At 42.4% G+C, this 55,295-nt stretch overlaps 1 protein-coding gene and 1 pseudogene across 2 annotated transcripts; both read left to right on the top strand.

The window, feature by feature from the left end:
* The first annotated feature begins 19,117 nt into the window (after positions 1 to 19,117).
* On the top strand, positions 19,118 to 54,844 carry ENTPD4 (ectonucleoside triphosphate diphosphohydrolase 4). Of its 2 annotated transcripts, none has more exons than XM_055299899.1 (13): positions 19,118 to 19,287; positions 28,085 to 28,183; positions 29,376 to 29,573; positions 30,086 to 30,291; positions 33,711 to 33,861; positions 34,422 to 34,525; positions 39,467 to 39,526; positions 40,009 to 40,139; positions 42,002 to 42,168; positions 46,293 to 46,617; positions 48,370 to 48,455; positions 49,351 to 49,512; positions 50,674 to 54,844. In XM_055299899.1, exons 2-13 carry the CDS (start codon positions 28,176 to 28,178, stop codon positions 50,900 to 50,902), a joined length of 1,827 nt encoding a protein of 608 aa, XP_055155874.1. In that variant the 5' UTR covers positions 19,118 to 19,287; positions 28,085 to 28,175; the 3' UTR covers positions 50,903 to 54,844. The 2 variants fall into 2 exon arrangements, with proteins under 2 accessions (XP_055155874.1, XP_055155873.1); XM_055299898.1 differs by having other exon boundaries at positions 40,009 to 40,163.
* On the top strand, positions 42,941 to 43,381 carry LOC129493543 (ubiquinol-cytochrome-c reductase complex assembly factor 2-like; annotated as a pseudogene).
* Positions 54,845 to 55,295: the final 451 nt, after the last annotated feature.

The following is a 55,295-nucleotide window of genomic DNA, read 5'->3' as shown; positions in this document are numbered from 1 at the left end:
AAATAAGCTAGTATATGAAAATAAGCGAGATGATTATAGTATGATACGTACTATGAAAGAAATAAAGGAGAGAAAATGATAGAGTTGGATATCAGCTCTAGAGCAATTAGTCAAGCAGAGGAAAATGGAGTTTGGGGTGTCAGAGAGACAGAAGAGCCTCAGAAAATGAGAGAGGGGCTGATTGTGTTTCTTGCTGCTGGAACACACAAGAGCAGAATGGAGAAGTACCCACAGAATCTGGCAACATGGAAGTCATTTGTGGCCATAATCCAAGGGTAGCTTTGGCTGGGATATTGAAAATAGAAGCCCGGTTGGAGTAGGTCGAAGAGAGAATAGGAAGTGAGAAAGCAGAAACAACCTTTTCTAGAAGTTTTGCTGTGAGTGGAGAGCTGAGAATGGAATGTAGCCGGTGGAGGATCCAGAGTCAAGGAAGGATGTACTTTAAAAGATGGAAGGTATTAGGATACAATTGTGTGCAGATGGGAAGGATCCAGTAGAGGAGGGCAAGAGATGGTCATGAGAGAGGGAGGAGAGGCATGTAATCTTTGAGATGGCAATTGGAGATGGGTCCAGAGCACAGGCAGAGGAGCTGGCCTTTGGTAGAAGCAGGCAAACAGAATACTTACAGGGGAAGCACTGTAAGCAGAAGCAAAATGGAAAATATGAGGTCAGCTGCCAGTAGGTGTGTAGACTTGGTGGTAGGAAGATGTTAAATGTTTCCATTTTCTTAATGAAGAATTAGCCACGTTTGCAAAGTGGGGAAGTTATGAAATAAGTGCCTTGGAACTGACGGGGTTGGGGCATGGCAGGACTGCTAGAGAGAGCAGGGCGCCCATGTGAGGTTGATGCAAACCATAGATATTGACTCTGGCTAAGTTAAAGCAACAAATCTGTTGGAAGGACGGAGAGAGTTCCCATGGTCATAGGAAAAGCTGAAGGACCAGAGTACCAGGGACTCCAGAGCAAAAACTCACGGATAGCTGCTGTTGGGATGGGTGGGTTCCATCTCTCCACATTCAGATTCCAAGGAGAGAGCGTCTGATTGATGCTTGCAGATTGAGGCAAAGGACAATGATTTTATTGTAAGTCTCACCAAGACAGTGCTCAGCCAGAGGGAGATATTTCATCCAGGAAAATTGTGGTATTATTTCTCGAAGAGAAAAGGATTCTGGACAGACAAAATCAGATGACTACTCCAGAGTCGTGAATTAAAGGATAACTAGTTAGCAGGATTGTGTGTTTTCTCCAGCAATATTTTTCTCTGGGGCAAGCCCAAAGAGTGTATCATTGGGATTCAACTAAGTCAGCTTTCTGGAATAAGGAGCTTACTCTAAGTAATTAGACCTTACACAATCATGGGAGGAGCTGGGGAAGTAAAAGTCCATATTTGGAGCTGAAGAATCAGAGAAAAGCTGTGAACCAGCCCTGGCACTGGGGAATGAGCAAGCATCTGTAGGAATTCTGGAAGCTAGCCACATCCAGCTGTTGCAGTAGGACCACAAAAGGGGCTGATGTGGAAGTCCAAGGACAGTTGTTGATTCTCCACTGCTACTGCATCTGTGAGTTCACACCAAAGTGTCTTGTGTGGGCCTGGTGTCACCTGTCAGCAGTCCCAGCAAGTGGGGAAAAAAGACCCAGACAGGGGAAGAGAAGTACAAACTGGAACCTCTGGCATCTCTGTCTGTCCCTAACCAACAACAACCTTCAGGGTATGATGGCTGCTATTTCACTTCGCCTCCTAAATCTTGCACAACTTCACTTTTGAACCATTCAGCAAAAGGGATACTGGGAAACATCTCTCAGTATAAATAACTCATTAATAAAAATATACAATATGGTGAGTGTAATGAAAGAAAAAGGGGCACCTGGGTGGCTCAGTGATTGAGTGTCTGCCTTCGGCTCAGGTCGTGACCCTGGGGTCCTGGAATGGAATTCCACATCAGGCTTCTCCCTCTGCCTATGTTTCTGCCTCTCTCTCTCTCTGTGTGTGTCTCTCATGAATAAATAAAATCTTAAAAAAGAAAAGAAAAGACAGACAAGGAATTTAGCTTTTTTTTTTTTTCCCCAGAGGAGTTATAGTGATGGACTGCAGGATCCAGAATATGGGAGGTCACATGACCTGGCAGTCTCAAGGTCAAAGAATTTTGTATGAGGGTCTGCAGTTAGGTGAACTGTAAGGATAAAAGATGATAGGAAGTGGGATGTGAATTTGAGATTTTGGATGTGTTATGGTTATGGTGATAAGCAGGTGTGGGGTAGCCAAAGTGATGAAGGCCCACCGTTTTGACAGAATCATTCATGTGACTGTGGAAGTTGCTGAGGGAAAGTCAATGAGGCATGAGCTGAAGTCATCAGTGAGGAATAAGGACAAGTGGACACTGAGCTTGAATGAAGCTGGAGAGTTTGAAGTAGAAGGAAGGGAAGTAGTTTTCAAATGGTGATAGAGAGCAAGAAGGGCTCCTACCTACTCCTTGGCCCTGAGGTACATGAAGGGTGGGGTTGGGGGGGAATCAACCTGTCTTCTGAGAGTACTGCAGAGGAACCAGTGTCCTGGAGGAGGTGCAAGATTTCACTTAATAAAAGGAGGTGGGAGGCGCATTCAGGGAAAAGGTAAAAATATACAGGGGAGGGTGGCAAGATCTCAACATGTCTTCCAAGAAGGCGTAGTGAAATGTCCCCGCCAAGAGTTCAAGGATGACAGAGTGAGTCCGGTTAAGAATTATATTAGGACTTTTCAGTTTCAAATGTCAGATATCCAACTCAAACTTAATTAAGCAAAAGAAAAGATAATTGATTTGCTCATGTATTGAAGTCCAGCGGGACAGCTGGCTTTAGTCTCAGATGCATCAACCACCCAAACACGTCCTCAGGGTGTGCTCCTCTGCGTTGGCTACATTCTTAAGTAACTTCTTCCCACAGAGCAGTGGATGGTTGCCCAACAAGTGGAAATGGGCTTCAGCCACTGCCTCTTCCCTTATCACATAGTGAAATCACAACCCCAACCATCCACTGTGGTTCGTGGGAGGCATCTCTGGTGGGCCAGGCCTGCATCCCCTGCCCACTCATGGTGGACAGAACTCACCAGAACCACATATTGGCAAGTAAGGAAACGGTTCTTCAAAGGAAAACTGCAATGCTGTCACCAAGAGAAGGAGGGTAGGGTGCTGGACAGCCAGAACATGGGATGCTCATGTGGGGTGCACACAGAGAGGATGGGGATGAGAGTCAGGTGATGTTGCATCACTGCAGAGGCTGGGATTTGGACTTCTGGTGGTCACTGAGGAAAACGGTTGTAAGACAAGATGGGGTTGGCGCTGATAACTTCTTAGGGAAAGAGGATAACCTTTAATAGTCCTAGAGCTCCAGAATGAGGTTTTGTCCATAGCGCTCTCTGGCGGTGGGTCACAGCAGAGCCGGGAAGCTGAGGCACAAGATGGCTCCCCTGTGATTGTTCACTCCCTCAGCTCCAGATAGTTTGTGGTCCAGGACAGGCAAGGAAGGCAAGGAGTCCTTTGAAAATGTCTGAAGGCCGTGGGGGAAGTTTGGGGGCGGGGGGGGGGAATTGAGAAAGACTTGAATGATATCAGCTCTTGTCAACTTGAAGAACTGACCGCTGGACAAGAGGGAGGAAACTTCATTTAAGTGGTTCTGGAGCAGAATCATCACCAAAGTGTACAAGTGAGAAAAAGTTCTGATCCAATAATGCAATGAGAACCACCTAAGAAGGGGGTTTTCATCTGAGGTGGTGAGTTCCCTGTCCCTCAACGTGTTTAAGCAGTGATATGAATGCCTCTAGTCAGAGGCATGTTGTTAAGGCTTCTATTTGGGGTATGAGATCAAACTGGAACACATTTAAAGCAGCTTCCAGATTTAAATTCTGTGACTTTGTTCACAGAAATTCTACCTCAGAAAGAGGAAGAAATTATCAGCCAAATGGTGCGGTGGCTAAATGTCTTCAATATCCTCTCACTTCCCTTTTTTTTTAATTCCTTTTTTCTTTCTTCAGGCACCACCATCCCATCGTTAGAAGCTTGATGCTCTCATGATGTCTACTGGATTCCCACCCAGGTCAGCCTTGTAGACAATGTCCCTGCCGCAAAATTAGTCTTCCTGTTTCTCATTAAAATGGCCAGCCTACTACTAATACAGATGTCAACAAACACCTGACTGTCACAATTGGAAAAGATGAGCCTTGTTGGAGGAACTATAAACTTAATTATAAAGTGTGTGCCATGCATTTTTAATAATTTTTTATTTATTGGCTTCTGTACTCACTTTTTTTTTAATAGGCTCCATGCCCAGTGAGGAGCCCAAGAGGGGGCTTAAACTCATGATTCTGGGATCAAGATCTGAGCTGAAACCAAGAGTCAGACACCTAACCAACTGAGCCACACAGGCACCCCTGTGCTCACTCCTAAATGTGCCTTAATCAAGGCTCAATCTAGTCTCATCTAAAAGTTAGAAACTTCAGATAGGAGTTACATGATACAATCTTCTGAATCATCCACAAAGCTTGATATTTCAGCAATAGGAGATTAGTCTATTAAAATTAAGATTAGGGCAACCCCGGGTGGCTCAGTTGTTTAGCACCGTATTCAGCCCAGGGTGTGATCCTGGAGTACTGGGATAGAGTCCCATGTCAGGCTCCCTGCATGGAGCCTGCTTCTCCCTCTGCCTGTGTCTCTGCCTTTCCCCCCCACCCTCTCTCTCTCTCATTAATAAATAAATAAAATCTTTTTCAAAAAATTAAGGTTAGTAAGCTTTATTTGTAAGCAAGTTTGTTCATTTGCTCAAAACATATGTAAAGGACCATCTACACACAAGGAACCAGGTGTGCAGGTGAGTGGAACAAAGCCCCTGCTGCATCGGGGGAGGAAATGAGACAAAAGCACCTACCAAGCTCCAGGCACCATGCTGGACACGGTGCATCATTCTTGCCTTTTACTCTTTGAGGCAGGGATGATGCATTATGGCAGGGATGATGCATTATGAGAAGAAAGAGCTGCCCAGAAAATGAAAGCCACAGCTCAAACCCAAGTCAGTCTGGCTCCATGTTGCCTATAAACAAATAAGCAAAATACAGTTACAAAACAAATCAGTTTTCTTCAGTTTTCACACTTCCTTTTGCGAGCCCCAGGAGCAAAAGGGGATCTTTTTTAAAAACAACAACAACAAAAAAAACAACCTATGATTGGATCCAGAGAATAAAGCAAAAATTGCCTCATTTGATCCTGGTGGATACCAAAAATGGAATTCAGCAAAACCAGAGACAAGAGTGACTGTGTCTTACCAAGGAGAACTCAGTGAGTGAAGTGACCCTGTCCAGCAATGTGATGGGCCCAGCTCCACAGAGCTGCCTAGAAGGACAAGTTTCTGGCGGCTTTGCTGCTCCGCGATTGGGGAGGGCCGCAGCTCGGGTGCCATCTAGTGGTAAGTCTAACGCCTCATTCACAGCTTGAGAAAGGATGTGGTGCCAACATGCCTTCATGATACGCGAGGAGCTAAGACTCAGTCGGCTGTACTGGCTGAGTCCTGAATCCCAGGCCCAGAGCCCATCACAGCATCCCCAGAAATTCATCAACTGCCCATGTTGCCATCAGATCTAAATCCCTGAAGTCAGTGGCCTGTCTCAGTCCACACCTTCAGCTTGCAGGCTTTCCAGAAAGGAATTCGAGTGCCCTTCTATAGTCTACTTTGTACTTCCATTCATGTTAGTCACAAGTGAAAAAAACCAGGACTCAGTTAATTCAGGTTTACAGCACCAAACACACACACACACACACACACGCACACGCACACACACACACAAAGGTCATTCATCAGAGAGCCTCTCCAAGGGAAATTTTCCTAAACACAAGATCCAGGTGGAAAAAAAATTCAGCAGCACAAGAAGGCCAAGGCTTGAAGACCACCAAGGAAGAAAAAGCTGCACTTACAAAAAGAACTCCCATAAACAGAACCCAGCAAACACAAGTGTCCTCAGCTCTCTCTCCAGGCACCTGGCTACCTTCAGGGCCTCCGTACAGCTCTCCTGTCACCCTCTCTGCCTGGTATGCCACATTTCAGCTCTGGCCCCACCTTCCACAGGTCAGGCAGTTGTGCAGCACCTGGACTGGAGGGGACAGACAGGAGGGGAGACTGGCAGTTTCAGTGGTCCAGAGCCGCGGGTTTGGCCTTGGTGTAAGGGGTGCTGGAGAATCTATGTAACATCCTGGAGGATTTTCTCTGAATACAACCAGGTGAGGAAGAGTTCTCCACACTCATACTGACTTTTGTACCTGATTCACCCAATTTAGTCATTCATAAATGTTATGTGTTCTATGAATGCATATATTTTAATTTAAAAAATATTATTTCCATTTTAGGTCTTCTGAGAGACAGAATAACCCTCCCTCCAAAAATGTTCACATCTTAATACCCAAGACATACAAATACATTACTTTGCATAGCCAATGAGACTTTGCATATATAATTAAGGACCTTGAGATGGGGAGATTATCTTGGATTAGCAAGGTGGGCCCAATCTAACCACATCAGCCCTTTATTTTATTTATTTTTTTAAGATTTTATTTATTTATGAGAGAGAGAGGCAGAGACACAGGCAGAGGGAGAAGCAGGATCCATGCAGGGAGCCTGACATGGGACTTGATCCTGGGTCTCCTGAGCCACCGGGGCTGCCCACACATCAGCCCTTTAAAAGAAGAAAACCTTTGTAGGCTATGGTCAGAGAGAGAAACACGAGGTAAATCTGAGAGATTTGATATGCAGGCTTTGAAGACAGAGAAAGAGAGCCATGTATGAACCAAAGATTATGGGCAGCCTCTAGAACCTAAAAAAGCCTAGGACATGGATCCTTCCCTAGAGCCTCCAGAAAGGAATGCAGCCCTATGAATGTCTTCCTTTTAGCCTAGCAAGACCGTGTCAGTCTTCTGCAGAACTGTGAGATAATTTGCATTGTTGTCAGCCACTACATTTGTGAAAATTTATCAGAGGAGCCATACAAGCTAACACAAGTCTCCTTGGGATTTGAGATCTCAGAGTCTCACTCAGCATCAAAGCAAGAACCACTTGATGCTATGCTGTGTCTCGGAGATTTTACTCTGATAGGGGCCATGGTTTTTGGATTTTCAGGACCTGAGGGAAAGGCATCATTTCTGTTAATAATCTATTTTGTTATTCAGAAGCCAAAAGATCTACTCAGCCCCACCTAGTGGGCCTCCAATAAATGTCTTCAGACTCTTCAAAGAGTTCTGAATTAGGGGATAGCTTATGTGCCCTTCATCATTGACTTGAACACACTCAAGAAATAGGCATGTGAATATGTACTGGAGAAGAGGCCCAAATGGATTGTCTCTACCAGAAAGCATTGGCTCCTTAAGAAACCTTTATTGAATCATAAAGTTGTCCAAAGCTCCTAAACACAGTAATTCCATACTAGGGAATTTTTTATTTGAAAGAGACTCCAAAAAAGCTAAATAAAATGTGCATTATAATTTTTGTGATAAGATTATCTATAAGAGTAAAAGCAGCAACAATGGAGGAAATATCAAAATTCCAACATAAGGAAAACTTTAATAAATTGCTATTCCATGCTATTATGGAAGCATTAAAGATTGCAATTAGTCATGCTATAGAAACACATGGAAATATTCTTATGACACTAAATGGAAGCAGCATGTTATAAGATAGTATTCATTCAATAACCTCTTACTGACCCCACACGAAAGATCAGGGATCGTACCAGGCGCCAAGCAATCAAGTGAAGCCAAAATAGATAATACGCACGGCCCTTGTGGGTATCTATACACATGGAAGGAGATGTGCCAAAAAATGAAGCAGGATGTTAGGGCACGGTAAATACTCTCCTTAGCCTTCTCAAATTATCTTTCCAGTTATAATCATTATATTAAAGGATAGGACAGGAAGAAACATAATCCACTAGACCTAAGTCCCTATGCAGAGCAGGAGTGGCAGCAGGCTTCTCCTGGAGGAAACCAGATCTTGATCCACCCTTAAAAATACAACAAAGAGGGCAACCCAGGTGGCTCAGCAGGTTTAGCACCTGCCTTCAGCCCAGGGCCTGATCCTGGAGACCCAGGATCGAGTCCCACATCAGGTTCCCTGTGTGGAGCCTGCTTCTCCCTCTGCCTGTGTCTCTGCCTCTCTCTCTGTGTGTGTCTCTCATGAATAAATAAAATCTTTTTAAAAAATACAACCTGGTTTGTATTTTTTTACAAAAGAGGGGTGCCTGGATAACTCAGCCGGAACCATCTGCCCTCGGCTCAGGTCATGATCTTGCGGTGTTGGGACTGAGGCCCACTTTGGGCTCCCTAATCAGTGGGGAGTCTGCTACTCCCTCTCCCTCTGCCCCTTCCACCTGGTTATGTGTGCGCTCTCTCTCCCTCACTCTCTCTCAAATAAATAAATCTCAAAAAAAAAAAAATACAACAAACAACAACCTGGCAGGTCAGGAGGCCAGGCTCTTTCCCACCAGGGGAGCAGGAATACAGCTGTACACACAGGTCCTTCCCAATGGGGTCAGTCCTGGAAGGCCACATCTGAGCCTGACCTCGCAGCCTCAGTTCTGTGTATTTGGGAAACGTTTGCTGCACTAGACACGGCCCCAAGGGACACCACCTGTCTCTGCTTATCTCCCTAGCAGCCAAGATGTTAACTGTGAAAGCAGATGCTGCATTACCCATTGTTTTTATGCTACTGTCTGGATCTGCCAGGCCACCCACACTGGGCCTGCCTCAGTTTCTCCGGAGTGAATGAGGAAAGTCTGGGCTTGTTCATTTCTAAAGTGCCTTCTTTTTAAAAATAAATAAATAAATAAATTTTTATTTATTTATGATAGTCACACACACACACACACACACACAGAGAGAGAGAGAGAGAGAGAGAGAGGCAGAGACAGAAGCAGGCTCCATGCACCGGGAGCCCGACCTGGGATTCAATCCCGGGTCTTCAGGATCGCGCCCTGGGCCAAAGGCAGGTGCCAAACTGCTGCACCACCCAGGGATCCCTCTAAAGTGCCTTCTAAAGGCTGTAGTTGTGGGAGCTGTGCTGGGCTCTAGGCCAAGTGAGATGGATCCAGAGTAGGCATAGCCCTGACCATGAGCTTACAATCTGAAGACACTTTTATGATGGTGCAGATCAGAAGACCACTTAGATGACCGAACAAGTGCAGAGCTCATGACAAAAGTCACAGAGAGACTCGTTAGCAATGAACATTAATTGCACAACAGGGACGTGTAGAGTAGGGCATGGTTAGGAAAGGCATTTATAGAGGTCTCATCCTCTCTTTGGACTTACCTTCTCTTATCAAGTCCGAAGTTGCTTTTAAATAAAATTCAGAGCAGACTTTCACCAACTCTTGCACTACTTAGTGCTTCCCTTGGATTATTTCATTTACTTGTCACGGCAACCCAATATGATTTTCATGTTACCTTTGAGAAAATATGAGGTTTTTTTTAAGATTTTTTAAATTTATTGATGAGAGAGAGAGAGAGAGCAAGAAGCAGGGGGAGGGGCAGAGGGAGAAGGAGAAGCTGATTCCCCAATGAGCAGGAAACTCGATGCAGGGGCTCCATCCCAGGACCCCAGGATCATGACCTGAGCCAAAGGGAGACACTTAGCCAACTGAGCCTCCCAGGCACCTGAGAAAATAAGAGTTTAAACAAACAGCTTGCCCAAGGTCTCATAACTAATAAATAGTCTGGGATTTGAGCCAGGCTGGGGATACTCACTCATGCATGATCACTGCAAGTGAGACTCTGTGTCTGTTCAATCTGATTCATTCTTCCAAATCTAGTAAATAAGTCTTTTCCGCCATCCCCACACTCTCACCTCCAACACATCTCCCAACTTCCTGTGCCTTGTGCTTCCATGGGCTGCAATTGCTGCCCACCAGGCCCTGCTGGTCCTTTAGATGGTACCTTGGGGCACAGCATGCCAAATTGAGCCTGCGTGAACCTGGAGGACTCATTAAAACACCCATTCATGGGCCTCCTTCCCAGGATTTCTGATGCAGTAGGTATGGGGCAGGGTAGTGAATTTGCATTTCTACCAAGATTCCAGATGAGGCTGCTGCCCTTGGCTCTGGTGTCACATTCTGGGAATTCCTGTTTTGGGGAGCCTGCTTCTACTGTATTTTCCTGTGTTGCCAATCTTCTCCTTAAACAACGGCTCTCCTGTGTTTTATATAAGGAACCCTGGCTTTCCTGGGACAGCACTTCACCCAGGGTATTTTTCTCCTGGATCCCCAATAACAAGACAAGGAAGAGTGGTTCCCATTGGCACTTCTAATGCCCTCTCCTCACAATTTCTTGATTCTCCCAACTCCAGCAATCATTTCCACACTGGCTGCTTGCAGCAGGCATGGGATGTGTCACCCTGCCCCTCACCCCCCCCCCATTACAAACAAGAAGTGATTTGCAGCCACCAGTCTGGGTAACACCACCAGCCTTTTTGCTCCTTCCTGACTTCTTGGCTGCTGGAGATAATCACAGAGCTATGATTAGGTTCATCACGTATTCAGGCCTCCTGACCTCAGATGGAACCTCATGACTGCTCAGTTGTCTCTGACTCACCTGTTGCATCCCTGCTGGCTCCTATTTTAACCTTTGCCAGTCTCGCTGCAGCCCCTCCCTGCTCCATACCTTCCTGTCTGGATTTATGGCCTAGCCATTAAAATAGTGAACAAAATGGAGATCAGCTAAGAGCCACCTCGGCATCTTTCTTATTCACTTCAAAATAGCTCTGCCTCTCACTCATCTTCCCCTCCTTCCCTCTGTTTCAAACAGGAGGCTTCAAAACCACAAGGAGATTCCACCTCATAGCCATCAAGATGGCTACTATCAAAAGAAAAAAAAGAAAAGCAGAAAGTAACAAGTATTGGGAGGATTTGGAAAAGATGGGATGCTTGGGCACTGCTGGTGGGAAGGCACACTGGTGCAGCCCTTATGGAAAACAGTATGGGGGGGCCTCAAAAAATCAAAAATAGAATTACCATACGATCCAGCAATCCAACTTCTGAGTATATATCCAAAGAACTGAGAGCAGAGTCTCAAAGCGATATCTGTATACTTGTGTTCACAGAAGCATTATTCACAATAGCTAAAAATGTGGTAGCATTGCAAACGTCTGTCAACGAATGAATGGATAAACAAAATATGGTTTATTCATACAAGGGATATATATTTTTTTAAGATTTTATTTATTTATCCATGAGAGACAGAGAGAGAGAGAGAGAGAGAGACAGGCAGAGGCAGAAGCAGGCTCCATGCAGGGAACCTGATGTGGGACCCGACCCCGGGACTCCAGGATCACACCCTGGGCCAAAGACAGGTGCCAAACCACTGAGCCACCCAGGGATCCCCACATACAAGGGACATTTATCAGCCTGAAAAAGGAAGGACATTCTGACACAGGCTACAACATGGATGAACTTTGAGGACATGATGTTAAGTGAAATAAACCAGTCACAAAAGAAAAGTACCATCCGATCCCACTGATGTGAGGTATCTAGTGTAGTCAAATTCACAGAAACCGGAAGTAGAATGGTGGTTGCCAGGGACTGGGGGTGGTGGGAATAGGGAGTTGTTATTTAATGGGTATAGAGTTTCAGTTCTGCAAGACAAAAATGCCCTGGAGATCGGTTACACAACAACATGAAGATATTTAACACCACTGAACTGTACACTGAAAAATGGTTAAGATGGTGAATCTTATGTTGTGTGTATTTTACCACAACTTTTTAAAAAGAGTCTTTCCTCTTCCTTGCAGTAATTGTTCCCCTTGTGCCCTCAATCCTATCTAATGCCACCTTTTCTAGGGGGCTAGTTCTTCTGTTTTCTCCCTTCCAGAATGGACACAGACATTGGCAGGGCTCGCAGTAAGATCACATGCATATAATTCAGAGATGCGTAAGATCACAAATCTAGGTGACACATGATTCAATAGGATGTTTTATCATCCTAACTTGAAAAATATGTCTTTATAACAAGAAAATGGGGAAGCACGTAGAGCTGTGGTTTCTATAACACTGAAAGTCGGTGAACTCTCAAGTCTCTGGCTCTTAGGCCATGGTCTCTCTCCCCAGTCTCCCAGTTCTTCCTGTGCAGTAGAGTAGTCCGGGCCAGCGCCCACCCTCAGGCCCTGCTGTAGCAGGGCCAGCCGGCAGCCTCTGGGCCATCCTTGTCACCAGCAGGCCATGGGTTCCTGCAGTGGCCACAGAGCTCACACACTCATGGGATCAGGCCCATGGGCCTGGCACTTGGAAAAGTCATGCATTTGGTTTCATGTTCTCCCATCACTTCTTAAAATTCTTGATAATTTTTGAATTTTAAAATTCCTGCATCTTCACTTTGCACCAAGTGTGCATATCACGTAGCCAGTCTCAGGTAGCTATACCCTCCTGAGCTCTAAGCCTCAACCTTGGGATGGGGACACCAAGAGGTCAGGGACATTCTCTGGGTCTTCGGTTCTTTCCTGTCCACTCCTCTCCCTGCCCCAAGCCTAGAGGTAGTAGAAGCTTTGCTGCATTTGCTTCTTCTGGACTGTTTTGTGAAGTCGCTCTCTTTTTTTAATCTCTTTTAGATTGTTAAGCATGTTCTATTAGGTAACAATTCTCTTTAAAAAAAAAAAAAGAAAGATTTTATTTATTTATTCATGAGAGACACACAGAGAGAGGCAGAGACACAGGCAGAGGGAGAAGCAGGCTCCAAACAGGGACTCCAGGATCATGCCGTGAGCTGAAGGCAGATCCTCAACCGCTGAGCCCACCCAGGCATCCCTAGATAACAATTCTTGATATTAAAATTTTCCTTTGAAATAACATATATGGTTTCTGCCTTCTGACTGATATGGGGAGACAAACCATGAACTAACAAAATAAGAAAATATATGGTATTTCAGATGGTGCTACAGGTTACAGAGAAAGAGGAAAACAGAGATAGGCATAGAGAGTGTGGGATTGAAGGATGGCAGCTTGCAATTTTACACGGACAGTGGAGAAGATTTCAGAGAGAAAGACACCGTACTGAGACTACACAACGGACTCATCAGCCCCAATTCCAGCTGAAATGTTGAGACAATGTAAAAATTGGGCTCAACTTGCATCATTCAAGTGGAAAATTCTCTATCCGAATCCAAAAACTCAGAGGAATTATCTTCTAGGGTTTTAAGGCAAGTAGGATGAGAATATCATGAGGAAAGATAAGCTGATCTCCAGATCGCCCACTGCTTTCTCTCCGTCTTCCTTCCCTTCACTTCTGGGACTTTGAAGGGTGGTAAGCAGGGAAATGACAAGTTTTTCCAAGCTCTGTCTATAAGGAAGGTAATATTCATTCATTCTTCTATTAATTCATTCATTCATTCATTCATTCATCACTTAGTAAACGTATTTTGAGCACCTCCTATCTGCCTAGCACTGTCCTAAACACTCTGGAGGGTGTGAAGTAGAAGACGTGGTACCTATCTGTCTTCAGAGGGGTTACAGTCTAGTGGGAGGCAATATGGGAACTAAGACAATTGTGCAAATAAGTATAATTCAAAGCTAAGAAAGATAATGAGCAAGCTGGATAACAAAATATGAATTCTAAAGATTCTAACAGATGGAAATGTTGGCTTGACTTGAACAAGAGGAAATATCCAATTCAGTTCGAGTAGACATTATTGGGCAGCAACTCTAAAAAATAAGGCATGGGTCTGAAACGGGGATGAATTTGGAGATCAGGCCAAAGTAGGATCATTGCAGCAGGAGATGGGTAAAAGCTATTTCTGCTGTGGAAGGCAAGGGATCCAGAGCCTTAGTTCTGCAGGGCATGAGAGGAATGCATCATGGACACACAAAATCTATTTGTTGACTTGAATTCATATTTGCTCCAGGCTAGGAATACACAGAGGAATAAGATGGTAGCGAAGACCAACAGCAGTTATACCAAATGAAGGTGCTGAGCAATAAAGAGAGAGACTTTCTTGCCTGGGAGGTTAAGAATATCACAGCTGCAGAGGGGCAAGCTGATGGATGAATAGATTTTTTTTTTCTAGGCAGTCAAGAAAGAGGAAATTATTCCAGTCATAGGAAATATGTGTAAAGACACAGAGGTGTGGAAATAAGGGACACTCTGGAAGTGAGCAAGCAGTTAAGCATGCTAGAACCAGGGGATATGTAGAGATGTGTTAGGACTTGGGGCTTAAAAGTTGGAGGGCACTCAGTCATGACCTTGGGGTGTTATGCTCAGGAGGTAGGCATGAGGCCAACCTGCCAATAACATCTAATCACCCACCAATTCCTAGAGCTGACTTGCTACAAATTCTAACTCTAACCTCGAGGTGATAAGGAATGAATGAAGGATACTGACGGAAGTGGTATATTAGCTGGAGTGAGGAAGGAACACAGAAGTGGTGAGATTCAAGGGACCCAGTAAATAACCCACTGCTTCCCACCCAAGTCTGAATGGTTTGCAAAATGGAACAAAAACCATATGAAGACCAAAATATCACCCTTTCTGCAGATGAAGTCGATATGGAAGAATGATCAGAGTAGGATGATGCATGTACATCACAGAGGTCAGGGAATGAAATTACTCTGCTTAATCAGCCCAGGATCAGGTGTTCTGACCCAAATGGACCACATGTGAGACAGGTATATTCTTTCACAAATTTGGACTCCTGTTACCAAAAACAGAAGGATGGGTCCTGAGCAGCAACCATGTCCACTCGCTACGTGTGTGTGTGTGTGTGCGTGCGTAATGACTCATATCCCACACGATCCCTTTATGTACAGTCGATCATGCTGCTATGATGAGAAAAAGTTGAAGGAAACTCCAAATTCCGATGTTGCTTTAAGCAAGCCACTTGCTCTTTCTGGATCTAAAATGCTTTCTCTCCATAACCAAATACCATAAAATAAGAATCCTCTTGGCCCATTCCCTGCTTTAGGAATGTTGAGCTTATAAATGAGGTCATGTCTGCCAAGTGCTATGATCTCCTTGAAGACAAATTCTGCACAAGTATGTAGGATTATTAGCCAAGTTGCTCAAAAACTAGTCTGTGCATGAATGCATTAGAAGGCAAACAGGACCAGGGGCGAATAATAGGACTCACCATTTCCAAGGGCCACTTGATTCCTTTGTTTCCGTGACATGCAACACCTCCCAGTTACCTCTTCTGAACATCCATACTGCCAGGGGGGACTGTTTTAGCCAACTTAGGCTCCCTGGAATGATGGGTTAAAACATTTTTAGAGGAAAGCCAGCAGGATGCCAAGCAACTGCCACATTAGAGGAGTTTTTTTCAGGAAGATAATTTTAAAGAAATCCTGTGTGGGTTTCAAATACTGATAGTTAAATACAAAGCCATTCATCAAGGTTCTTACATGCATAAATTGAAAGCAATCCGGAGTTCAATGAAAAAGGGAAAGGGCTCTTTTATGTTTGATTTCATAAGGAGGAGGAGGGGAGGAGGAGGAGGAGGAGGACTTTCTTTCTGGTCTTTTCTTTTGCCGCTTAGAAATTATGGATTTGAGGAGCGCCTGGATGGCTCAGTTGGTTAAGCATCTGCCTTCAGCTCAAGTCATGATCCCCGGGGCCTGGGATGGAGTCCCGAATCAGGCTCCCTGCTCAGCAGAGAGTCTGCTTCTCCCTTTCTTTCTCCTGCTTCTCTCCCTGCTTGTGTTCATATGCTCTCTCTCTCTCTCAAATAAATTAATAAAATCTTTAAAAAAAGAAATTATGGATTTGAGATCTGAAAAGGGCCTTAGAAGTCAGCCTAGCCACCTCCCCCTTCCCTTTTTCAAATAACATATCGGTGATGAAGATCAGTGAGGTAAACTAAATTTTCTGAGCTTACACAGTCCATTGGCGACATAGTGGGGACTAGGGCTCAGGTGTCCACCTCCCCGTTTGGTATTCTTCATATTCAATTATCCTGTCTCCCAGTCTTAGGAGCTTGTGCAAGCCACTTTGCCTCTGAGAGCCCAGCTGTCTCATCTATAAAATGTAACTAGACCCTAAACTAACTAAAGAAAAAGGCAACTGGAAAATAAGACCTCTTGATGGACCTTCTAGTTTTCAATAAACCAGTCCACAAATAAAGACCTAACAGTAAGTAATGGAAGACCAGTCAAAACTAATTTAAACAAATAAAAGTTTTATTTTCCTCTCATTACAGGAAGTCAGGAGGTGAACCCAATAGCTGGGTTTAGTTTCATGATGCCATGACGGACCCAGCAACCCTTCCTTTCTATATCCTCATACTTAGTATTGCCATCTTATTCTCATTACTGTTGCCTTGTGGTTGCAAGATGGCTTCTGCAGTCCAAATGTCACATTCTCTCCCAAACTTTCATTTAATACTTTAAAAATACTAAATAGGTAACAAGGTTCTTCACTCTTACAGTCATGTTAGCTATAGTTCTGTAGATCTTCCTATCAAACTGAGGAAGACCATTCTCTTCACGGTTGATGAGAGTTTTCAGTTTAAATCATGAATGAGTGGAGTTTTGTCAAATGTTTTTTTTCTACGTGGATTGAGATAGTGTGAATCATACAAATTGTCTCCTGTACACCATTTATGTAATGAATAACATCAGCTGATTTTTAAAAGGTTGAACCAGCCTTGCATTTTTTAAAGATTTTATTTATTTATTCATGAGAGACACAGAGAGAGAGAGAGAGAGAGAGAGACAGACAGACAGACAGACACAGGCAGAGGGAGAAGCAGGCTCCACGCAGGGAACCCGACGTGGGACTCGATCCCGGGTCCCCAGGATCACACCCTGGGCCGAAGGTGGCACAAAACCGCTAAGCCACCCGGGATGCCCCAGCCTTGCATTTCTTGAAGCAATTCCACTTGGTTAAGCTGTCATACTTTTTCTAGATATTGCTGGATTTGATTTGCAAATATTTTGTTAGAATTTTTGCACCTGTACTCATAAAAGAAATTGATGTGTAATTTTCTTTCCTTTCTGTTTCTTGTCATCAGGATTGTTTTGACCTTATATTGTGAGTTAGGAAGTGTTCCCTCCTCCTGGATTTCTCTGAATTTATATAAGATTGGTAATTTATATAAGATTTCTTAAAAGCTTGATAAAATCTGCTTTTTTCCCTAATTTTTTAAAAAAAAATTTTAAAGCTTTTATTTATTTATTCATGACAGCAGAGAGAGAGAGAGAGAGAGAGAGAGAGAGATGCAGAGACACAGGCAGAGAGAGAAGCAGATTCCATGCAGGGAGCCTGACGTGGGACTCGATCCCGGGTTTCCAGGATCACACCCCAGGTGGAAGGTGATGCTAAACCACTGGGCCCCTGGGGCTCCCCTAACTTTTTTTTAAAATTTATTTATTACTTATTTTAGACAAAGAACACACATGAGCTAGAGAGGAGCAGAGTGGGAGAGAGAGAGGGAGGGGGAAAGAATCTCTAGCAGACTCCCTGCTGAGCATGGAGCCTAGTGACAGGGCCTGATCCCACAACCCTGAGATCATGACCTGAGCCCAAACCAAGAGTTGGACGCTTAACTGACTGAGCCACCCAGGCACCTCTCTTATACTAACTTCTTAAGGTAGAAACTTAATTGATTTCAAACATTTTTTCATTATAACATCTTCTTTATCCATTCACTTGGCTATTTCCATATTTTGGCAATAATAGACATTGTTGCTATAAACATGGGGTGTGTGTATCCCTTAAAATTAGTATTTTTTTATTCTTTGGGTAAATACCTAGCAGCATGATTGCTGGATCAGGGTAGGGTAGCTCTATTTTTAACTTTTTGAGAAACCTCCATACTGTTTTCCAGAGTGGGTATACTACTTTGCATTCCTATCAACAGTGCAAGAGGGTTCCCCTTTTCTTACATCCTTGCCATCACTTGTTGTTTCCTGTATTATTAATTTTAGCCATTCTGACAAGGGTGAGGTGGTGCTTATCATAGTTTTGATTTGTATTTCCCTGATGATGAGTGATGGTGAGCATCTTTTCATGTGTCTGTTAGCCATCTGTATGTCTTTGGAAAAATGACTATCCGTGTCTTCTCCCTTTTTTAAATGGCTTATTCACTTTTTTGGGTGTTGATTTTTATAAGTTCTTTATATACTCTAGATACTAACCCTTTATCAGATATGTCATTTGCAAATATCTTCTCCCATTCCATAGGTTGCCTTTTAATTTAGTCGATTATTTCCTTCACTGTGAGAAGCTTTTTATCTTGATGAAGTCCAATAGTTTATTTTTGCTTTTGCTTCCCTTGCCTCAGGAGACATACCTAGTAATAGGTTGCTATGGCGGATGTCAAGGAGGTTACTGCCTGTGTTCTCTTCTGGAATTTTAATGGTTGAATCATTAGATTGTACGCCTGAAACTAATATTGCCTTGTTTGTTAACTAGAATTTAAATTAAAACATAAGGGGAACCCTGGGTGGCTCAGCGGTTTTGGCACCTGCCTTTGGCCCAGGGCGTGATCCTGGAGCCCTGGGATCGAGTCCCACATTGGGCTCCCTGCATGGAGCCTGCCTCTCTCTCTGGGTCTATCATGAATAAATAAAGTCATTTAAAAAATTAATTAAAACCGAAAAAAAAGTAAAGTTGTAAATATGTCGAGTTGAGTAAAAGTGCCTGGTTCTTCTTAGATTTTCTTTTTTTTTAAGATTTTATTTATTTATGAGATACAGAGAGAGAGGCAGAAGCACAGGCAGAGGGAGAAGCAGGCTCCATGCAGGGAGCCTGATGTGGGAAATCGATCCCTGCCCTCCAGGATCACGCCCTGGGCTGCAGGCAGGCTCGAAACCACTGAGCTACCCAGGGATCCCCTCTTCTTAGATTTTCAAGTGTTATTTTCCATAGTCTTTGGGAGCACAAAGGAAAGATAATCGAGGTGTGGTAAGCACACTGTGGCTGGCTGACTACCAGACCAGCTACCACGGGCGGTAACCAAGCTGCACTACCCCTTACTCCTGCGACGCCACTGTCACTTTTGGCAAGGACTGCTCCCAGGCTCACTGGCACAGCGCTGCGCTGCACGCCAGTCATCCCGGCGCAGGCCCCGCCCCCGGCGCAGGCCCCGCCCCCGGCGCAGGCCCCGCCCCCGGCGTGCGCGCTCCCGGCGCGGGTGGTGACGCGCAAGGGCCGGCGCCGGGTGGCCGTTCGGCTCCCGGAAAGGACCGGCGCCTCCAGGAAGCCGGGTCCGTGTTGCAGCCGCCGCGCCGGGGTGTCCGTGATGCCCTCCACTCGCAGCTTCCCGTTGCCGGGAGTCCCGGCCGCCGAATCGGGCGCTGCCGAGCAGGTGAGGCGGCCTTACCGGCGCGGATGAGGAGAGGGCGGGGAGGCTGCTGGCCGGGCCGGGCCGGTCGGAGTGTGGGGCCGGCGTGGCGGCGAGGGCCGCGGACGAGCCCCCCCGGCCCCTACTGGCGGTCTTGCCTGCGTCCGCGCAGCCCCCGCCGGCCGGCCGGGCGGGCGGCCACATCCGGGCGCCCCGGAGGTCAGCCCCCGTGACCCCGGGCGGCAGGTGCTCTCCCCCAGCCCCCGGCCGGACAAACTGGCGTCGTGCTGTGGCGCCTCCTCCGGTGACCGGCGGCTGGATTTTCCCTCGCTCCCTCGCGGCGTGTGCGGATCTGGCCCCACCGGGAGGGACCTGGCCGGGGAGAGGGGATGCTGGACCGACTGGTTCTTGCCTGCCGCCCCGTCCGAACACTGGTGCCGTCAGCCTCGGTCTTGCTGTGCTCTGCTTTTACCAAGTTTCATGCTTTAGATTGCTCCTTGGACAAATGGAACTAATCGGGCAGTACAGTGATAGAGCAGCGTTTCTCGAACTCGCGTGGTGCGTGGACACCTTTCAAGGGGACCGGCCTCATTCCCTCGAATATACCCCAGAACTCGCAGGGGTCCTCGGACCCCATTTAGATGAACGCTGGGGCAGGGCATTTTCAGAGAGCATTTATCAGGAAAGAAAAGAGATGCTTTACAGATCTGGGACTTCGATGCTAGAAGATAAACTAGAAATTCTTACTATTTTTTTATAAACTAGAAATTATTAAAGAATTCTAAATTAGAGACTCAGATCGCTAGTTTGATTTCACATGTCTGCCTTTACCGTGTCTCGATTTGCGTAATGAAAATTTTCCAGCCTCGGAGTTTTAAAAGAATCGTATTTTTGTGTTATCTTGTGTTAGCTGTTACCTAGTTTTTGTATTAGGTTTATTCAGTTTGACACATAGCAGAATTTTAGAATGGGGTGCTAATTTGCATTAGTAGTTTAATGATTTCTTTGTGTTTAACCTTAACATTGATTTATCACTTTTGTTTGTTGCGTATTGTATCTATGGTTTACATTCTTCCAGGTGTAATAGGGAGGCTTGATCTCAACTCCTGTGTCTATAGTCTAGAAAGAAGAAAAAAAAAAAGTAAAGTTGATCTAAGGATTTATATGTATATATGTTTTTAAAGATTTTATTTATTTATTCCTGAGAGACACAGAGAGAGAGAGGCAGAGACACAGGCAGAGGGAGAAGCAGGCTCCATGCAGGGAGCCTGACGTGGGACTCCATCCCGAGACTCCAGGATCAGGCCCCGGGCTGAAGGCGGCGCTGAACCGCTGAGCCACCCAGGCTGCCCAGGATTTATATTCTATACATATTTATTCAGCATGTTTATTTAAAATAAACTGCAGTTGGAGTGCCTGCCTGCCCCAGTCACTAAAGCAAGCAGCTCTTGATCTCAGGGTCATCAGTTCAAGCCCCATTTTGGGCATGAAGCCTACTTCAAAAAAAGAAAACATTAAATAAAATAAACTACACTTGAGTAAAGAGAAGATTCAGAATGTAGGAAAACAATAGAAAGTAAAACAGGTTAAATCTTGTCAAAGAAAAATATTGGACCAGGGCTTTGAAAGAAGTGTAATATCAAGAGTAGGACATACTCTTGTATGTAGTAAAGGCCAGAGGCAAGAATGAGAAGAGTGTATGGTGGGCAACAAGGGACCCACCTCACTAGAGCAGAGAGATGTTATTTGGGGCTGAGGAGAGAAAAAGTTGATAAAATTAGATGGTACCAGTTGATGAATGTTAAGGTTTCAGATGCTACACAGGAAGTTGGTGTTGAGCCAGTCTCCAGAAGTTTCTTGAGCTGATCATATTTTGAAGGTAGCATTTTACCCAGGTATTTCTGAAGTGTGGTGTTGAGGGTAAAGGTCGAAGGTAGGTGATCTCCCTAGAATCTCTCCTGAGGTAGTGATGTCTGCTGTGGTGATTTTAGATGTGTGAACTAACTGTGATGTTTGAAAAAGATTTGTCAGGCCCCAATGAATGATAAAATATCATTGCAAATAAACAGGATTGAAGGTTAAGAACCAGGTGACCCCAGTCAATAGTGATACCTCTCTTAGGCCTGGAGAATTTGGAAGGTGGTCATAGTTTCTGCCAAAAGATTGTGACCCCAGACTTGGATTAAACACGTTGCAGTAACAGGGTGTCAGTAAGCTCAGGATGTGGAATTGGAACCTGAGGAAAGTCAGAGTTGCAGATTTCAGAAACTGCAGAAGGGATGCAGGACAAGTGTGACCAGAAAAAGGTCATTTAAAATAAGGACCAGGGAAGCCCCGGTAGCTCAGCGGTTTAGTGCCGCCTTCCGCCCAGGGCCTGATCCTGGGGTCCCGGGATCGAGTCCCACGTCGGGCTCCCTGCATGGAGCCTGCTTCTCCCTCTGCCTGTGTCTCTACCTCTCTCTCCCTCTCTCTCTCTCTCAAGAATAAATAAAATAAAATCTTTAATAAAATAAGGACCAGAGTTTTGCAAATGAATAAAGGTAGGAAGAACTTTGAATAGGGCTCGTTATTCAGAAATAAAAATTTTTAAAATAAATATTGGAGAAAATTGGCCAGCCCCAGATGGCTTAGCGGTTTAGCGCCACTGTTGGCCCCGGGGTGTGATCCTGGAGACCAGGGATGGAGTCCCTCGTCGAGCTCCCTGCATGGAGCCTGCTCCTCACCCTGCCTGTATCTCTGCCTCTCTTTCTCTCTGTGTCTCTCATGAATAAATAAATAAATAAATAAAATCTTTAAAATGAAAAAATAAAAAAAAATACTGGATAAAATGTAGATCATAAGTGCAACTAAGAGCATTCTTCTTGAAACAAAGAATGAATTGTTATTTTAATGTCTTTCCCCACAGACTGAGTGAAGCATAGCATCCTGCTCTTTGCTTTGGCTTCTCACTCTCCCAAGACAGTTGTTTCTTTTTCTTTTTTAAGATGTATATATTTATTTGAGAGAGAGAGCACACATGCACAGTTGGAGGAGGGGCAGAGTGAGAGAATCTCCAGCAGACTCTCTGCCAAGCCCAGAGCCCACCTCAGGGCTCCACCCCACTACCCATGAGATCATGACCTGAGCCAAAACCAAGAGTCGGATACTCAACCTACCAGGCCACCCAGGCGCACCAATAGTTGGTTCTTACAAAGTTTTGCCTAAGTGTTTGTGGACCTCTTTGATTATTCAAGGTCCTCTTGTAATCTTGATATTTAGATCATTCTTTTCTTCATGTCATCTTACCTTTTCTTACTCAGAGGTCTATCTAGCTGTTCCAGAGTCTCATTTGTCTATGATTTTGTTTGCTTGTGATTTGAGAATTTGCTAATAACGTCTGTCTCGTTGTGTGCTGCATTTTTCACCAGAAGAGCCATTTGACTTTGCAGTTGATTTAAGTTGTTTTTACATACAACAGTTAGGACCAACAGTGAGAAACTGCCAAAGACGTTGAACCATGACCACTAGAGACCACTAGCTTCTCTCCACCAGAGAATATTCAGCTAAGGAGGGCCCCCCACTAGCTGAAACTTTGAGTTAATACATCTCTCTGGTGGTAGGTCTAACACAAGTTAGGCCTTTTAAAAACATGGCAGTTTTATGTAACATTAGAGTTTGCCTTCATAAACCCTGGTGCCAAAATTCTTAGCCACAAATACAATTGGAGTTTACATTTTGAAATCAAATTACCATATTGCTGACTCTGGGTAATATTCAGCCATACTTTTGTCCTAAAAAAAAGTAATTGCTTCGGCAGTTTATAAGCTGTCCTATTTTCCTCTGTCTTTAACCACAAATGTTGTCATTTAGAAAAATATCTATTTATCCTTTTTGTCAAAATCCTCGCATATCTCAAAAAAAAAGTTCTGAGACAAACATCAGATTAAATAACGTTTACCAAGTTTGCTACAATTGTTCTAAACAGAGCAACTTCCTTGAAAAATGTTCTCTTTTCCCTTCTTCCATTGAAAGTGTACCTCTCACCTCCAAAAATCTTCCTGTTCCCTAGCCTCATTGTGCTCTTCTCCAAACTGTTACAGCAAGAGTCTGGATAATTTAACATTGCCTTCTGTTGTTCTCTTATTTTCTGGGTATTGGAATTTTTTTCTGTAACCAGTCTGGAAACTCCTTGAAATCTGGAGCCACATTTGTTACTCCTCTGTGCCCTTCATATAGCCTCCAGGCACACGTCATTGGAGATCTTTCTTCCCCCAGGACCTTGACTTTAAGCTGCTAACTAGAACATTCTTTTCTTTTGTTCTTAGTTCAGCTATAATTATTGATTTTTTAAAATGTTCAGAGTCAAATTCCTATGTCACAGTTTTTAAATAGGCTTTCTTGAGGTATCCAGAAGAGGATTTGATGCTAGAAACTGGAGATTCATCAGTTGAATCTTGTTAAAAATAGTTGTGTCTCTTCTGCTGATAAAATTAATATATGCCCTTTAAGAAAGGCAAACCTAAGGAAGAAAATAGATGATCCGTTAATCCACTACTAAGCAATAACCAACCACTGTTGAGATTTTGGTTTCTGTCCTTCCATTTCCCCACTCTATATGTGGTATGTTTTTTTCACTTACTATATCATGGATATCTTTGCATGTCAATAAATACAGATCTGCATCATCACTTTTAATAGTCATATCATGTTCCACCGCTGCAGAAATGGACCATGCGTAATCTATCCCAACCCCTCTAATGCACATTGGTAGCCATGTTATGCTGTTATACCCAATACCATCATGAATTTCTTTACACATATTTTAGTGAATTCACCCTATTATTCCCTAAGATTGAATTTCTGTGTGATAGAGTACAGAGTAAGCATGTTTAGTATTTTCATATATGTTATCCATATGCCCCCAGAGGTTAATACCTATTAAGATTCTCTGCAACAGTACTCCCCTTTATTAGTTAAGTATTGTCAGACTTTAATCTCCACCAGTCTGAGGGTGGTGAAGTCTTATTTTTCTTTGTTTCTTTAAACATAAAGAAATGAAGTATATCAAGATAACTACTTGATAAAAACACCTGAAAATTCTTTTAAACATCTCAGTAATTGACATCTTTTTCTTTTTTGTGCAAATTTTTAAATTACAGTATCATTTGTCCCAAGTTCTTGGTACATGGTACAATAAGGATACCATTTTGAAACCTGAACTAATTAAAGTGATTTTCCCTCTTTGTCAGGTAGGCATTTTTAATACTTTTTACTGTAAGTGTGTGGGTGTGTGTGTGCGTGTGTGTATTATCCCCTGTACTGCATTATAACTGATTTCAGGGGACGCCTGCCTTCAGCCCAGGGCGTGATCCTGGAGTCCTGGGATCAAGTCCTGCATCAGGCTCCCTGCAGGGAGCCTGCTTCTCCTTCTGCCTCTGTCTCTGCCTCTCTCTCTCTCTGTGTCTCTCATGAATAAATAAAATCTTAAAAAAAAAAAAAGAGAGAGAGAGAGAGAACTTATTTCAGAGCTGGATCTATACCTGATTCATCTTTGTATCTCCTATTCCCAGCCATCCATGAAGCAGACAGTGCTTGCTCATCGCTCCTGTGACAGGCACTGGTCACTGGGGAAACAGAAGACTAAGAGGCTGCCTCTGCCAATGAGAGGCTTGCCATGTAATAAGTCAACTACCAGTATAATCCTGTAGCCAACTACTGTGATGAGCAAACACTCTGGGGACATGAGGACTAGGGATGCTTTCACAGAAGAATTGTGCCTGACTTGTGTCGCAGGGAATACATAGGAATACACCAACAGATGGACCTGAAAGAGAGGCATTCTAAAAAGGCAGAGGAATGTGTGGCATTTCAGTGACTCGCTGCTTGTATTTAGTATGGCTAAAGCATAGGGTACATATCTGTCTAGTCTGTCGGGATAGGACTAGAAAGACCGGGACAGGATCAGTGTTGTCTAATGCAGAAGCTCCAGGTGGCTGTTGAGTACTTGAAATGTGGCTAGTGCAACTGCGGAACTGCATTTTTCTTTTTAATTGCTTTAAATAGCCACATATGCAGTGGCTACCCTATTGAACAGCACAAGACTAAAAGACCATGAGAGCCCTCCTTTATTACCCTAAGGAGTTAGGACTTCTTCCTGAGTGGGAGAGAAAAGTTGGGAGGTGGAAAAAAATGGGGTGCTTGGGTGGCTCAGTCTGTTAAGTATCCGACTTGATTTCAGCTCAGGTCATCATCTCAGGGTCATGGGATCAAGCTTCACATCGGGCTCTGTGCTGAAAGTAGAGTCAGATTGTCCCTTTCCCTCTGCTCCTACCCTACCCCTGTTTGAGCTTGAGCTCTCTCTCTCAAATAAAGAAATAAAATCTTAGAAAGAAAGAAAGAAAGAAAGAAAGAAAGAAAGAAAGAAAGAAAGAAAGAAAGAAAAAAGAAAAGAAAGAAAGAAAAGAAAAGAAAAAAGAAAGAAAGAAAAGAAAAGAAAAAAGAAAGAAAGAAGTTGGGAGGTGAGGAGGTGTCAGGATTCCCGGTTGTTTTGGAAAGATCACTCTAGTGTATAAACTCTTAACCTTTTTGGCTCCCAGTTGACTTTTTGCCAGACACTTTCCTAGGGTTTTTTTGGTACTGGGAATGCAGCAGTCAACCAAGCAGACAGAAATCTGGCCCCTTGTGGAGCTTGACGCATGAGCAAGAGAAATGCAAACACACACACACACACATACACAGCATGTTAGAGGACAAGGATAATAGTATGGGTTTTCATGCTAGAATCTCCGCTTTTTTGTATATGATCATTTTTTGTTGGCTGCATGGCCTTAGGCAAGTTACTTAGGCTCTCTGCCTCATCTGTAAAACGCTATACAAATAGTGTCTACCCTGTGGGTCATTAAGAGGAATAAATTAATATTTGTAAGTAACCAGGGCCTGGCACATAATAAGGTCTATATAACTATTTAATAAATAAGTAAAAGCTAAGGGAAAAAAAATAAAGAGATAGGTGGAGGGGACAGCTTGCAATGATAGATTGGGTAGCCAGGGAGGGCCTCCCTAGACAGTGACAGTGAATAAAAACCTGGAGGGGGGTAGTGAGAAAGTGAGTTGCACAGGTGATTTCTAAACAGAGGGAGTAGCTCGTTCAGAGGCCCGGAATCCAGACAGCACCTGGCATGTTTGAAGATAGCCAGGGCGCCAGTATGGCTGGTATGGGGTGAAAAGGGAAAGTGGATGATGAGATCAGAGCAGTGACAGGTGGCGAGGTCCTGTGGGCCACAAGAGTCAGAGTAAAGCCTTTGGCAGTGGAAGCCACTGAAGGATTTCAAGTAGGAGAGTGACAGGATCACAGACCTGAGCAGGGACCTGAGCACACAGACCTGAGCAGGAGTGTCAACTTCAGTTGAAGAATCTGTGCCTGAAGGTATTAGATTAAGAATTGGAGAGCCACTGGGTTGATGCTGCAGGTAGGAGACTAACTTATTAGACTGCTATTCTGATAGGCTAGGCAAGAGTTGAGAAGAGGAAGAGATTTTAGATAAACTGAAGTTAAAAAAAATGGGAGGAGGAGTCTGTAACAAACTGGCTGTGGAAGGTGAAGAAGAACAAGGGATCAGGCCTGGCTCCCTTGCTTCTGGTTTGAGCAGCTTGGTGGAATTGAGACTGAGACTGCAAAGCGAGACAGGATGAGTGAGAAGGGAGCAAAGACTGTGATATAAGCGTGTGGTTTTAGAAATGGTTTTCATGCAGTGCTCAGATGGAGGTATTGGTAGGTGCTTGAAGATCTCTGTATCTGTACCTCAGAAGAGAAGCCTGGGATGGGGAAAGAAGTTTTTCAGTGATCTGTTAATAGAAACCATCAGTGAGGTTGACCAGGAGCAGAGTCAGAGTTGGGAGAGAGCAGAGCCAAGCCAGGAAGAAGCTCAGGGCATGGGGGAGCAGACAGGCCTTTAGGAAGTGGATGTAGGGTGGAGGAAGGGAGTCCTGAGAAGGATCTGTTCAAAGGCTAGGAAGCCAGCAAAGGGAAACAGATGCCTGGAAGAGGTAAAGCAGCAATACCAAGGATGATGTCAGTCTTTGGATCCAGTAGATCAGAAGGCGGCCTGGCTTAAGCCCCAGCTGTCCCTTGTTTGCTTTGTGATTTGAGGCCTCGGGGCTTGGAGGAGTGAGACCCAGTAGCTGTGAGAACACCAGAGCTGACTAGGAACATAGTAACTTGCATGGTACTTTGTGCATAAGAGAGGTCTAACAGACATTTATCAGATGAGTCAGTATTTCAGATTGCTGTTGAGTGAATCATACCTCCTACCCCTGCCTACCTCCTACTTCTACCCCTAGTCTTCCTTAATTCAGTACCTACTTGATGACCTGGTATTTTGGTACTGATGGCTTTTAGGTAGCTACCACTAGCTAGCACCAGACTGTTAGCATCTCTTTTGATTCAGGCCTATATCCCTGACAATGTGAAATTGACTGAGAAGTGTGTTGCTCAAGATAAATCCTTATGACAGCTTCACTGCAAGGATCATGCACCAGAGTTTGTGTGGTTGGATTTAAACACATACTTGGGGGACACCTGGGTGGCTCAGCAGTTGAGCATCTGCCTTCGTTCAGCTCAGCATGATCCTTGGGTCCTGGGATTGAGTCCCACACTGGGCTTCCTGCATAGAACCTGCTTCTCCTAACCCTCTTCCTGTGTCTCTGTCTCTCTCTCTCTCTCTCATGAATAAATAAATAAATAAAATCTTTAAAAACCAACAACAACACATACTTTGTAAAAGAACATAGATATCTTTTTGAATTGTGCCATCTTAGTGACTTTTCTCACTTTTTGGAACAGGAGGTCTGTAACTCCAGGAGGACCCCATTATGTCTGTAATGGTATATGAGGACTGACTCCTAGAACGTTGCCTGGTCTCTGACCCGTCAGCATGGGGAGGTGAGTGATGGTGTCTAATCACTGGCACTTGTAAAACCCAAGATTTTGGTGCCACAGAAGTAGATATTGAAAGGAAAAAAAAAAATCTAGGTTCCAAGTGAAAAGGGTTCAAAGTTATGCTACACTTGTGTTTAATACCTTTGTTCTTCCAGGCCTCATTGGGGTGCCTGTTAAAAGTAGTTGTGCCAGATAGATTCTATGGGGCTTTTAAAGTAGTTTACTGTGAAGGGCACGTGTGTGGGAATCTGTGAGAGGCTGTACTAGCTGCAAGATAACTGTAAGCCTCAGAGGTGTGGGCAGAGGATGGCAGCCTCTGTGGAAGTGGCCCAAGAACCCACATGGAGACTAGAAACTACAAGTGAACGCCATTGAGTTAGCAGGATATCTCCCCTTTCTGTGAGGTATTTTAGTCTAGGAAGCACCCTTTATAGGGAAGAACGTAGAAATTAACCACAAAACTTTAACATCTACTCTAAAAGTAGCAAGTTTTTGTTTTGCTTTGTTTTTTAAGCCCCACAGTAATCCGTTATTCCTGGCATAAACAGAAGAAAAGTGTTTATTTGTTAAAATGTCTCAGGAATAATCCCAAAAACACAGGACATGCAAAACTCACTTTGTGCCTTTATTCTGGGGATGTTATTAAAGATCCTGATTTTCTCCGATTTTCTCACTGAATCATCAGGGAGAAATTTGCCTTGAAATTCAATGTTGAAAAAAGTCTTACTCCTCCTGAGCTGTTTATATGTTTCTAATCTAATGGACAAGGTTTTGGCCACTGGGCAACCTTTACAGGGCCTTTCTTATTACATGTATTTCCTTGTACTGAATTGTTTTTTTGGTTTTATCACCCTGAAACCTGAGTTCATTATAGATTTATAGATTTATTACATTAAATTTACTTGTCTCTCTCTTTTTTTTTAACAAAGCAGGGTACGAATAATAATCTACATACTATTGTCAGGAAAGGTGGAAAAACATAAACATGTCATAACCATCAGGGTGTATTTCTCATTCATGTAGTCTTATACTGAGTAAAATAGCAAAATAGCAATATGGAAGATGCTGGCATACAGATACCTCCCAGCAGGGGAATGAGTGGCCCCAGCCAGATGTCTTACTTTGAGATCAATTTAGGTGAGGAAAGTCTTCTTGGGAGCAGATTGCTTTAAAATCTGTTTTATTGGAATTTTAGGATTGGCATCTCCTGTCTATTTCCTGCTTCCTGGCATTTTAGCATCTCTCCAGTGGGGTGTCCGCGAATTCTGAATACCAATTTACGCCAGATTATTGTTATTAGCATTCTGGCTGCTGCTGTTTCGCTTTTATACTTTTCTGTTGTTATAATCCGAAATAAGTATGGGCGGCTATCCAGAGACAAGAAGTTTCAAAGGTAAGAGAAAAAAATCATTTCTTTTCTAGATGGGGTGCCATACCTTCAATTTTACAGCTTCAAGACTTTGGGGATTAGGTTGGAATTTGAGGAGCATGTGGCTGTAGGAATCTGTACTGACTACAGCGTGGCATGCAAAATTAAACTGTTTGAAACTGTTTAATCATTAGCCACCAAATCCACATTGTAAGAGGATTTAAACATAAGCTTCTCCTGTGATATCTGTTAAGCTGATTTTTCAGTGAATGTCAGTTGTTTGGGAATAGTTTTGCTTCTCAGAACTTCTTTGAACTTCTTAAAAGGAATGATTATGTATCTGATTTAGATTATCTTTATCACTATCAATTGTTTTGTTTTCTTTTGACTCTTTAATCATTTGGCAGTTGTAAAAATGTGATAGTGGATCAGCTTAGAATTCACTGACTTGGTAGTTATTTATTGCTTTTGCTCTGTTAAGGTTTGGGCAATATTCTCTGTCTCAGATAAAGCATGTGTTCATTTTTCTAAACAAGGTACTTGGCACGAGTTACTGACATTGAAGCGACAGACACCAATAACCCCAATGTGAACTACGGTATTGTGGTGGACTGTGGTAGCAGTGGGTCTCGAATATTCGTCTATTGCTGGCCAAGGCACAACGGCAATCCTCATGATCTGTTGGATATCAGACAAATGAGGGATAAAAACCGAAAACCAGTGGTTATGAAAATAAAACCCGGTATGTAAAGGATAAATATCGATTGGTAACCAGGTTCTGTCCTTTATTCTCTGTCAGGTTTTCATGTCCTTCCCCCCGCTTTGCCCACAGCCATTGCCCTTGTCCAGAGCTCACGCCAGGACCTGATAATCGTTTCACTTTCTTCCCCCTCCTTTCCCCACCCCACATGAGGCGACTAACTCCTTGTAAAATAGCCAAAACCATGTCTGTCTTGTGTGTCCTGCAGCATTTATCACAGTGCCTTACTCATGTGTCTACTCAGGTGTTTGCTAGTTGACATTCATTATGGAGAGATTTTTTTTCCTCCTATTTGGTAGTCGTTGATCTCTATCCCTAACAACAGGGTAATTCAGATAATTCTTGGATCTGTACTCTAAAACATTGTTATTAAAAAATAATAAATAAATAAATAAATAAATAAATAAATAAATAAATAAATAAATAAATAAAACATTGTTATTATCTTTTTCGCCGCATTTTTAAAAAGTGCTCCAATATGGGCAGCCCAGGTGGCTCAGTGGTTTAGCGCTACCTTCGGCCCAGGTTGTGATCCTGGAGACCTGGGATCAAGTTCCACGTCGGGCTCCCTGCACGGACCCTGCTTCTCCCTCTCTCTCTCTCTCTCTCTCTCTCTCTCTCTCTCTGTCTCTATCTCTCATGAATAAATAAAATCTTAAAAAAATTTTTTTTTTAAATTGTCTCTGTGTGTCTCTCTCTCTCTCTCTCTCTGTCTCTGTCTCTATCTCTCATGAATAAATAAAATCTTAAAAAAAATTTTTTTAAAGTGCTCCAATATATTTCCTTTTTTTAAAAAAATTTTATTTATTTACTTGAGAGGGAGCATGTGTGTGAGTAGGGGGAGGGGCAGAGGGAGAGAGAATCTCGAGCAGACTCCATGCTGAGCACAGAGCCCAATGCAGGGCTCAATCTTATGACCTGAGCCCAAATCAAGAGTCATACACTTAACTGACTAATCTACCCAGGCATCTCCTCCCAATATATTTCTAATCATCTAGATTATTATTAAATAAGAATGACTGCAGAACTTGAGCTGATGTTATTATGTCAAGTTTTTAAAGATGTCACAGTTTCTAAAATAGTGTGTTGTGTAAAATTGGGATTTGCTTTCTCCATTAAACAATTTAAGTCAGTGGTTCTCAACCTTTTTCTGTACATACATTATTTCCATGGGCATTGCCTTTCTGTAAGAAGTTTTAGAATCAGAAGGTGTCCAGGAGTACCTTGAATAGATATTTTATGTCTTGATAGTTAATAATCACTGATTTAAACAGTGGACCACATGGGTGTCTGGCTGGCTCAGTTGGAAGAGCTTGTGACTCTTGATCTCAGGGTCATGAGTTCAAGCCCCATGTTGGGTGCAGAGATTACTAGAATAATAAACTTAAAAAAAATAAATAAAACAGTGGACCACAGATCCTCATAGAGATTAAGCACTTTTATTTCATCTTGCTAGGGTGTTAAATGGTAAAATATTAAACCCAAACAACTCAAGGAATTTGTCTTGTAAAATATTAGAGAATGTTTATAAAAAATCACTTATTATCTATTTCAAATATGTAAATGAAAAGGTGGTTCAGTTTTAATATGATAAAATACCTGTCCTCATAAAATTGTTCCTAATGACATATACTACGGGCTCTTTGAGTCCTCCCCATTCTTCATTGAATAATTTAGGCCCCACTTCCTTCTTCAGAAAACCCTTGGCAAGTTGATTGTTCTTTGATGCTTGGGCAGCTGGGCACTAGCATATTGCTCAGAAAATCCAGAACCTCTACCTCATTTCTCAGGTTAAAGAGAGGGAACTTAATCTGAATCTCTCATGTAAGCATTATTTTGATATTAGAGTACATTTCCATGAACAAAAATTATTTTTTTCTAGAAGTCTTAGTGAATGACTTTGAATTTTTAGTTTTCCATTCCATTCCTTAAAAATTTTTTTAAAGATTTTATTTGTTCATGAGAGACAGAGGCAGAGACAGAAACAGGCTCCCTCTGGGGAGCCTCATGTGGGACTTGATCCCAGGATGGACCCCAGGATCACAACCTGAGCTGAAGGCAGACGCTCAACCACTGAGCCATGCAGGTGCCCCCTCATTCCTTCAATTTTGATGTATTCAAAATGTAGAAACATTTTCAGGATTAAAGTCATGTTGATTAAATTAAAAATTCACCAGAAGATTGAAAAATAAAGTTCTATAAAGCACATTGCTTTTCATCTAGCTTCACATACCAGCTTCCATTAGTTATTAAATAAGATAAAATCTTTCATGCCTTGGAGTTGTCTTTTGGGACATCATCCCAAGGTATACACCAGAAACTCATTAAAATCAGGTTTAACGTGGTTCTTTCTTATGCTACAGAAAGTATTTGAAATAGAAATTCAAGTACCTTTTTATAGCACTCCTCAGTCATGAAGCCGGGACTCTCATGTGTAGCATTTCAGCAAAGCTCTAGAATAATTTCCTTACTTAATAGATTCTGGGTAGGTTGGGATTTGGTGTCTATCGAAACAGTATTTGTGGAGTAAAAAAAAAAAAAAAATCTGGCTTTTGGTCCATTTTCTGCTGATTGCTCTGACAAATCACTTAACTTTCTGGATCCACAGTTTCCTAATCTGTGAAATGAGAAATGTTTGGACATCTAAAATGTGAAGTCCGGAGGACACCATTTGTGTGGGAATGGTCGAGGGATCACCAAGACTGGAGGGTAGGATATGTTGCATCAGACTGCCAGAAAGGAGGAAGAAAAATGAAATGTGAGAGGAACCAGGGAGAGCCGATTAATGACACTCAGAACACATATTGGAGAGGGGATTTTATCCAGAATCCTAGCTTGGGCTGCTGGTTGGCTAGTGACGGTGGTCACTGATTGGCTAGTGATGGTGGTAAAAGCAGTAAGAACAGATTTGCTGTGGAAGTTGAGCTCAGATTTGTATGTGTATATGTTGAGTTTGAGGGTTGGTGAGGACAAGTACATTGTCATGTCTAGTGGACAGTTACCACATACTGATCTGGAGTCTGGGAACAAGACCTGGTAGCTGCTGATGAGATTTGGAGATCTGAGACACAAAGGTGATGGCGGCAGCCGTAGGAATGAGTGAGCTTGCCTGAGCAAAGTGGGAACATGTTCTTGAAGGCAGGTGCATGTGCTCATGTGCAATTGATCCCAATGTCTGACACGTAGTTGCTCAAATGGTTCTCATTTCTTTGGAGACTGAGAGCATAAGCCTGAACATTTAATACCACTACTGTTCAAAAAGACTGTGGAAGTTCTTGCTAAGAGGGATACAGGAAAAACTAGGAAAGTGTGGTTTGTAACTTGAATTTCTCTCAATTTAGCCACGTTGAAGAAACATAACTTATTAACTACTTGTTAATGGAAGTGTCCTTTTTCGATAGGCATTTCAGAATTTGCTACCTCTCCGGAGAAAGTCAGTGATTATATTTCTCCACTTTTGAGCTTTGCTGCAGAGCACATACCACGGGCAAAGCACAAAGAAACGCCTCTCTACATTCTCTGCACAGCTGGAATGAGAATCCTTCCTGAAAGGTGATCCTCCAGAGGGCAGGCCAGGCCTGGATGGCCGTGGTGGTGGTGGTGGTGGTGGTGGTGGTGGTGGTGGTGGTGGTGGTTTATTTCCCCCCTTCCTCTTCCTGTCCCTTTTCCTTCTCTTCCTCCTCTTCTATTATTATCACCAAAAGGAAGACATTAAAAATTCTTTCTTCAAATTCAAGATAGTACCAAAACTATTCTCTTAGCCAAAACTCACCAAAATCTCTTAATGTATTTGTTTATTACTATAAATAATAAACTACAAAGTAAACAGTAAAGTAGAAACTATAAAGTCATAAAAAAACTCATTTTCTATGTCATTAATTTAAGGATTGCAGTTGTAGTTGTACATCTAGGAATCACAAAATTCACACAACTCATGAAATTCGTAAAATAAAGTTTTATTCAGTGAATTCCTTTGGTTTTGAAATTTACTGTTTTCATATAGGATATACTGGAGCCATAGTTTTTGTTTTGTTTTATTTTGTATTTTCTTTTTTTAAAACAGAAAAATTTAGCGCATATTTTGATATGCAAATTTTGGGGTTGTCTTACAGCCAGCAGAAAGCCATCCTGGAAGACCTTCTGACTGACATCCCCGTGCACTTTGACTTTCTATTTTCTGACTCTCATGCAGAAGTAATTTCAGGGAAACAAGAAGGTTGGTATATTGGTCTTCAACTTGAAATTTGGGAAGTTATTCCTTTAAAGCCCCCCCCCCCCATTTTTCCCAGTGTATGCTTCACTAAATTACTTTTTTGTATCTTAAAAATTAGGAAATCATAGCCTTGAAATATTATTTTTAAATAGCAAAATTAGTTTCTTATATGACTGGTCTTTATTATCCAAACATTAAGCCATTAAAAAAAATAGCTCAGTTTGTGTTTACTGTATTTAGGAAATATACATTGGATTAATTTTGACACAAAAGGTTTGTGTTCCTTGCCTAAGTTATATAGCTTCCTGGAATTATGATTACTGCATTATTGGAGTCTTCTGTTGATTTACTTACTATTCTTGACTTTGATACACTGAGAAAATATTATTTCTGTTTTCAAATAACTGATTCTACTTGAGAATGAAATGACAAGTCAGTGAGATATTATTTGGGGAATAGCTTGCTAGAAATGGTGACCAAAAGCATTTATTTCAAAGTCACCTATCATTTCAGCAGATTCCCTCTCTGTGAAAATAAAAACTGGGTGAACTTTAGATACTGCCATTGAGTTATTTACAGACAAGGGAGGAACACAGCTGCCATATGAGGTAGAGTCTTTGGTGCCATAAGGAAGGAAAGGAAAAAGGATCATGGGAGTTTGAGCTTTTTTTTCTTGCTAGGGATGTCATGAAACAAGTGACATTTGAACTATGCCCCTAGGGATAGTTATAAGCATGCTGGAGCATGGCCAGGGTGGGGCTTTAAGAGAGCAGTAGGAAGTACCTTCTAAACAGGAAATGATCCAAGTCAGCATCAGTTAGAAAAGCTGTTCTATGGACAGAGGAACAAAAATATGTTAGTTTGAGCAAATTATAGCCCTTTTGAAAGGTGGTAGTAATGTGAAAAGTTGAACAGTCCTCGTGACGTTGGTGTCATGGCAGCGTGAGTTCCTTATTTGTCTCGCATTTGATTTAAACTAATAAAACACCCGTGACCCAGAAAAAAACCACTCTAGATAGGATACCCAACAGATCCATCCTCTCACAATGGGTGGCTTGACCCTCAGAGGAAGCTATGGAACCAGGCAGGTGATAGCCGGGGCAGCAGTAGTCCAACACAATTTTTCTAATGGAGGACTATTCTAATCTCTGGAAGGGTGAAAGTTGTGAGTTAGGGATTTACCCAACAGCACATGCCAGGGCCTGTTGTTCTCTCTGAGCAGAGATCACAGTGACTGAGAGGAGGGAAGGAAGAGGAGGACAGCACAGAGAACTGAAGGAATGTGTTTCCTTCTGTCTGCCCCAGGATTTTGGCAAGAGGATCATCCATGGACCTCTGGGACCACCCCCATCTTAAAGATCCCCTACTAGGCTATGAGCACATTCAAAGCCCCAAGTACTAAGCACACACCTCCACCAACACTGCAGTCAGCCTTTTTTAAAATTAGTAACCTGTTGAACTATTAGAATCAAAGTAAAAAAAGACTTACCTAAATAAGAAGGGTGTTCACTACTTGAAATGCAATAGAACACTTTTTATCAAACACTGAAAAATCAGGTTAATATGGCAATTTTCCAATAATAGAGCCCAAAAACATGGAATATTTAAATCTAACTGGTGAAGAATTCAAAATAGCTATTATGAAGAAATTCAGTGAGCTATAAGAAAACTCAAGCAAATACAGTGATCTCAGCAATAAAATTAATGAACAGAAGGAGTACTTTACCAAAGAGATTAAAATTCTAGAAAATCAAACATTTTGGAGCTGAAAAATTCAAGACATGAGATGAAGAATGCACTAGGAAGCATTGGAAATAAAGCAGATGGAGAGAATAAGCAAGTTTGAGGATAGAAATATAGAAATATTTCCCATAGAAGAGGAGTGAGAACTAAGATTTTTAGAAAGTGAAGAAGCAAAAAAAAAAAAAAAAAGTGAAGAAGCCCTCTGAGAACTATCAGAATCCATTAGAAGAACCAACATAAGATTAGAGGGTATCCCAGAAGGAGAAGAGAGGAAGGAGCAGAGTATTTAAAGAGCTCATAGAAAACTTCCAAATGCAGGGAAGGAATTGGATACATAAGTCTATAAAGCTGATGGACCACCTTTATCTCAGTGCAAAAAGACCATCTCTGAGACACATTACATTAAAATTGTCAAAAGTCAGTGATAAATTATTTTGAAGGAAGCAGGGGTTGAGGGAAAGATATTACCCTACAAAAGCAAGTCTCATCAGGCAATCAGCAGATTTCTCAGCAGAAACTCTATAGGCGGGCAGCCCCGGTGGCTTAGCGTTTTAGTGCCGCCTTCTGCCCAGGGCCTGATCCTGGAGACCTGGGATCGAGTCCCACGTCAGGCTCCCTGCGTGGAGCATGCTTCTCCCTCTGCCTGTTTCTCTCTCTCCCTCCCTCCCTCCCTCTCTGTGTGTCTCTAAAAAATAAAAAATCTTAAAAAGAAAAGAAAAGATACTTCTTCATTAAAAAAAAAAAATAGAAACTCTATAGGCCAGGAGAGAGTGGAATGACATTTTAAAATATTGAAAAATACAAATTGCAAGTCGAGAATACTCTCTGGCAAAGATTTCCTTTGGATATAAAGGCAAAATAAAGGCTTTCCCAGACAAACAGAATGCAAGGGAGTTCACCACCTCCAGACAGCTTACAAGGAATGTTGTAAGGAGCTTTCAAGCTGAAATGAAAAGATGTAGGTGCACAGAAGTCTGATTAAGGTGATAATAGAGTCAGAAAAACCAGTTTTTTTAGAATAATATATTGAAGTATAAGGTTAAAGGAGAAAGAGCATTAAAAATACCTCTAGCTACTGCGACTGTCACAGCATCACAGCATACAAAGATAATATGTGACATCAAAAATATAAAAGGATAGAAACTTTATAGGTGAACAAAGATAAATTGCTATCAGTAGAAAAAAGACTTTTATCTATGAGCTGTTTTATGCAAACCTCATGGTAACCACAAAGCAAACATCAGAGTAGAGAGACACAAAACAAAGGGGAGACTAAGGAAATTGTGGAAACCATGGAAAACCACAAACTTTAAAGATAGACATAAAGAGAAGGAAGAAAACAAGGGAGAGAACAACCTGACCAGAAGGCAAAACACAAAATGGCAGTGGTATATCCCTACATATCAGTAATCATCCTAATGTAAAGAGATTGAATTTACCAAGAATGGGAGAGAATTTTTGTAAGCTGTATATTGGATAGGTGTTAATATCCAAAATATGTGAAGATCTCCTACAACTTAATAACAAAAAATTAACAATTTGATTAAAAACTAATGTGCCTGGGTAGCTTAGTTGGTTGAGTATCAGACTCTTGGTTTCAGCTCATCATGATCTCAGGGTCGTGAGAGCCCCACGTCAAGGTCCGTGCTCAGCAGGAAATCTGCTTGAGATTCTCTTTCTCTTCCCTTTGCCCTCCCCCCCATTCCCACTGGCTCTCTCAAATAAATCTTTAAAAAGAAAACTAAACTAAATAGACCTTTTCCAGATAGGATATCAAAAAAGCCAATAGTACATGAAAAGATGCTCAGCATCACTAATCATTAACGAAATGCAAGTCAAAACCACAGTGAGATTTCATCTCATACCTGTTAGAATGGCTGTCATCAAGAAGACAAGATAGAAAAAAAAAAAAAAGAAGACAAGATAGCAGGTGCTGGCAAAAATGTGGTGAAAGGGTAACTCTTAACGTGTTGTAGGTGGGAGTGTAAATTGTACAGGCACTATGGTAAACAATGTGGAAGTTCCTCAAAAATTCGGAACTAGGTGTACCATATAGTCCAGTCGTTCCACTTCTGGGTATGTACCCAAATAAAACAAAAACAGGATTTCGTCACAATGTCTGCGCTCCCATGTTTACCATAGCTTTAGTTACAAGAGCTGAGACATAGAAACAACCCAAATGCCTATTAGTGGATTAATGGTTAAAAAAAGATCTGATTATTAATATTATTCAGCCATGAGAAAGGAGGATATCCTGCTATTTGTGACAAAATGGGTGAACCTTGAGCACATAAGTGAGATAAGTCAGAAAGAGAAAGATAGTACCATTTGATATCACTTATTTGTGGAATCTGAAAAAGTCAAACCTATAAAAAAAATAGTAAAATGGTGGCTACTAGGGAATTGGGGTGTGTGTGATAAGATTGATGGTGTTTAAGGGTGCAAACTTATAACAAGTAATAAATAAGCCATAGAATTCTACTGGGCAGTGTTAATTCGTATAGATAGTAATATTGTACTGTAACTGTGATGTGACAAGTATCAGTATAAGGGCACCTTAAATCACAGGTGTAACACACTATACACCTTAAATATGCACAATGTTACATGTCCGATTTATTCAATAAAAACAAAAATTTGGAGAGGTCTTGAATTGTCAGGCAGTGGAGTTTGGCCTTGTTCTACAGGTCAGTCCAGTCGCAGAGAATAGCGTGCGTTGGAGTGGAGGAAGTGGGCAAGATCAACTAGGTCTCTGTGACAGCTTAAATCAAGGTGTAAGACGTGAAGTGGGTAGAGACTGGATAGAGCAAGTGTAAAAGGGGAATGAGGCTTGGCTACTGAGTGAAAAATGAGAGACGAAGGAACTGGAAGAGTTGGAGTTTTGTTTTTTCAACCTTGCAGTTGGTAGGTTTAACTTCATAAAGCAAAATTACTCCATTATTTCAGAACTGTTTGAAACAAAAACTAGCATCAGGGGAATCCTGTTTTTAGCTATGTAAGTGATAGGAAACTGAATTTTAAGGAGTTCTAGGAAAGCCACTAGAAAAACAAAATATATCGGAGGGATTTGTTATTTCCGATAATGTTTTTGCACATTGTCAGGGAGTAAAGTAAATGAGTTGTTTGCGTGGACTGCATCAATAAGAGTTGTACAGAGTATCTTAAAACTTTATTCTTCTCCCCCCTATGAAATGTCTATAGGTGTGTATGCTTGGATTGGCATTAATTTTGTCCTTGGACGATTCGAGCATATTGAAGATGGTAAGTATCATGTTTCCAACCGATATTTTTGACTGGAAATAATAACTGTTCTGTCTAATCCCAAAGGACAAAAAAGGAGCTAAGTTTTGGGTTTGTTTTTTAAGATTTTATTTATTTGAGATAGAGAGTGAGAGAGAGCATGACTGGGGGGCAGGGGCAGAGGGAGAAGCAGGCTCCCTACTGAGCAGGGAGCCCAATGTGGGGCACCATCCCAGGGCCCTGAGATCATGACCTGCGCTGAAGGCAGATGCTTAACTGACTGAGCCAGCCAGGGACCCCAGGAGCTACGTTTTGTGACATAGCTAAGTGTGTAGCGTAGAGAAAGGAGCTGCTCTTTCCCACCATGAACTTGACTTTAGGCAGGAGGACTAGGCTGAGTTGGGCCTAGGTGGGCTTGAAAGTACCATGAAAACAAGACTCTTCAGAAGATCCCCATTTTCTGGATTCGTTCTGTTCCAATGGATGTTTCTTGTTCTTCCTAGATGAGGAGGCAGTTGTGGAGGTTAACATTCCTGGTAGCGAAAGCAGGGAAGCTATCCTCCGTAAAAGGACAGCCGGTATTCTGGACATGGGAGGCGTGTCAACTCAGATAGCGTACGAAGTTCCCAAAACTGTAAGCTTTGCCTCCTCACAGCAGGTTACTATCCGTGCAAATTTTCTTCCATTTGGTTTGGTTTTCCTTTAACATGTCTCCATCCATTTTTGTTTTGTTTTCTGAGTCTGAACACATCTTTACTGTGCTTGCTGAGGCCCCACCTTCCCAACCCAGGAGAACGGAGTCAGGAGGAAGCCACGTAAACCTCCGCTAAGCCGTTTGTGTTTGTTCATTGAAGTCAGCTGGTTTGTTTTTTGAACTGAGAGTTTCTGTGTGGTATAAATGTCAGTCACATGCTCGAATTTTTGTTTGTATTTTCTCTTCAGTCACTTCTCACCAGATATTGTAATACTTAATGTAATGGCATCGTATTTCTTAAGTTATAGTTAGGGAAGGTACTGGGTTTTTTTTAAGGCTCAGACAGCTTTTGACTTTTCTGGAAAGGACTGAGGTTTGTATGCACTGCTTGCATATTTCTGAACTTGACTTTTCTCTGTTTTCTCCATGCCCTTCAGGGCTCCCTGTCATTGCCTGTAGTTTCCCAGTAGGCCGGGCAGCCTTGTAAAGAGAGCACCAGAAAGGTTTCCAGATGCATTCCTGAATTGCTGCAAGTCTTTATGACTCTTTTTCCCATCTAGCTGTAAATTACTATCAAAGCCTGATTTCCTACACTTTTCCCTAGCATGGTATAGTGGTTAAAAAAGTCTGGGCTCCATCATCACGCTGGCCCCACTAGCTATGTGACCTTACACACATCACTTCTTTGAGCTAGGTTCTTCATCTATAAATGTGAATGCAAATACCTTTCACACAGAGTTTTTAAAAGGCTGAAATGAAATAGTGCATATAATGTATCTGATGTACTGCCAGCCACCTAGTGTTCACTCACTAAATGTTATTGGCATATTTATTAAGTGCTTTACAAAAATGCTTGTAAGTTAAACGCTTTATGTGTCCTGCATCTCATCCAGACGTGGTTCCAGAAACTATTATACTCTTTGTTAAAAATCATGTTTTCGCCCTCAAGACAAAGTAAAAAATACATAGAACATGAGTTTAGAAAAGAATACTGAAAAATGAGAGTTAAAAATTTTCCATGGTGCATCATCCAAAAAAGAAAAAAGTCATTCTTAGCATTTTGGTATATTTCTTTTCATTCATTTTTTTCCCTACTTACAGTTTTTTTTAATATGTTTGTTATAATCTTACTGTTTATACAATTTTGTGTCCCTTGTCTAGCAATGCATAAGCATGTTCCTCCATAAACTAATGATTACCATAATTAACTAAAAACTCCTTGGAGTTGTAAATTTTTTTTTATCTTTTTAAAACATTTTTTTAAGATTTTATTTATTTGAGAGAGTGTGTGAGCAAGGGGGAGGGGCAGAGGGAGAAGCAGACTCCCCACTGAGCAGGGAGCCTGAAGTGGGGCTTGATCCCAGGACCCTGATATCATGACCTGACCTGAATGCAGCCACTCAGGCATCCTGGAGTTACAGATTTAGATGACACCCAGTTTCTTCTCTCATAGAACACAGAAGTCATCTTTGTGTATAGAGACTTTTTGATGTTTAGAATTATTTCTAAAGCATAGGCTTCTTCCACCAGTAGGTTTACTAGACTGGAGGATGTGAACTATTTTGCTGACTTCCCTTTACAAAAAGTAGTAGTATCACAGATGTGCAGCCCATCTGGAATTTTTTAAGTCCGAACTGTGCTGTTGAATTCAGAGGGATGTTTTGAAGGGTCCTTGGGAAATGCGGAAGCAGAAATTTTTGCTGCTTTTGGATGAGAATCATTTTAGATCATTCTTTTTCACAGGAGGTAATTGTTTTTGTATTGCTTAAAATACTAAAGTTTTTTTATCCTTGCATATGCAGGAAGAAGTAGCTAAGAACTTGTTAGCTGAATTTAACTTGGGATGTGATGTTCACCAAACTGAGCATGTATACCGAGTCTATGTGGCCACATTTCTTGGGTTTGGTGGCAATGCTGCTCGACAGAGATATGAAGACCGAATATTTGCCAGCACAGTTCAAAAGAACAGGTAAAGCACCTTCCACTTCTCAGCATTTGCTTTCAGACCTAGGTCTTTCCTCATAGAAAACCTCTCAGGGCAAAGCAGGGAAACCTCAAGCAGCAGAAATACATCAGCACTGTCAGCTTTGACTCCCTTGCCAGTTGAGAAATGAAAGGACACCACGATTCTACCTTTGGCCCTCAATTCTTTTCAGGTTCTGGAGGCAGATCTCTGTCTCTCTCTCTCTCTCAGACCCACACCTCCCTGGATTAGAAATTTCACTGTTAACATATTGAAATAGTTTTGAGCCCTGGGTGGTGTATTTCACATTGCAGAGTCCTGGGGAAAATCAGCACGCAGGCTACTGCACATGTCCTGGAGGCCTGCGGTAAGTGATGATCGAATTGTTGATGATTGAAGTGAATTATGTGATATTCTGGTGGTGTTCTGGAAAACCAGCCTGTACAGTTATTTATTGGATAAGACCATAGAGAAAAAAGTTATTCAAATTTTTTTTTTTTTTTAATTTATGATAGGCACACAGTGAGAGAGAGAGAGAGAGGCAGAGACACAGGCAGAGGGAGAAGCAGGCTCCATACACCGGGAGCCTGACGTGGGATTCGATCCCAGGTCTCCAGGATCACGCCCTGGGCCAAAGGCAGGCGCCAAACCGCTGCGCCACCCAGGGATCCCAAGAAAAAAGTTATTCAAGAGAAAGAGGTGATCTAGAAGTCTAAGTTAGTGATTTCAAACATTTTTAGCAGTGAAACTTTATAAATGAGTCTCTGGGGAGCCCAAAATGGCAACCAACTGCTGCCAGCATTTCCTTGAGCTTTGTGAGGACTTGCCGGTGGACGAGAACAGGGCCGAGACTTTTGTGCTTACCTGCAGCACCAGGTAGCACAGGCCTTTCAGGAGGGAGAGAACACCCAGATTGCAGAGCATGAGGCCTGTGGTCAGATGTATGAGAGCTTAGCCATGACTCCATTCAGACTATTACAAACACCAATATTCTCGCCCCAGAGACTTGAGCTTCAGCAGCCTGTCCATGGAAGAGTATAAGCTGATCCTGTGCACAGGCACCCTGGAAGAGTTTAAGGAAACAAATAAAGATATGTGGAAGACAGTGCAGGAGAAGTTTGCCCCCAGGAATCCCAAGGAGAAGCAGAGGACCTGGGCTCGGTCTTTATCTCACCCATGCACCAAGTCATGGAGTTTTGTACCTTGCTATCATAAATAAAACTGCCCTGATTTACCTGCCTAAAAAATAAAAATGAGTTTATAAAAGAATTCTGGTATAGAAAGCATATAGAACAAATAAAAGCAATACTTTAATCAATTTAAATTTGTAAGTTTAAGTATATAGGAATTATTTATTTAAAATTGGTCCATAAGTAAAGCAGAGCTGTTGGATGAATAAAAATATCTGAAATCTAGGATTATATAAAAAATGCCAATTAATAGAGATAAATGGTAGTATGTGGTTTCTAGATCAATTTAATCTTAAACCTTTGGAGGCCTGAACTTTAAGAAAGACCAGGTCAGAGCCATTTTGTACCACATTTCCCAGAAATTCACATATGTGAATAGGAAAAGCAATAAAAACTTACTCTTTTTCTGCTCCAGACATTAATTGAACGGTGTTAAGAGATTGGTAGTCCCAAAGTTTCTTTTAAACGTGGTATATTATATAGGAAATTCTGGTATAATTATTTTTTATAATAGTCTTATTAAATAGAAATATTTTGTAAGTGATGTTTGAATTAGAACTTTGGAGAAAACCAACAATGCTAATTTTTAATAATAGGTTTTAACGTCAAGAAGCTTGTATAATGGACAGTTGTGTGGTCCTTCTTAAGATGTGGGACAACTAAAAACAGTGTTGAAGTACATTTGACAAGTCTTGGACTTTTTTTTTTTTTTTTTTTTTTTTAAGATTTTATTTACAGGGCATCCCGGGTGGCTTAGCGGTTTAGCACCGCCTTCAGCCCAGGGCCTGCCTGATCCTGGAGACCTGGGATCGAGTCCCACGTCAGGCTCCCTGCATGGAGCCTGCTTCTCCCTCTGCCTGTGTCTCCGCCTCTCTCTCTGTCTCTCTGTGTGTCTCTCATGAATAAATAAATAAAATCTTAAAAAAAAAAAAGATTTTATTTACATATTTATTTGAGAGAGCACACGTGAGCAGGGAAAGGAGCAAAAGGAACGGGAAAGAGAATCTCAAGGTGACTCTGCAGTGAGTGCCGAGCCAGAAGCAGGGCTCAATCTCACGACCCTGAGATCATCACCTGAGCAGAAATTAAGGGTCAGACACTGGGGCACCTGGGTGGCTCAGTCTGTTAAGTGTCTGCCTTCAGCTCTGGTCATGGTCCCGGGGTCCTGGGATCCAGCCCCGCATTGCGCTCCCTGCTTCTCCCTCTCCTCCCTGCTCATTCTCTCTCTCACTATGTCTGTCTCTCTCTCAAATAAATAAAATCTTAAAAAAAAAAAAAAAGTCACTTAACTGAGTCACCCAGACATCTTATCTTGGACTTTCATAATAATTATACACATTATGGGGATCCCTGGGTGGCTCAGCGGTTTGGCGCCTGCCTTTGGCCCAGGGCGCGATCCTGGAGTCCCGGGATCGAGTCCTGTGTCGGGCTCTCAGCATGGAGCCTGCTTCTCCCTCCTCCTGTGTCTCTGCCTCCCTCCTCCCCCCCCCCTCTCTCTCTCTCTCTCTCTCTCATAAATAAATAAATAAATCTTTAAAAATAATAATAATAATTATACACATTAGTCATCACTTTTTATATATGTCATAAATTGAGCTTTGAAATGCATAGTTATCTCTTTGCTATCAGTAGCAATTGAGTTTTGAAAATAATTTTTTTAAAGATTTTATTTATTTGATGGCACAAGCAGGGGGAGCCAGAGAGGGAGAAGCAGGGAGCCCAATGTGGGGCTCAATTCCCGGGACCCTGGGATCATGATCTGAGCCAAGGCAGACACTTAACTGACTGAGCCACCGAGGCACCCCAAAAATTGTTTTTAATTAATGGCAAAGACCTTAGTTTATTACATTCAAGTGCATGTTTAGTTACCATGATCTTAGGAATAAACAACTTGGGATCCCTGGGTGGCGCAGCGGTTTGGCGCCTGCCTTTGGCCCAGGGCGTGATCCTGGAGACCCGGGATCGAATCCCACGTCGGGCTCCCGGTGCATGGAGCCTGCTTCTCCCTCTGCCTGTGTCTCTGCCTCTCTCTCTCTGTGTGTGACTATCATAAAATAAAATAAAAAAATTTAAAAAAAAATCTAACAAAAAGGAATAAACAACTTGTCAATTGAGTGACTGATACTAATACTTAAACACTTTTTAGACCAGGGATCAATAGTGGGTTAATTTTTAAAAATTAGTTGAAACAGAGATTCAAAAATCAAATGAAATCAAATGGCAGGCATTTTGTTTTATGTTTTCATTTGCCAGTCTTTTGCTCTGGACTCTGATGTCTTTTCTTAGACTACACTTGTCATATCTCTGGCATGCACTGCACCTGCTCATCTCAGTGTCATTTTGGCTCTTTAATGACTACAAAGGGCTTAACAAACATTTGTAAAGCAGTTTGATACCAGTTCTAGGTTTTCCCAATTTTTTTAAACCTACTGAATTTGACAGTAGTTTTCAGGCAACTTGCCTCTATCTAAAGCATCTAGCCTGGCTTGGGCAGGGCCAGTTACTTCTTTCCACAGTCACATTTCATCTCTATAATGAAACCTACAAGCTCTAGTGGCAGAACAGGATTGGAAAGGACAGTTGGTGGGCATTCAGTTGCGGTGAACTTGAAACCAAGAGGAACTTAGGAACCATAAACTCAGGCTGAGCGCACCAGGCCACATGGCAGGGTACAGAAAGCACTGGTAGTCTGCCCAGGTAGCTGTCTCACTGGACCCCATTACAGTGTCTGCTGTACACACATGTGGATGGATGGAAATCTTCAAGAGGGGCTCAAGAACCTGTTTCCCTAACCTCATCATCCCACAACCCTTTTGTTTTCCCACAGAATACCTTGCAGGGCTCATGGTTCACAGAATGTCTTGAGAAACACTGACTTGCAGCTACTTTTTCAGAACAATTTTCTGTCAGCCTCAAATCAAGTTTCTCTTTGTTTTGTAGGCTCCTGGGGAAACAGACTGGTCTGGCTCCTGATACTCCATTCTTGGACCCCTGCCTACCCCTAGACATCAAAGATGAAATCCAACAAAACGGACAGACCATGTACCTCCGGGGAACAGGAGATTTTGACCTGTGTCGAGAGACCATCCAGCCTTTCATGAATAAAACGAATGAGACACAGACCTCTCTCAATGGGGTCTATCAGCCCCCGATTCACTTCCAGAACAGTGAATTCTATGGCTTTTCGGAGTTCTACTATTGCACTGAGGATGTGTTACGAATGGGTGGGGACTACAATGCTGCTACTTTTACTAAAGCTGCAAAGGTAACCTTCAAACAAACCCTCTTCTCTCCTGCATGCTTTTGAGAGACTGGTGTAGACAGTGGCACCTTATGTCCCTCCTGCATATATAGAAGCCCAGCTCAAGAGAAGGGGGAGGTGGAGGGGTGTAGTATAGCCTGTTGGGGATCCTGTTCCCTTGGTGAGCAGGAGACATAGTCCCAGCAGGAGTCAGAAGTCCACGGTGAGCTGACTTTTGCCACCACTGCATGAGCCACTCTGATCATCAGTGGCTTCTAGATGACAGACTTGAATATTTCTGGGTAATAACATAGCCAGTATCTGGCCACACTCCTGGCAGCCTTCCTGTCCCTCAGTTCTCTTGTTGGCCACTGCCTTTCTGATAGTTTCTTAGGCTCTTTCAGCGGTTCTCCTCCTTTACACCCCTTAAACCTTGGTGATCCTAGACTTCCACCCTTGGCCCTTGTACCTTCAGGCTTTTGGATGGTCTCATCCATGCTCATGGTTCACTGGTACTGCCTGTCAAAAGAGGCTCCAGTCCTGACCCTGCCTACTAGATATCATGACCCAAAACAAACGCACCATTTTCTCTCCATTCCCCTCATTCTGTGATATTGTCTGGGTTAATGGCATCCCTTGACCATCCAGTCCACCTCCCAAAACTCAGAAGTTCTAGACTTCCTCCTGCCATTCATTCCCTCCTCGCTGTACAGCCCCTATAATCAGTCAGCAAACTCATTATTTTACGGATAATCATTTCTCAAAGCCCCTCCTACTTTTTGTCCTGCTCTCACTGCTCTCGTGAGGCCTGCATCTGTCACCTGTGCTACTGCAGGATCTTCCCAGTTGGTCTTCTTGCCTCTGGTTCCCTCCATTGTTCATCCCTCATGCCACTCCCAGAGAGTTCTGTCTGAAACACGAGTGCCATCTCCTCTCCTGTTTACAGTCTTCAGCGGCTTCCTTTTCTATCAGTATAAATCGCAAATGCCTTAGCATGTCCCTGTCTCCCGGGAGCCTCGTCTCCCCACCTAGCACATCCTTATGATAATCACAGCGAGCATCTCTTCTTTTCCTCGGTACCCAGGCTGCTTCCATCTTGTCTTCATTCACGGTGTCTCCTCTGTCCTGAATGCCTGTCCTCCCCTCTCACCCCAGACCAGGTGCTGTTCTGTGTTCCCTCTTGCACTTTCACCATCTCTCAGAGCCTCAGTTTCTTTCTCCTTTGAGATAAGAAGTGTAATCCTAGCCCTGCCAACGAGTGGTTCTAAGTATTACGTTCCGAAAAGGCACTTAGTGCTCAATAAATGTTAGCCATGGATATTATTACAAATAATTTCAGAAAAAGATGGCACCTTTTTCCTTTCTGAAGACAGGCCTTTGTAATGATATCAGCATTCCCAGAACCTTGTACTGTGCAGCCGCAAACATAGGTACCCGCTCCGAACTAACTAAAGTCCCACTTCACTTTTCTGAAAGCGTATGCCTGTCACAGGCAGTCACACAGCGGGAGACTGAGCACTTTCGAAGAGGGTGGCTATGGGCAGTGAAATTCTCTGTATAACAATAATTTTGACAGCATTTTAAGACCGAATGAGCCCTGTCTGTGCTGATCAGTAAGTATTTGCTGGATGCTTGTGCATCTCATCTTCACATTACACATGGAAGTTAAGCTTGTGTTACTTAATTGTTATGAATATGAATTGGGTAAACCCTTTTTAAAATGAACATAGCATTTAGCCTTTACCAATGATTTATTTACGGTGAAATTTCTTCCAGGATTATTGTGCAACAAAGTGGTCGATCTTGCGGGAACGTTTTGACCGCGGACTCTACGCCTCACATGCTGATCTCCATAGGCTAAAGTAAGCAGTGGGTGGCTGAGCCCACACGGTTTCCAGAAACCATGTAGCAGTGGTAGCCGCTGGCTTGCCACACCCTGCTTTTGCATCCTCATCCTTCACTGTTTCTCCTCACCCACCCTTGGCTCCTTTCCAGTGGGACAACAGATACTTATGTCCAGATATACCTTATGGGTTTTTATTCAGTTTTGCTTTCCTTCCACCTGGAGTGCCCCTGTTCTTCCCTTGCTTGTTGAATCCCTGGCCAGACCTCAGAGTCAGGTCAGGATCTATCCCTTTCAAGTCTCCCCCTGCCCATTCAGTCAGACTCATTACTCTGTCCGACTCCAGAGCACGCATATGTCTCCCTAGTGGCATTTATCAGATTCCACCCTATTTCATAATTATTTGTTGCTTTTTAAAAATCCTGTCATTATAAGTCATTTAAGTATGCTGGCTATCCTGTTTTTTGTTATATCTCATTACTAACTTAGTTCAGCACTTTGCAATAAGTAAGCCTCTGATAAGTATTTAGAACCACAGAGTATCAGAGCTGCAAAGGACCCTTCAGGCTTTTCATTTTATAATAAAGTAACCTAGGTCCAAAGAAGTTGGAGCTTGTTTAGTGTTTATCAGAGAGTAAATCCCAGAATGCCCAAGAAAAAACATCTGTCACGGCAGTGTATTAAATCATACTGAGACAAAGTGTCCTGAGCTACTGAGTTTGACAGGTGAACTGTTGTGGGACAAGGGGCAAGTAAATCAGCTGGAAGTGCATGTAATTGGTTCACCTGCTCGGAATGCTGGCCTGGTGAAGCCTGTGCACCAGCTCCTGGGTCTCGGGGGAAGGCTGTCTCACTGCACGGTTCAGTGTGACCAGTAAATGAATCCCGCTTACATTTGTGCTTGGTGTTCATAGGTACCAGTGCTTCAAATCTGCTTGGATGTTCGAGGTGTTTCATAGGGGCTTTTCATTTCCTGTCAACTATAAAAATTTAAAGACGGCCTTACAAGTTTACGACAAGGAGGTTCAGTGGACGCTCGGAGCAATCCTTTACAGGACCCGTTTTTTACCCTTAAGGTACGGCTCTGAATTTGGTAACAAGAATCAAAAGATAGGCCTCTCTGCAGTTATGACACAACGTGGTGGTTGGGGTCTGCACTGGCTATGGGCAGGACTGTAGAGGCAGTGAAGTTTGACTCTGGTCTTTCCCACCAGCACTTGCTTCCCACCTCACCCGTCCCATCATATACAGCATGAAAGTGTTCTTTGCCTTTATGGCTTTGGACTCCTTCTCAAAATGTTTTTAAGGTATAAAATAAATAACAGGTTAGCATCTACCTTTGGCTCAGGTCATGATCCTGGGGTTCTTAGGCCCCCTGCTTAGCAGGGAGTCTGCTTCTCCCTCTCCCTCTCCTCCTCCTCCCTGCTTGTTCTCTCTTCGTTTCAAATAAATAAATAAATAAAATCTTTACAAAAATAAAAAATTACAGAGGAAACCACTGTATTGAAATACATTTACCGAAGTGCTACAGAAAAATATTTGAAGTATAGTAATAATGTGTTCTTTTTTGTTAATACATGAAATAACCAATCTGGCAGCAGAACTAGTACTCTGTCATTTCAGTAGTTTGATGTCTGTATTCATGGTTAGTGGAAATGCCAGTCAGAGATTGGCAAATAAACGTGGACATTTTTCCCCATTCACGTTCATAGACCTGGCTGTCAGCTAACCCCCCCCCATAAGATCCCTGGAGGCACTGATAAAGGAGGAATTCACTTTTGGGGTTTTTTCCCCCCTTCATCTAATTGAGCATGTCCCAGCAATCCATATAGCTGCATTACCTGCAAAAATTGTGGCTAATGGGTATTACTGCTCACAGACAGGTGGTCTGATTCCACATTGGCTTCCGTGTGTTAGTAAAACTGTCACGGTTCTTTTAAATTTCTCTGATTTTTGTTACCCAAATTATAGTGACAGTAACTGCTGCAGACTAGCGAATGCACTTTCGCGTGGTCTCTTGTTTAATACACAGCCACCCTCTGTTAGGCCACGTTAACCCCCATTTTAGAGGTAAGGAAACAGAGTCCCAGAGACCGAGAAGACCGATTTGTCTGCAGAGCCGAGTCCTCAGCCAGCTCCCGTGGGTCCATATCCTGTGCATGATGACATCGCATGCCTGCCTGAGGAGGCCTGTTCTCGCTTACCTGTCGTGTTTGTTTTTGTTTCCCTGTGGGCAGAGATATCCAGCAGGAGACCTTCCGGGCCAGTCACGCCCACTGGCGGGGCTTCTCCTTTGTCTACAATCACTACCTGTTCTCAGGCTGCTTCCTGGTAGTCGTGCTCTCCATCCTCCTGTACCTGCTGCGGCTCCGGCGCATTCACAGGCGGACGCTCCGCAGTGCTTCGACTGCCACCGTCTGGCTGGAGGAAGGCCTCCCGTCCCAGAAGATTGCTGGTACCTTATGAACGGGGATTTGAGAGTCCAGGAAGACTTTCTGAAGGAAAAGCCATTTTTGCCTCAGGGTTTCTCCTCTTTATTTTCATTCAGTTTTTTTCCCTTTCCTTTTTGTTCCTTGAAACAGAGACAAAATCCATTGTTTGTAAGCTCTGCTGTCCCAGAGGTAACACATTTAGCCGTTCTGTATACAGCTTTAAATTGAGGAGCAGGGAAAAGGGAAAATCACTACTTTTTGCTGCATAGGATAGCTACTAAGATTTTTTATTTTTCTTTGAGGTATGTTAAATTTTAAACAGATGCACTTTGATATTGGAGGGAATATGGCAAAGCTGTTTCTATCAGAAAAGGTAGCGCTGTCAAGTGATGCTTTCCCAGAACCAGAACCCAATGACTGAATCATAGTCCTCTTTTTGTCTCTCTCAAAAGCTCTGACCTACACAGGGTAGTGATGTGTGATATCAGATCTGTCACTGTAAGTTTTCTTGTAGGCTTAAAAAAAACCAAAGCCATTTCTATCTGAGATAAATATAAGCACCAAGAGGTAACTATTTTTAAAAGTGGTAGTCCTAGAAGATGTGAAATAATGACCAGAGCAGTGTGTATGTGTGTGTAAGACAGAAAGAATGTGTGTGTGAGAGAATCTGGGTGTGTGTGTGTGAGGGAGAAAGAACGTATGTGTGAGAATGAGAATGTGTGTGAGATGTTTGTGTGTGTGAATGTGTGTGAGAAAGAGAATATGTGTATGTGAGAAAGAATGTGTATGTGTGTGAATGTGTGAGAAAGAATGTGTGTGAGAGAAAGAATGTGTGTGTGAGAGAAATGTTTATGAAAGATGAGAGAATGCAATGCTCTTTTAAAAACACACTTTAAAAAACAAAAACACACACACTTTAGAATTTACTGTTTATTTCTTTTAATGTCAAAAAATCCCCATTACCATTATCTTTCCTGACCACAGGTAATGACTTTCTCAGTCCCACCTTTTAGCAGCCTTAGAATATTATGCCTTTGTGTGAGTTGGAAAATTCATCAAGTTTCACTGGTTTTGATGTCATTAGAACTGGAACTAGTGCCTACTGACAGGCAGACACATCAGCATTTCTTAGTGGTACATTTTTGCTGGTTTAATTGCACTCCAGTTTCTTCCAGCTTCAAGCTGGTGTTCCCCTCCGTAATGAAAAATGGTCTCAGTGGTTTTACCTTGGAGATTGTGTACTTAGCTTGACACGTTGTCTTTATTCTGGTCTTGGTTGGGGCTCTGGTGATAATGCCACTGTAAATCCAGACTAAGAGAAAGGTCTGACATTAATAGAAGAAATAAACTCACATTTTGAGAAAACAAGTTTGACGTTTTAAACAAAAACCTAAGGAGGACAGCTGGATTGGCATATGTGAGATCAGTTGTTTTTCACCTATTCATTTAGTTTAGAAGTTTAGGAATTCTCATACCTAGATTTTTTAGGGGAAGTTATTTTTGTGAGTGTGTGTGTGTGTGTGTGTGTGTGCATGCACGCTATTTCTTAGCCCCAGAACAGTTAAATTTGTCTGGTTGGCAACATATGTATATTTTGAGAACCATCAGCTGCTTTTCCAGACATCATTCATTAGAGAGAAAGGGTTCAGACCCTGAAGCCCTTATTTAACTTAAAAAAATTGTATTTATATGTTTATTAACTATTTAAAACATAGGATATATTTTAAGCATATTGATGACTTGAAAAGATCACAAATATATAAAAGAAATGCAAATTCTCTTACTCTGCTCTTCAAAGTGAATATTCAATAGTGAGAAAGTTATGGGTAGAATCTTTGTGTCTCAGATATACAGAAGGTTAGAGGAGCTATGTGGTGGTACAGCCCCTGCTGTGTGGTCTTGTGTCAGGATGGAGGTAAATGTCCCTGTGGAAGATCCAGCTTCTGAAACGCTGATCCTCAGCTATTTAAGTGCTTGATCCCTGGTAAACGCTGTTCCTTACCAAGACCCAGCCACAGGTGAGCTGTGTCTTAGATACCCGAGAAGTAGAGTGAGTTGCTGTGCTTCCCCTTGAAACCTCAGACAGTGTTTCTTCTGCAGACTGTGTGGCATTAGTGGCAAAGAGGAAGTGTGTTTACACTTGAGCTTTTCTACTGCCAACTCCAATTCCTGAAGTATGTGCTTTTTTACCTTTAAAGTCAAGGCAAGGATTAGCCAGCATAGACCCAGATTTAAATGGGCCTTAATTAAGATTTCCTACCATAAATGGCCACTTTTTCAATAAAGGGTGCCAGTTTGGTCCAGCTCTGTACTGTTTGCGGAGCAGAATCGACAAAAACAGATCTGCTTTTATGCCTGGTTTGTGGATCCCTCTGCAAGCACCTACTTAACTCTCCAAAAGAAATCCCCAAATCAGTGTTCTGAGACCCAAACAAACTTCTACGTTACATAGCTAAGTGCCCATGTTCCCCTGCCAAGGAACTCCCTGGAGCAGGGCTTGGCAAACTTGGCCACAGGGAAAGCCTAGAAGCCCTTGAACTGAGAATGGTTTTTCAGTTTTGGAAGGGTTGTTAAAAGAAATTAGAAAGGTTGGGGGGGAGGAGGCAAAGAATATGCAAAGAGACACATGTGACCTATAGAGGCTAAAATATTTACTAAATGTCCCTTTATGGACATCCATTACTTGTTGACGTTCATGGACCCCTGCTCAAGAAGGCATATGCATTGGCATTCTCTTAATTCAGGAAGCTAGTTACTGTTTGTGGGGACAAAGACAGGCAAGAGAAGTGACTAAACTTCAGTCTTAAAATATTTGTGTATGCATCAGAATCGCACTATCTAAGTTATTTTCAAGAACCATTTTCTAACAAGCCAGCAAACATGCCCTCCTTCCCCAGATTTAAAAAGCGCTGTTCCAAGTACTCACCATGTGGTGTTGGGAGGTCTGCAATCTCGAGAGGACTGAACATGGGTCTTTCTGATGCAGGGGAGGGCCAGGGTGAAAGGCAGGTCCTCGAGGAGCTTACTTCAGGAGAATTCATATCAAGGGCTGGTCAAGAAGGCAGGGAACTCAGAATACTTGAAGTAAGAAGCAAAATAAATTAGACTGGTGGAAATTTGCTAATAATAGCCTTGTGGAAGAAAAACACTCTGTGTTGAGCCTTGCTGGAAGTGTGCTACAGGAAATACTGTTGTCCCATCCTCAGTACTGTGCGATGCTTCTTTCTAAACCTTCCAAGGACACTAGCAAAGATTTTACAGTCCATTGGAGGACATCACAGTAAAAGTACAAACACATACCCATTTGAACTAGTGCTTGTTGCATATTTTTGCCCTAAACTGCAAGCCGTAGGCCTGGGGGTAAACTGGAGAGGTGCCTGCAGCTAGGCCCGGCCCCTCTGGAGGCTGGGAGAGTCAGTTGTTCACTACCCGTTTCCACATCTGCACACTCAGGTAGGCAAACTCTAGATTGATAGGTATTTAAATTTTAAATATCAGGCCTACATAGAATAAATAGTTTTCCTTAGAAGAAGCATGTATCACTTAGCAAGAAACTCAAAAAGGCAAATGTGTTTTCTAAGCTTTTAAAAAAATCAGCTTTAGGATTTTGTGTGGTTATGTGCAATGCAGCAAAACTACCTACACATAAATTATTTCGTTATTTATTTCTTTCTTCCATGTTTCATTTTTTATGATTTTTTTTCCTGTTCTGTAATGAATGATGTGACCAACCCAGGAAATTCTTTGTTCTATTACTGAGATGATATTTTACAGTTAAGAATTACAAAACTTAAGGAGATCTTTAAATGTTTTTTTATTATTATTAAAATAATGTTTTCCATTCAAGGTAAGAATAATTATCTTTGGGGTATTGTGGTAGTGTATCATTTCCGTGTTTGGCCATCCCATGTTGTCAGACGTATACGCAGATGGCTGTCTAGAGCCAATAAAATGAAAGCTCATCCACTGGCCCATAGACTGTGTGAACTTGCTTTCTTACCACTAAAATAGGTTTTTCTCTCCCGTTTGAACCTTGTTACCTGTTAGAATGCTTAGTTGAACTTGAATCTAAATTCAGTAAAATAAATCGTCTGAGTCTGACCGCAAACTCTGCATTTGCTGTATTTATGTGCTTGTAATGAAGCACTGTTGTCTGTATTCTGGAGGGAGGATTCTTTGTCCAGCAGCACAAAAGTCAGATATTTCCCCAGGAGAAATATTTACCAAGGTGTAATACCCACCTGTGTGTCAACAATAAAGGTCGTTCGGAGACAAATGTTGCTAGGGTTATCGTTTTTAAAATAACTATTAACCATTAATATAGCCCAGAAACTGAAATTAACCAACTTTAACACATTTTCCCTTAAAACTGTAAAATCAAATGTAGACTTTACATTATACAATTCTTCAGTTAGATCTAGGCTTAA

Source organism: Nyctereutes procyonoides, unplaced genomic scaffold, assembly GCF_905146905.1.
Source record: "Nyctereutes procyonoides isolate TBG_1078 unplaced genomic scaffold, NYPRO_anot_genome, whole genome shotgun sequence".
NCBI classification, from domain to species: Eukaryota; Metazoa; Chordata; class Mammalia; order Carnivora; family Canidae; genus Nyctereutes; species Nyctereutes procyonoides.
Note: the sequence above shows the minus strand (reverse complement) of the source record. Positions and strands in the feature narration are given on the sequence as shown.

Excerpts from the sequence above, each read along its gene's own strand:
- ENTPD4 (XM_055299898.1), top strand. Across the intron at positions 29,574-30,085 it reads AGAGACAAGAAGTTTCAAAG|GTACTTGGCACGAGTTACTG; the intron begins GTAAGAGAAAAA and ends TTTCTAAACAAG. Across the intron at positions 33,862-34,421 it reads ATGAGAATCCTTCCTGAAAG|CCAGCAGAAAGCCATCCTGG; the intron begins GTGATCCTCCAG and ends GTTGTCTTACAG.